Source organism: Mus musculus, chromosome 7 (assembly GCF_000001635.26).
Source record: "Mus musculus strain C57BL/6J chromosome 7, GRCm38.p6 C57BL/6J".
Taxonomy (NCBI): Eukaryota; Metazoa; Chordata; class Mammalia; order Rodentia; family Muridae; genus Mus; species Mus musculus.
In genome coordinates, this window is record NC_000073.6 from 80,888,516 (window position 1) to 80,954,767 (window position 66,252).

Genomic DNA, 66,252 nt, shown 5'->3' on the forward strand with positions numbered 1-66,252 from the left:
TAGATTTATTTTAGAATGCCTTTTAAAGATTTTTAAAAAATTATTTATGTGTATGTGTGCACACAGGTGCCTGCAGAGGGCAGAAGAGGGCGGTGGATCCCTCTGGAGTGAGGTACAGACAGGTGTGGGTGCCGGGTCCTCTCCAAGAGCACCAGGAGCTCTTAGCCTCTGAGTCACCTTTCCAGCTCCAAGCCTAAGATTCCTCATCTATTAGACAATCATTCCCATCCCCCCTCTTGTAGCCCTGACCTCAGTGTCCTTGCTGAGTCCCTGGGACTTTGCCTGCTGTAGGTACAGTCCGGTCCAGGCAGGCACCCGCACAATCTGTCCTCTGGGTTGGTTCGTTTCCTGCCATCCATTTTGTCCAAGGACAGCCATGTGTCTGACCAGCTGTGTTCGGCTCTGTGTGTTAAGTGCATCTGTGTCTGCGTGCTCACTCTTCCTGCTGCCTAGCACAATCTAGGACCACCCTCCATGCCCCTGCATGCCTCACTGACAGACCCCAAGCCCGCTTTCTCAGTTGTATTCCCATTTACTCCTAGGGTAGGGGCTCTGTCCTTAACAATGATGTCCCTTCTGCCCGAACACAGGATACAACTCAACTGTCACCTTCCCTGTGCGAGCCTACTCTCTCCAGGCCCGTGTGTGACTGGGCCCATGCTGCAGGCCATGCGCCCCTTCTCTAATGGAGGCCCTATGGATACAGTTCAGCATCTCGTTATAACACCTAGGCTGGTGCGGCATGGCATTCAGGAATGGCTAAGTGAGACAGATGGAGCCTACAGCATCACTGTTTCCACAGCTGCCTCCAAACCCAGCCCCTCTCCCTCTCTCTGGGACAGAGCCTAACAGTCTCCCTCCCACCAGCCGCTGTAAGCATGCCTAGCCCCGCCCCTTTCCCTAGCCTGGGGGTGGGAGGGAGGAGTGAGGGAGGGAACAATGCACTGAATTCTAGCTTGTTTTTGCCTGTGCTCTCCTGACTCCCAGCACACAGACCTGGCTAGGCTAGGTCACAAGATGTAGAACTAAAAAAGAAAACGAAACAGAGCCAGCTACAGACAGTGTCCTAACTCCACTGTCCAGGGACTTGAAGGGAAGGCTCTCACAGTCTTTAAGGCCCACATAGTCCTGGTGTTCTCCTTCAGCTAATGCTTTCCCCACCACCACCATCGGTGGCTTTTCCTCACATAGCTCATCTGAAGGGAAGTCTGTGTCGCCTCTGTGAATCTCTGAGCCCATCCCGATCTCCTGTCACTCTACTTTCTGTAGCAGTTGGCCCTCTTTTCTCTGGGCCTAGGAACTGGGCTCTGGTCAGACAAGACACCTGCAGTTCTTACCTGGAGGCCTCTGGCCCCGACTTCCTGCAGCTGTGAACCTACCTTAGCAAGCTTCCCTTCCTTCACTTCCTCTGCAGCCCCAAACTGCAGCTCAGTCACCCCGTGGGTGTGCGGGTGTGCGTCTGCACTTCCTGGTCGGGCCCTGGCTGATACAGTTCAGCAAAGCACCTTCTACATTCACAACCGACTTCTAAATTACTCAGCTTTCCCAGTGAAATACTAGCGTGCAGCTGGGCTGCTGTAACCCGGATATCTGCTTTGTAATATCTGCCAGCTTCTGAGATGTAAATCCTCCCACCAAGGCCAACTTCAAGCTATCAGTGTGTCACCACTGAACAGAGTAGAGGGAGCCGCGGGGTGAGCTTCGGGGCGGGGGGGCGAGGATGACAGAGGATGCTTCCCAAACTCTGAACGTGATCCTGTTGTGAAGCACCCGGGAGGCAGAAGCAGGCGGATTTCTGAGTTCGAGGCCAGCCTGGTCTACAGAGTGAGTTCCAGGACAGCCAGGGCTACACAGAGAAACCCTGTCTTGAAAAACCAAAAAGGAAAAAAAAAAAAAAAAAAGTGAACAATGGGGGCTGGAGAGATGTCTCAGAGGTTAAGAACACCGACTGCTCTTCCAGAGGTCGTGAGTTCAAATCCTAGCAACCACATGGTGGCTCACAACCATCCGTAATGAGATCTGACTCCCTCTTCTGGTGTGTCTGAAGACAGCTACAGTGTACTTAACTTATAATAATAATAAATCTTTGGGCCAGAGTGAGCGGGGCTGACTGGAGCGAACAGAGGTCCTAAATTCAATTCCCAGCAACCACACGATGGCACACAACCATCTGTACAGCTACAGTGTACTCATACACACAAAATAAATACATCTTAAAAAAATTTATTATAAAAAAAGCTGTTAGACTTTTCTTATCCCCCCATTATTTTTAAGTGCTGTGGACAGAAGTGTGTACCCCTTGCAAATTCATACACTGAAGTCCCTACCCCGAGAGACTAGATTTGGAGAGGGGTCTAGGAACTAAGGCTAAACAAGGTCATAAGGAAGGGACCCTTATCCACCAGAGTGGAAGACAGAGCTTACTCCAGTCAGCATGCAGAGGTCACGTGTGCACGAGGAAAGCAAGGTGCATCCTTTAGCAAAGCAGAGGCCTCGGGATGACTCCACCTTCCCAGCACTTCTTGGTGCCTATACTCATGAGTGTGCACACCCAAGCACGTGCACCCTCGTGCAAGTAATGAACACGAACACACACACACACACACACACACACACACACACACACACACACACACACAAAATAGGAAGAAGTAAAAGAAAGCAGTTGGGGCATAACTCAGAACAGTAGGCTCAGTCCAGTCCAGTCTTGTGTACAAAAACTAAGTAAATTGCTAATTGCTTCTTACTTGTATTCTTTTTGATGTTTATTGGCCCTGAGACATCGATTCCTTCTGTGAGAAAGTTCACACCCACATTCACACTCCAGCTCTCCTGATTCTCACCATGATGCTGTGAAGACAGGAACACAGCCTGCTGCTATACACCTGGAGACGCAGGGCTCCTAGAGGCAATGGTCGCTTCCAGCCATGTTATGCCGTGCGCCCTACCAACTGTTCTCAGGTAATTTTCTTGTGATGCTCCCCACAGCACTAGGTGGTACCTACTACACCTTCATTTTACAGGTAAGAAAAAGGGACAAGAAGGGCAGGCTAGCTTGCCTGAAGCCAACGGCTGTGGTAGAGCTGTGTTCACTCACAGTCCATGTCAGCCTCTCAAACAACTCCTCTTCTCAGAGGCCCATGAGGGCAGCTGCTGTGTCATCAGGAGGCCTGGAGGTCCACCCAGTCCCACACATGCAGAGAAGAATCACTTGCTGCTGATAACAAAGTTCTGGGTTTGCGAGGGTGCCAGGTATGGGTGGTGACCAGAGGAGCAGAGTCTACGTCATTTCCATCCAGGAAGATGTGGCCTTTGTGAGTGAAGAGAGGCTCCGCTTGGGTTTTCTTTCCATCCCATGATGTGACATCATAGATTTGTACTGTCCCATCAAAGCCTGGAGAAGAACGTGCAAAGAGAGGTGTGACCCTACTCTTCCTTGGAGGACTTCCTCTATCACAAGACACTCAGAGGCCAGCCACCGAGAAGGCTGCGGCTGCAGCGGTGTGGGGATGTGTCCGCATCGTATGGGGTAGTTGTACAGGCCTGAGGTGCTTGTGTGGAATCAGTGAGGTAACCTTAGGTACCATTGTCCAGGCACAGTGTACCCTGTCTTCTGTTAGAGTCTTTTCATTGGCCCGGAACTCATCAATTTGACGAGGCTAGGCAGCCACAAGCCCTAGGGATCTGCCTGTCTCTGTCTCCCTACTGGAATTATAATAAACACATGCCACCACAGCCAGTTTTCCCCCCTACACCCACACCATATGTACACTATATATATATGTTTTCAAGATAGGGTTTCTCTGTGTAGAACATCCAGCTTTTCCACACAGGTTCTGGGGATCAAACTTAAGTCCTTGCCTGCATGCCAAGCTTCACTGAGCTACATCCTCAACTTCAGCCTGTGACACCTTTATCTTCATAACAGCATCTCCACAGGAAATGGACGCAGCAGAAACTTTCAAGTTTCTCCAAATCCCAATCCCTCCTCCACCCTTGCTCTTGTCTCTCTTCAGTGCTGTCCGCTTGTCCATCTGTCCCTATCCCACCCTGCTGTCCTCCTGTTCTCTCTGGATCCTGGAACTTCCCCTTTGTACTGGCTCCTGGGTGCCCCCGCTGAACACACCCTCACAGCGAGAACCCCCAGGCTTCAGGAGCCTGCTGTATGGCTATAGCTAAAAACACAAGCAGCAAGCAGCTCACTGAGCTGGTGCAGCCTCTGGCTGTTCCACACCTCACTGTCTACAAGTTTCTCAATACACCTGAACCTATGCGAGCCTTGTAGGAGCCACTGGCGGTTACTGCAAGTTCAGTGGTCAGGATGGCTGGAAGATCGCAGTTAGCATTCCGAGAGGCAACCTAAACGTCTGCAGCCAGGCTAACTATGGGGCTACAGGTTCCTTCCTAAGCACCCACCGCCTCTGGGAGAGAGCAGTGCAGTGACACGTTCTCAACAGTACCTGAAATAGCCAAGCAGTTGTCCAGGCCCGGAGCCCAAGTCACCCGCAGCAGCTCTGGGTCAGGGCTGGGTTTGAACACCGGACACTGGGCTGAGCTCACAGGATGACAGAGATTCCGGGAGTCAAGGAGACAGAGCTGCCCATCTGAGCCAAGGCTGGCAATGCAGGGCCCAGGGCCTTGGCCCTTGTTCCTGACTTCTGCACACCATCTCTCTCCACTACAGCCAGAGCCGGGGCTGACAGTCTCCAACGCTGCCCACTTCTGGCGGGTGTCCACAAGCCCCAGCCGACCTGAGTTGCCACAGAAAGCAAAGGTATTTGCGTCTAGGACCTGAAGGCAGCTCAAGGACTCACTGTCAGCTGTACCTACAAGACAGAGGGCAAAGAAGAAACGGTGCTGGAGTCAGGTGGGTCTGGTGGGTGGCGGGGCTGGAGGGCTGTGCCAGGTCGCCCGGTCACACCCACCCCTCATCTTGCCAGTCTGCTCTGCTGGTGGCTGCTGGCCCTGTAGGCCAGGGTTGGCACTGTATGCTCCAGGTTTCCCCAGCATCTGGCACAGAAACCCTGAGCGGTGTGGTGTCTCTCAGTGGCTGAGCCTGGCTGAGGGACAGAGCTGGCTGGAGGAGCCAGCAGGGACACACTGTGGCACAGTAGGGGCACACTGTGGCAGTACCTGAGCTATATGTGATCTTCTGGGATTCTACATCCACAGTCCTCAGGCCGCTGAGCCGCGCCCCGTGGAGGATTCCTGGTGCCTTAGAGCAGAAGACAGACACCCGAGGCCAGAGACTCTCCTCTTTGTCCTGCACATCGATGGTACTGACTGCTTCAATGACATCTGAAGTGGAGAGGAGGAGGTCAAAGCACAGGTCAGTGAGGGCGGCTGGGCAGGAACCTGCCCTGACATTTAGAAGGCCAGGGAGAGAGGGAGCTGAGGGCTGGTGAGCCAGTGCTGAGACAAAGGCACTCTGGGTTTGTTCCCATATCTGAGGCTGCCAGCATCCCTTTCCTGTCCTCATTAATTCCCTTAGGAACTGTTTTTGCAAACAGTGCGTCACTGCAGCCATCTTGCAATCACGCGGTCCTGACAAGTCTGATGGAGGAGAGGAAAAGGAAGGAAAGGACACCCTACTGATGTCAGTCACATCTAAGGTGAAATGTGACAAAGCACCAAGTTCATGAACCAGTCCTGCTTCTCATAAAATATGCTCCGGGACCTCATAGCCTCACAGCCTGCCAGACCTGGCAGCTCCCAGCTACGCTGCAGATGTCACAGATGAAAACGGGAAGCAAGGAAGGGCTGCCTCTCAGACAAAATGCAGCAAAGATGCATTTTCAACTAGAGTAAAAGTTTAGTTTTCATCTTTAAACCTACTTTGCTTATTACTATGTGTGTGTGCGTGTACCATGGCGTCTGTGTGAAGGTCAGAGAACAACTTGCAGGAAGTCAGTTTTTTCTGTCCACTGTGTGGGTTCTGGGATTGAAATTAGATTGCCAGATGGTCAGGCTTGGCAGCAAGCGCCTTTTTCTGCTGAGCCATCTTGCCGGACCTTTTCTTTTTCTTTTCTTTTCTTTTTTTTAGACAGGGTCCTGCTCCGTAGCCCAGACTAGCCTCAAACTCTCTATCCTCCTGTCTCCGTCTCCTAGTGCTGGAATGAAATGTATTCTAGTTTCTGTTTGGTTCTCATTTCTGTGGTTCGCTGTATGTCTCCAGCTCAGGCTGCTTGGTTAGCTGTTTCTAGTCTCTGTGTTCTATATCATTTGAATTTTTTTTTTTTTTTAAGTTTTTGGAGGTAGGTCTCACTATGTAGAGTAGGCTGGCCTCAAACTCAAACTCACAGAGGTCTCTGCCTCTGTCTCCCATGTGCTGATTCATTTGATACTTCCCTCAATGTCACTTGGAACAGCTTGAAACAAGTATTTGCTGCACAAATTACTGAAAAGAGAAGTCTCATTTTCTGCTTTGTATTTTCTTTCTCCCAAACCAGAACTCACTCTGTCGTGTGCACACGCGTGGAGAGAAGCTCTGTGTGTGCACACGCGTGGAGAGAAGCTCTGTGTGTGCACACGCGTGGAGAGAAGCTCTGTGTGTGCACACGCGTGGAGAGAAGCTCTGTGTGCTTCTTCAGTTCTAAAGGACGGGCCTTGGTGAGAACAGTGGGTGGATGGTGGAAGGGTGTGTGTTCCCTGCAGACACTTCTGCACCAGCAGCAGGGACGCTGGGCTCCCATGGCTCCCAGGGCTCCCAGGGCATTTCATCCAGACTTCTCAACATGAGCTGAGAAGCACTTGCAACAGACACAACAGCTGAGCCTGGGGCTGCTAGCTGGTCTCTAGGGAGCACGGAAAGGCTGCTCTCCTGGGCCACTTCCCTGACTCTCTTACACTGATCCCAAGGAGCCCGAAGCCCCCAGGACCTGCTGCTCTGAGCTGGGAGAGGGTTTTCAGCTGTGGAAGGGAGGAAACCTATTTCAAAGATTTAGCATTAGCCGGGCTGGCATTACAGTGCAATGTCAGAGCCCTGCCTGGCTTATCTGAGGCCCCTGATGATCTCTCTATCCAGTACCATAATAACTGCACACACATAAAACAAGCCCAGCCTCTCTCTCCAGTCTGTACAAAAGAATATCTTTTAGGAAATCCCCACCTAATATACCAAGCCAGCACATTAAGATGCTCAAAGAGCCAGGCAGTGGTTAAACGCCTTTAATCCCAGAACTTGGGAGGCAGAGGCAGGCGGATTTCTGAGTTCAAGCCCAGCCTGGTCTACATAGTGAGTTCTAGGACAGCCAGGGCTACACAGAGAAACCCTGTTTCAAAACAAACAAACAAACAAACAAACAAAAAATTGCTCAGAGAGTCAGGAGCCTCGGTACACACTTGAGGGATGGAGACCAGCCTGTCTACATGAATGACTTCCAGGACAGCCCTGATTACATAGTGAGACCCTGTCTCAAAAAAACAAAACAAAACAAAAAAGCAAGACATCACCACCACACACCAAAGAGAAGAAAACACCAAACTGGGATACATTATCAGCAAATCTATCTAATAAAGAGCGTGTATCCAGCACATACAAAGAACTTTTATAACTCAATAAGTGAATGGTTCACAACCACACGAAAGATGTTCAATGAAAAAATGCAAACAAAGGCTACAGTGATAAACAGTACCACACCCGTTAGAATGGCTTCAACAAAAAAGCCAGGGTTAGGGACAAGTGCTTGCCCAGCAGGCACGAGGTTTAATCCCTAGGCTCTCAGAGACAGCGACAAACGTTGGTGAGCACATGGAAAAATGGTAACTTTTGTACATTGATCACGGGACAGAAATGAAACCATTTTGTAAAATTGTGTGTGTATGTGTATGTGTGTGTGTGTGTATGTGTGTAAGTGTGTGTGTGTGCGCCTGCATGAGTTTCTGAGGGGTTAGCCCACGAGCTGATGTAACAGAGGACTGTGAGCCACCTGACAAGCAAACGTGCTGGGAACCAAACCGCGGTCCTCTGCACCAGCAGGAAGAGCTCTAGACCACGGAGCCATCTCTCCAGCCTCAACTTTTATTTAGAAACAAAGCAAAACCCCATAAATTTACCACATAATTCAGCAATATAAGTTCATATCAAGATTTGTACATTAGGTGTGGAAGAGATGGGAAAAATGTGCCACACCCATACCAGGGCATAGTGTCAGCAGTAAAAGGGAACACATCACGATGGGCGCCATAACACGGACAGTCTTAAAAAGCATCGGCTAAGGGGCAGAGAGTACAACAGAGACTCCACTGGTGAGACGCTTTTCAGAATAGGCAAGCCCATGATAGAGAGGATACATTAATAATGTCTGAGCAAGGGCAGGAGTAAGATTAATAGTAAATGGCCTGACAGATCTTTATGGGAACAATGAAAAATGTCCTAAAATTGGTTTACAGTGATGGCTGTAAAACTTGACAAATTATCTTTAAAAGTCATTGAGCTGTGCCAAAATCACTTGATAGGTAAAGCATACACCATTAAAACAGCAGCAATAAGCTAGTGGTAGTGGTGGGGAATGCCTTTACTCTCACCCAGCCTTTAATAGGGAGGCAGAGGCAGGCAAATCTCTGAGGCCAGCCTGGTATACAGAGTGAGTTCCAGGACAGCCAGGGCTACACAGAGAAACCTTGCCTTGAAACATCAAAACACAGCATCAACAACGAAAAACACCCAGGAGCAACAACAAAAACCGACCCCATGTACAGGTAAGCAACAAAAGGAACTGAGAACGACCACGCAGGCAAGTGGTGAGGGCACATGAGAAAGCGCTGTGCAGCAGCCAAGCCTGGGAGAAGTAACAACCACCCACCGTGCTGACACTGACAGTGGGAGGCAGTGGGAGGCAGTGTGAGGAGGCAGCAGGCCACTTCCTGCTGGGAGATGTCTCTCGCTGGAGGAGGGATGGGATGAATGGCTGCATCAAGCCAGGGAGATACATGCTCTGGTGTCTGGACAGAATCAACACCTCCTGCTCCTTCTCTGTGTCCCTTGGGAAGCAGTGTGATCTCTGGGCAAGAAACTGCCAGTGAGCGTCTTGCTCACTTGTGACTTGCCTTCTCTAGAACTAGCACACTGTAAAGGAAGGGACCGCTACGCCACCTCCTCCAAGAGCTGAGTGCCCCAGTGGCTCTAGCTCAGCCCGTCCTCTGCCCACGTCCAGCAGGGAGGTCCTGGCTCTCTAGGTGCTCTGCCAGCAGCTGGGGTGGTAAACTCAACTCCTGGAGGAAGTTCAAGGAGGCCCTAGTAGGCCTGTCTGCTACACTATGGATGCTAACTCATCTTGGTTGCATGTAGTAGACAGAAACTGTGCTGTCCCCTGGCTTAAGTGCTTTTTTCCTGGCTCTGCTAAGAGACAGGAGTGTGTGAGTCACTTTCCTAAAACCTCACCTTCCACCCCGTGAACTTTACTCACCGTTGTCCTCTCTGACTTGCCACATTTGTATGTAACACCCTGGAAGTCCACTGGTCACCAGCAACCTGTTCCAGAGAGACGGGGAATCTTAAGAGCAGACATGGAAGCTTGCCCTCCCTACAGCAGCCTTTCCTCTCTAGCCCACTTGGGAGCCCTGGGACCAGCTGCCCTCGTCCAACACATGAGCAGGCTCATCCTGCTTTAGGGACAGGATCACAACTCAAGAAAGCCACAGACTTAGCCCAGGCTGCCACAGGTCATGATGGTCACCTAGAAAGGTCACAAGTAGGAAGCCTGAACACAGAACCCCGACTAAAACCTGAACTTCTGTGGCGTCTGTCAGCTTTCAGACAAGCTTCAGAGGGCTTTTCCAGTCTGCATTTGGCCCCTGGAGCAACTGCACGGACTTGTAGGCTCTACTAGTCAAAATGTCTGCTAAGCTAACAATTTCTTCAGATGCCCCAGGTACACCCACCTATGTCTGTATCCTGAGAAGTGGGCATGCTGATAAAGACAGATGCTGCAGAGCATTTCCTGTCATCCCCAGAGAATGAAAGTCTGGGACACAGACTGGCCATACCTGGTATCTGGCACATGCTTTAGGTCAAAGACAGATCTGTCTGAAAATCCTCCATGGCGTACTTTGAAGTCCCTCTCTGGGTGTAAACCCTAAAAATCGGAGGGGTGGGGCAATCAGACTTTTCATTTTTGGCTTATCTAGGCAGGGTCTCTGTATAGCCCTGGCTGTCCTGGAACTTGCTCTGTAGACCAGGTCGGCCTCAAAATAGAGTGCTGAGATTGGGGGTGGAGAGATGGCTCAGCGGTTAAGAGCACTGACTGCTCTTCTGAAGGTCCTGAGTTCAAATTCCAGCACCCATATGGCGACTCACAACCGACGGTAATGAGATCTGATGGCCTCTTCTTCTGGAGTGTCTGAAGACAGCTACAGTGTACTTACATATAATAAATAAATAAATCTTTTTTAAAAAAAGGCGTTGGGATTAAGGGTGTGCATGCACCACCACGCCCTGCTCAGCACCTGCTTTCCAGATGAGCACTAGGGAAGGAGGCATCAAAGTCACTCGGCTGGACCTCGGCAGGGCTCATCTACTCGTGTAAATATCTACGTACGTGGTCAGCTTCTTTTTTCCCTCCTGCCTATCCCCAAGCCTTTTTCTAGTCTGTCCTAGCCCTTGGATTATGGGGCAAAAACAGTTTACACCTTCCTAGAGGAAGACACAGAAGACAAACAGCTTAACCCAAGAATGCAAAGATTACTACCACCAACCCACTCACCCTCCCACTACAAGCAAGGTGGGTCTTTCTAGCAATAAAGACAAAACAACCATGTAACAAGTGTTCACTCTATTAAGAACATCTGTTTTCTTTCTTTTTTTTTTCTTTCTTTTTTTTGGTTTTTTGAGACAGGGTTTCTCTGTAGCCTTGGCTATCCTGGAACTCACTCTCTAGACCAGGCTGGCCTCGAACTCAGAAATCCGCCTGCCTCTGCCTCCCAAGTGCTGGGATTAAAGGCGTGCGCCACCACTGCCTGGCACATCTGTCTGTCTGTCTTCCTTCCTCTCTCTCTCTTTCTTCTTTTTTTTTTTTTTATTTTTTTTGAGACAAGTTCTGTGTAACCCTGGCTGGCTAGGAGCAGCCACTAGCTACACTCACACATTCTCTCCCCCTATTTCAAAGACTATTCTTTCTCCGCATCATTTAAATGTGCTCCCCAAGGCTCTGCCCTGCCGCCTCAGATCCTGCTCCCTCATCCCAGGCGACCTTACTCATCCACATGGCTCCCTCATCTCTTGTCTGTGAGGGACTAAGATGCTCTGTGAGCACTGCACCACTGACTACTTCTCAAGGCTCTACATTTTTAAAATTTATTTTATGTATGCGGATGTTTTGCCTGCCTGCAAATGCTGGATGCCCTGGAAAGGAGTTACAGCAAGTTGTGAACTGCAATGTGGGTGCCAGGAGTCAAACGCAGATCCTCTGGAAGCGCAGAGTGCTCTGAGCCCCCGAACCATCTCTCCAGCCCACGTCTATTTCTGATAAAGTAAGACTGCTCTTTGCCTGTAGCAGCTCTCCTGCGACCACCTGCTTGTCCTTGGCATTCATCCCCATGCACAGGGGCCTTGTTCTAGACTTTGGTTTTGTTTTTCTTTTTTTTTGAGACAGGGTTTCTCTGTGTAACCTTGGATGTCCTGGAACTCGTTCTGTAGACCAAGCTGGCCCCAAACTCACAGAGATTCACCTGCCTCTGCCTCCCAAGTGCCTGGATTAAAGGTTTGCACACGCCGCCGCCCGCCCCCCCCCCCTCCTTCTGTGGCAGCCCCAGGTACTTGTCAGGCAGAGTAACAGGCACTCCAGAAATGCATAATAAATTGACACAGATAATCAGCTTCTCTATTTAAGTTACCTGGTTTTCCTGTACAGAGAGCCTGAGAGGTAGTATCAAATGAAGAATCTCATTTTTTTTCAAACTTTCATAACCAGCAACAAAGACTCCTGAAATAAAACAGTAACTATGACAAAGAGTTAGAAATATCGTGGATCGTGGCTGGATTTATAAATTCTCCCAATACCTTCCCCATTCTCTGAGTAGCCTTGTGTCAGGGGATGGAAGTTGAATGGGTCTCCCTAGCGGCTCAGACTTTAAAATTCAGCCCATGAGGCAGAAACGCATCTCGTTTAGTAGCAGGCAAGATATATTACCTTTTTCACCAATCCACTCAAGGACTCGAGTGGCTCCTGAGAGGTCAAATGCATGGAAGTCTTGGTACCTGCAGGATAGGGTTACAAAAATCACGCGACGCACAGCTAACCAAGAACTGGGAGATCGCTGAAGGACTGGTGGAACCAGGCTCTGGAGTTAGGTAAACATGGGGCTGAATCTTTTCTTCTGCATTTTCCTCCCTGGTGTATGAGACCGGGCTGGCCATAAGGAACCAAGCCTTGGTTCCTCACCTGCGGAACTCCCATAAAGTTGATTTCCCCAAGTTGAGGTGAACAATCAGGAGAAACCTGTGTTCAAGTTAACCTAGAATCCGGCCCAGGGTAACCGGCCATGTGTGCCTTATCAGCCCTCACATGCGCGGATCTGGTCACATTACTTGCTTACAAAGGACCCAGAGTCCCAGAGCTAGAGGCCGGGGGTCAGGACCTCCATCGGTCCGTGCCTGGGCACTGCCCACGAGCCCACAACCGCACGCGCCCTCTCCCATTGCCCATCAGACCCGCCCACGGGCCAATTTACAATCGCAAAGACTCCACGAGCCAGTCCTCAGCGAGCTCCATAGCAACTGTGGCTTCCGTCGCTCCACTTCCGCCAGCCAGACTTCCTGGGCAGGCGCGCGCTCTCGCGAGGAGAGGGCGTGGTCTTCCGCTGGCTGGGGCGGAAGCGCTCAGCGCTGCGCGAAGCCCTGTTGATGTTTCTTCTGTTCTGTGTGCAGAGTCCGGGTGAAAACGACGCAAAAAAACCAGATCCATCGATGTCAGCTACAAGCAGGATCGGAGACATCAAATATACCCCTAATGTATATTTAGGATCAAGAATGTGCAGCCAAAGAGCTGTCAGTGTCCCAAAGCAGGTACAATACAGACTTAATTGGCACTTCAAGTGAACAGTTAATTTAAGTTTGCGTGTATTGTCCGTAAAGGATACTTAAGGACTTTTTTATTTTTTAAAATGAAAGGAATCTTGTTTAACTGGGGATGTAGCTCAGCTGCTAGAGTGCTTGCCCGGCATGCACGGAGTTAGCTTTTCAGTACCCCGTAAAAATAGACAAAAAACCCAGCGCGGTGGCGCATGACTGATCAGAAGTTTTAGGTCATCATCTGCTGCATAGAGAGTTCGAGGCCAGTCTACTGTTACACAGGACACGATCAACAAAGTATCTGACATTCCAACTTAATTTTTATTCGATAACTTTGGCAACATGTATGGAGGACCCTACATTCGGAGAAGAAAAAGAACACAGCAGGGCTGGATTCTAGTGTGGCTCTCTCCCGTATGCACCAGGTAGTGCACTAAAGTTTGCCATGGGGATCAAAGGTGGGGCGAGTGCAGCATAGTGTAGGTAGCCCCCCACTGCAGGGGAAGAAGCTTTTGGTAGCAGAACTCACTCGTGGCTGGATCAGTGCAGCCAACACAACACCTGACTGCTGAGAGCTGGCTGGCTGGTGCCATGGTGGGGGGTGATGGGGCTTTTCTAAGACCACCCTAGCTCTCTGAACATGCCACCCTCCAGAACCCTTCCCTCTTTCCTCAAATGTGGGTGGAAGGAGAGGCCCAGACATTCTGTGTAAAGAGCAGTATTTTTATTCACCACTTCACCAGGGAAGCAAGAAATACAGCAGGAAAGACTTTGTGTCTGCATCATTAACATTCCTGGTGACCCAACCAGAAATCACAGTAACAGATTAACACATTTGAGCTTAGGATTTACATCCAGAGGAGGCCACTGCTAGGGTTCCATTGTCAGCTTCCCTGGATGGACACATTCTAAGCCCAGCATCCGGTTTGTTCCATTATTGGCATCACTTCTGCAGTAGTGGCTCCAGCAGCCTCCTGTACTGAAGGCAAGAAGGGAAGACTTGACTCTGGAGTCCACAAATCAGGGAAATGCTGAGTGTACCCAGGAGGGCAGCTGCAGGCTCTCAGCTGAGCCTCTCAGTGAGAACCTTTCTCCCTGGAAGACCTGAGGAGTCAGGGGGATTGGTTTTCCCAGAATATAGCCCCAACTTCACAGGGTAGTCATGACAACTAAAGGACATCACAGAAACCAAGCCCAAGGCATTGGAGAAGTGTCAGCAACATGCCCTACCCCCCATGCTCTGCTGCAGACCTCACTCCCTGCCACTGGCCATGGCAGTATTGCTTTCTATGAGATTCTCTGGTTGGTCGTGGTATTTCAGGTCTTCCAAATAATGTCCCTAGAGGTGATGCGCTCTCTCTCTCTCTCTCTCTCTCTCTCTCTCTCTCTCTCTCTCTCTCTCTCTCTCTCTCTTTCTCTCTGGACTCAGCTAGCCCAAGCTTCTCGCTTTTGCATCAGGGGTTCCAGGGATGTTTGCTGGGACTGGAGGTAGACCTGCTTCTAAGGAATGTCTCTTCTCTGAGCATGTTCACACTGTGCTAAGCATAGTAGGGGTAGGAAGGGCGTCATAGCAAAGTCCTGCCAGAGGCTTGCAGACATGTGGTAGGAACTCCTGCTTCCAAGAGCTTTCTGGTTGCCCAGAACTGGACTGCACGTGATACAAATGATCTCATCTACTGGGAGGTGGGCCTGTTGTTTCTATTTGATGAAGACACATTTCTAAGGTTCCCCTAGCTAGTTAGCTAGGTGTGGCCCCAGCATGCATCCTACCCATCCCACTGCCTTCTGCACACAGCAATGAGTACCAGGGGACACCAGCAGGAGCCAAGAACGGAGGAGCTGCCACACCACCTGGCAGCACCACAAGGCCTTGAGCACCACAGGTCAATGCTTTACAACCAGCAGTGAGTCAAGCCCACTTCCACCAGGGGGACACCGACACTCATGTCCGAAGGCTTTGGTTTTTGTTTTTCCCAAACTCCTGATCTCAAACCATCCTCCTGCCTCAACCTATGAGGCATTTGGGACTGCAGGCAAGTGCATTGTTCTTGGTCTGCAGGGAATCTTGGTTATCACAACTTGGTGAGAAGGGAATGTGCTACTGGCCTCTGGCGGGTAGAGACCAGGGATGTGCTAAGCATCTCAAATGCAAAGGACAGCCCTGCAGAGCCTTTACTGTCAGGAACACTGGCATTGGGAAGTGGATGGGAGACTGGAAAGCAGGCTGGTTCTGAGGTGTCACCACTGGTCACTTCCCTTCCACCTCAAGGCCGTAGGGATCACAGCTTGGGACACAAGCACAGCCTGGCATGGCAAAGGTGGGCTTGGCTAATGACAGCTGGGGTGGACAAGGCTGTGTGGCCTGGAGAACACTCTATTTAAGAGCTAGAATACTCCTAGTCTGCGACGTCAGACTGGGGATGGGCAAGGAGGAACTTTTTCCCCCATGTAGTCTGGCTGCTGCGTCATTTTCCAGTCTTTGGGATATTCCCCCTTTGAGCCCTGGGACCTTGGCTTTCTGGAATCCATTACCGTCTGGCTAGGCAGTCCCACCCTGAAGACATGCTGGGCAGCAATTCTTCCATGCTGGTACTGGGGAGGGGGCTTACCTGGATTGGGGGAGCTGGGCCACTGAAGTTCATGCCTAGAGCTTTCTTTCGCAGGAGGATCCTGAGCAGATCATGACTCAGCTGTAGTCTCTGGTCCCTCGGGGTGTTAGGGGGTGCTGTCCCCACCAGTGACAGGCTCGGGGGTTCCAGGCTCTTCTTGCCCATGAAGTGACCTAAGAAAGGAGGTGCCAAGGTACATGGGAGCTCAAGATGAGGACCCCATCACCACAGCAAGCTCTGGTCTAGTCGACCTTTCGGCTCTCACAGAGGGAAGACAAGAAACATTATCCTCAGAAGCCACAGATCTCTGGGTGGAGGCAAAGCTGACATCCTGAGCTTTTCCTGACCCGCTGGAGGATAGAAGACGGGTAGATAGCCCAGGACCAGGGAGACTACCTGCCAGGGAAGGAAGTGGAGAAGGTGCCTCTAAATGGATGCAGAGAAGACATGAGGTGAGAAGACTTGTCAGTCTGCCTAACCGACTGGTAACCGGATCTAATCTCTGTCTTAAACTTTCTGAGTGGGTTATCTTAGCCATGTCTAGGGTCTCAAGATTCCCATCTGTTAAACTTGATGAGCCCCCCGCGACTGCAGGAGCTCCGCTACCAAGAGCCTCCAAAGTGTTGAAAAGGAAACTGAGGACCAAGGAGAATGAGGCATGCTTATAGGGGGTCCCCTAACACTTACCGGTCGCCCAGAGGTTGCCCCGAGGGTGCACTCGAATCTTGCTTGCTCGGCTGCGGGGCTCCGGGAGATCCCAGTTGAAGGGAGCGACGCCGGAAGCGAACAATGCGAAGAGCAGGAGACCACGGAGGAGCCAAGAGCTCCCTGCTTGCCGGGTCATGGCTGTGCCAAACAGGCTCTTCTCTGGCACTCTCAGGATACTAGTTCTCGAAGCCCGCCTTCCAGCCTTTTAAACTACAGTCGGGAGCGGAGCCTGCCTGAGGAGCGGAGCTCGCTCCGCCCCAGAGCCCCGCCCCGCAGGCTCCGCCCACACAGCCTTGCATCCCGGTTTCTCCTAGAAACCCACCACACTCGCGTGCTTATGGCATCGTCCCCAGCAAAGGTGGTTCCCAAGGCCACCAACACAGCTTTCTGTGTTTCCATCAAGTTGTTACTTCAGCCCTCAAAGCTTCTCCTTAAAGCTAAAGCAGAACAAGAAGCCCTGCTTTTGGCAGTCTATGTGTTTGGCATCATCCCGCAGAGGAACTCAAGAATCCTGTCACCTCCTGTCTCAAACCATCTGAGCCTTGTTTGCCCTGCTTTGTGCTCACAAATGGCACACACTGGATAACCTGGACAAGTTCTGTGCCCAGAACGGGGACAGAATTATGGGGAAGGGAGTGAGGAGCTGCCTCCTAGTAGTGGTACCCTTTAAAGGGCCTGGCTTATCATACTGTAGGTCAGATCAGTGGAAAGATTGCTGGGCCAGATGACTTCTCTAGTGTAAAACGGAAATAACCATACTACTTGTGGAGAAGCAGAACTCTGCCTTCCAGAGCTGTTCTTATTGGTCTTGGAAAGTATCTTCAGTCATCAGTGGCATCCCTGAATGATCAGGGGCAGATATGTGCTCCGACCCAGCATTGTGGGAGGGGCAGGAGGGGACACCAATTTCCTGTTCACAAGAGTTCACTTACTCATTAGAAACTAAGTCAAGGAGTGACTGATGGAATAGAGTATTAGGTCTTGGACCCTTTACTGCATCATTTGTGCTGCCTAGCATAATCTTTTTATTTTGTTTGGGACATGAGCTATGTAGCTCTCTGTCCTGGAACTCCTACATAGAACAGATTGAGTTGAACTTATAGCAAGCCTCCTGTCTCAGGTTCCTAAGTACCAGATTATAGATGTGAGCCACTCTACTTGGTTTGCTGTCTTTACTGGGTCAGTTCTTACCTTCTGCTTTGTTTGAGACAGGGTGTCCTTCTTTCTGCTGTCTGTCATATAGTCCAGTTTAGCAGGCCCACAGATTCTGGGTTATTCTCCCATCCATCTCTCTCATCTCACCACAGGAACACTGATTGCATGTATGTGTCAGTACATACAGTTTGTCATGTGGGTTCTACCAATCTGAACTTAGCTCAGCCTTGTGGCTGCAAGTGCTTTTATCCACTTCGTCATCTCCCCAGCCTACACCTTACTTTTTGAGGCGGGGTCTCTTGCTGAAACTGGAGCTCATTGACTCAAACCTGGCTGGGCAGCAAGCCTAGGGACCCTCCTCTCTCCACCTGCCTAGCGCTGGGATTTTAGGTGCTGGCCCACACCCCTGGCTTTGCGTTTGGTGCTGGGAATCTGAACTCAGTACTCATACTTGCACGGCAAGCACTGCCTAAGCTTAGCCTTCATCCCCCAGGCCCAGGGAAGTTTTCTGAGGCCGTGTTACTGAGGTTCTGGAGTGTGGCACACGGGACAGTGACAGTCCATTTCTGGCCCTGGCTTTTCCCTTCAGTCTCCTTGCTTCTCACTTCCAACCTGACATTCACACCTCCCTGCTTTCTTGTCACAGCTTAGCCATGGTGTTCAGATATAGCTCTTATCACCTTCCCATACTAATCTTCCCTGTGTGGCTGCCTCCCGCTTTTCTGCATCTATCACATGCTCAGACTGTCGCTTTGGTCCATGGACGTAGAAACCAAAGGAAACAGTATTGACTTTAGTGAGTGCTGACTTCCTTAAATGCTTGAAGGAACTCACCTGACAAGCTTCTCTCTTATGTCACTGTCAGAGATCACCTCAGAGGCTTCGTTACTTGTCATGACACCTTTGGGGCACTGCCTGATGTACCCAAAGCTTTGAGAACACACACAGCTCCCCCTAACACATGCACGCCATTTTCCCACGCCTGTATCCGCTCAGCACCGGGGTGAGTTTTGAGTTCTCTGGGGGCAGAGCTAGTGACACTACCTCTCCCAGCTCACTGCTCTCCTGCACGTGACACTGAGTTCTGTTCTCACAGGCTCACGGATCTGACACACACAGCAAGCCAGGAAGCTGCTACTCAGTGAAGAGAGCGAGAGCCCAGGATGCCGGGAAGCCCTGCAAAGTGGGCAGGCCAGGCAGCGGCCCTAACTGCACGGAACCTTGGTGCACGTAAGGTGACAGTTACACACTGAAGTAATATTTTCAGCCCCAAAGAGGGTTTCTAAAAATGTTTTGGGATTTTAGAGACTTACACTCACTGTGGAGCCCAAGGCTGGCCTTGAACTCCAAATCCTCTTGTTTCAACCTCTCCAGTGCTGGAATGTGTGCCACATTACTGAGTGGCCAAAGAGGTTTTAACACTTGGGAATCTGGTACAGAATCCCACGATTCTAGGAGATTTGATAATCTGAGCCAACCCGAGGGAGAGAGGGCTTTGCAAATCTACGTTTTCTGCAGTAGCCCATTCAACTTCCAAAGACAAGACAGGGTAAGGCACCCAGTGTGGCAACCTGTACTGGGAAAGAGCAGACCTCTGCTGTGCACAGACCTTGTAAAGAAGCAGTGCAAACGCCTGAACTCTGCTTTCTCTCCTGGGTGGAACAGAGGTTACTCTGTAGCTTGTTAAATAGGAAACAATAGCTCTTGCCTTTGCAGCTATCGTGAGAGCAGCGCCCAGAATGAAGCTCAATCCCTTTGTGAGTTCTGACTGAAGCAATTAAGTGGCATTTCAGTGAACCAGCTCACGTTTGCAAGAACATGATGTCTTCCACTCTCCAAAGGCCGAAACAGAAGTATAGTGCCCATTTGATAGGAAGATGAAGTTCAGGTTGTCCAAGGACACCACAAAGGTCAGCAGATTAGCAAGGCGGTCCAGGTGCACAGAAGGCAATGTGTCATCTACACTGAAAAGGTGTGGCCCGGAAAGAGTAATGGCATAACCGTCCACGTGGGCATCCACCCCAGCACGGTGGGGATCGGCAGGCTAAAGTGACAAAGACAGAAAAGAAATCCTAGAAGGAAAAGCCAGTGCTGCCCAGCAGGAAAGGAGAAGGGCAAATACAAGGGTGATGAAGAAGATGCAGGGGAGGAAGCCTATCACACACAACTTCCATCACAGCCTGCCTATGCGGAAGAAACAGGAAAGGATGGACGTTTGTAACAAACTGTAAAGTGCTTGCAGTAGAGCAGACGGTGGGGTCCCAGGAAAAGCAGAGCCCGTCACCGGGAATCATTCACTCCTTAGTGAGACCTGAGTGTCCACACAACAGAGCATGGCCCCGCCCAAAGCATGCCTGTGACACCTTGGTTCCTAAATCAAAATGCCAACGCACCTACATCACTTTTTTTTTTTTCCTGGTTTTTCGAGACAGGCTTTCTCTGTATAGCCCTGGCTGTCCTGGAACTCAATTTGTAGACCAGGCTGGCCTCGAACTCAGAAATCCGCCTGCCTCTGCCTCCCGAGTGCTGGGACTAAAGGCATGTGCCACCACGCCCGGCTCACTTCTTTTTTCTTTTTGGTTTTTCGAGACAGGGTTTCTCTGTGTAGCCCTGTCTGTCCTGGAACTCACTCTGTAGACCAGGCTGGCCTCCAACTCAGGCATCTGCCTGCCTCTGCCTCCCAAGTGCTGGGATTAAAGGCATGCACCAGCACTACCCGGCTCTTTTTTCTTTTTCTTCTTCCTCCTCCTCCTTCTTCTTTCTCCTTTTTCTTCCTCCTCCTCTTCCTTTTTCTTTTTGGTTTTTCGAGACAGGGTTTCTCTGTATAGCCCTGGCTGTCCTGGAACTCACTTTGTAGACCAGGCTGGCCTCGAACTCAGGCATTTGCCTGCCTCTGCCTCCCAAGTGCTGGGATCAAAGGCGTGCGCCACCACGCCTGGCTCTCTTCCTTTTTTTTTTTTTAAAGAGATCTGCCTGCTTCTGCCTCCTACATGCTGGTGGACCTCCACACTTGGTATTACCTCAATTCTTGACCAGTGCTGAGAAAGAATTCTGTAGCACCATGGCTTTGGCTTGAATAAATTGGCAGGTTGAGAGCTTGACCAAAGCTTGATGTCAGCTAATTTATCTACTTGCCTAACATAAAGTTCTGAATATAAATTTGTGTAATTAGACTTCCTGAATTAAAGCAGGAACCAGGCTTACCAATCCAAATAGATGGGACAGTTAAAGCCATGGTTGTAGTGAAGTGACTGAAAGTAGGTAGAGGCATGCTGGGGATGCCTAAGACAGGCGTTTGTCATTCACAGTAAATAGTTCCATTGAACTGTATATGAGAACTAGACAAGCTTCAGAAAAATCAGGGTAACAAGGCAAAATGTTCCTGACTGATCGGAGTAAGAGACTGGGGCAGGAGTGTCATGATAATGAGAGTACTGGTTGGTTTTGTGTGTCAACTTGACACTGCTGGAGTTATCACAGAGAAAGGAGCTTCAGTTGAGGAAATACCTCCATGAGATCCAACTGTAAGGCATTTTCTCAATTAGTGATAGGGGGGAAAGGCCCCTTGTGGGTGGTGCCATCTTTGGGCTGGTAGTCTTGGTTCTATAAGAGAGCAGGCTGAGCAAGCCAGGTGAGGCAAGCCAGTAAAGAACATCCCTCCATGGCCTCTGCATCAGCTCCTGCTTTCTGACCTGCTTGAGTTCCAATCCTGACTTCCTTGGTGATGGAACAGCAGTATGGAAGCAGTGTAAGCCGAATAAACCCTTTCCTCCCCAACTGCTTCTTGGTCATGATGTTTGTGCAGGAATAGAGACCCTGACTAAGACAATGAGGATATCAGATTTCTATTTCCTGAAGACACCCCTATGGATTTAGTAGTTTACAGATCATCATAAGGAAAGCTCAAATATCTGATGGATGTGGCTTTTGGGTTTGTGTTTTGAGACTGGGTCTCATGTAGCTCAAGTTGGCCTTGAATTCACTGTTTGTAGCTAAGGCTGGGCCTTAAATTTGCAATGTGCCTGCCTCCACTTCTCTCTGTGCCAGGATTACAGTCAGGGGCTGCCATACCCATTCAGGAGGTGGCTTTCTGTAGATGTTGCCAAACTAACTATACTGAGAGACTTCTGGGAAACAGCCTCAGCAAGCTTACCAGGCTAATTTGGACAGGGATTATGTAACACCACAGGGTGTTCCAAGAGTTCCTTGTCCTTGGAAAACTATTCTAAACTTTCTGTTGTTGTTGTTGTAACAGGGTTGCTCTGTGTATCTATCCCTGGCTGTCCTGGAACTCACAGAGATGTCTTTGCCTCCTGAATGTTGGGATTAAAGGTATGCATCACCACCACCCAAATTTCTTTTCTTTCTTTTTTTTTAAAATAAAGATTTATTTATTTATTTATTATATGTAAGTACACTGTAGCTATCCTCAGATACTCCAGAAGAGGGCATCAGATTTCGTTACGGATGGTTGTGAGCCACCATGTGGTTACTGGGATTTGAACTCGGGACCTTCGGAAGAGCAGTCGGTGCTCTTAACCACTGAGCCACCTCGCCAGCCCGCCCAAATTTCTTTTTATTACGTTTTATGCCCAATCTATAAAGCCCAGAAATAGCAGTTTCCTTCTTTGTACTATAGTCTAGAAAACCAAGAGTCAAAAGATAGAGATTTCTTCCAGGAGACAACAGAATCTTTCATCATCTTAGGATGCAGAGATGGGGTCTGAGGAGAGCTGAGACAGGGAGAGTCCTGAGTGAGGCTTACAGTCAATCGGAGGACTGTCTTCACAATCTGTGGTAAGCCTTGATCCTTTTAGACTCAATAACATTCCTTGATTAAAAAGGCAACTGATTTCAGATCTGGTTTTATCCATTTCCACTTCAACAATAATTTCTTCAGTTACAATTTTATATTTTATCACATAATACTAGCTTTATCTGTACAGAATAAGACAAGTATTTAAATAAATTTTAAAATAAATAAAATACTGTATCAGGCACTAGAAGATACCCAAAGATGAATCCAAAACCAGTCCTGTTCCACTGCCTGAAGGAATCAACCCTCAGTCTAGTGGTAAGAGGGACACAGAGGCAATGTTAGAGAGAACAAGGACAAAGCACTGGGCAGTCTGAAGCAGGAAGCATCACCCGAATTCATCAAGTGTAGGCAGGACTCCATTGCAAGCCCCTCCCTAGCATCGTTTGTGATCACACTAGGCTCCTCCGTGGGACAGGCTGAGACATGCCCCGCCCACCATCACACTAGGCTCCTCAGTGGGACAGGCTGAGACATGCCCCGCCCACCAAGGCAGAGTTCTGAAAGGTCACCAAAGATTGCTCTTTACCTCTGTAGCTGGGTCTAGCTGGAAATCTGACACAGCAGATGTTCATTGAGGAAATTCTTTTCTGCACTCCAGGCAGTGACCAGCATAAGCAACGGTGTCACGTCTACATGCTAAGAGCCATGTGGATGCAGAGATGGGGTCTGAGGAGAGCTGAGACAGGGAGAGTCCTGAGTGAGGCTTACAGTCAATCGGAGGACTGTCTTCACAATCTGTGGTAAGCCTTGATCCTTTTAGACTCAATAACATTCCTTGATTAAAAAGCGTTTTCTATATCCAGACCATACTTTACAACAATACCACAGGCCCTGGTATTGTTCAGTTCCAGCATCAGAAAAAGGTGATGAAGGTACAGACAGGCAGAAAATGGCTTGCACCGCCTTCCTAGCTCAAAGAGCACCCTAAGGAAGGGCGAGTCCACGGGGCCAGCTACAATTAGATCATCCCTTGAAGCTCAACAGTGTTAGAACACTGTCATAAGAAGAGCGACAGCAGACGACGGAATGGAGTCTCCCGCATGTGATGAGCGGTTAGCTGAATGTGATAAACACTAAAGCACTATGCCGGAGAGCCTCTGCAAGTCCCCAGAAAAATACACAAGCAATCAAGAAAGCCGAGGCTCTCAAAACCTATGACTCCCTAGGTAAAGTGACAAATGTCAACAGTCCAGCCAATAAAGAGAACACAGGAGGAGTCTGCAGGCATACAGAAATAAGAAGGCAGAATTAACACTGAAGGGTACTCGTGCTGCTTAGATGGAGCCCGGGTGAGAGGAAGTGTTCAGATTCAAATTTGGCAAGGCCAATAGAGAATGTACTTACTAAATAACAGGAAAGTACAAATCACTTTAATGATTCATACGCTCTGCTCACAACAACACTAATCTAAGATACCACGCCTCAGCTTCCAGCGCATGGCTATACCCAGCACTTAATAGACGCTGCTTCATGCTGCGGGAGAAACAGAGCACAGTGTCTATAAAACGAGGCTCCTGCAGCAGAGGAGTCCACAACTCGCCAGCAATCTTGAGACTATACCCCAAATCCAAAACACTGTAAAGGACCAGAGGCAGGACAACATCATGTCTAAAGACGACGAGCTTCAGACAAGCACAGAGAAGAGAAAGAGGCAATACAGCAAGGACACCATGGACGATGGCGTGGAGATGCTCATGTTCATCACTAGCTGCATCCAAAGCCTGAGCTGAGCTGGCGTGCAGGGCAGAGGTCGAATGAAAACAAGCCATCTGCTTCAGTCACAGTGTACTCCTGAAGTGAGAGGCATACACCCTCAAAGGAACACAGTGCCCACAGACTGGATCAGATCATGGGGGAGGAACCGAGGCAGGGCAGAAAGGAATAAACAAGGGCAGGGTGAGTGGTACTCAAGCAACAGGAAGTGGTAATTGCTAAGGAGAATGGACGGCAAAGGGCTTAGCAGTGAGACAGATGGGAAAATGCTTCACCTAGCACCTCCCTGAACATGTGAGAACTAGCCAGGAAGCTCGAGTTTCAAAATGGGAAGGTCGATCTGGTGGGATGGCTCAGCGGTTAAGAGCACTGACTGCTCTTCTTAAGGTCCTGAGTTCAAATTCCTGCAACCACAGGGTGGCTCACAACCATCTGTAATGAGATCTGATGCCCCCTTCTGGTATGTCAGAAGACAGCTTCGGTATACTTACATATAATAAATAAAAAATCTAAAAAAACCAAAAATAACAAACAAAAAAACAAGTGGGAAGGTCAAGTCAGAGGTGTGGGACCAGAACTAAGGAAATGACAACGTAACAGCTGGAGTTATGAGAGCCAAGAGAGCCTCCTAGCATCACATTCCAATGTAAAGTTTTATCAGTTCTTCTCCCATTTCCAATTCCTTCCAGTGGCTAGGTCCCCCACACCGCCACTAATCTTGCCGAATCCCAAACAACTGGGAAGTCAATTCAATTACTAGTTGTTTCTCTGGCATTTCTTGTATTTTCATTTTGGTGAATTGGTCTCAACATGACGCTCAGGTGGTCTCAACCCCATGGGCTCAAACAGTTCTCCTGCCTCAGCCTCCTGTGTGGTCTGGGCTATAAGTGTGTACTGATATGCCTGGCTCATTTCTTATGTTTTCTGTGTTTTAAGATTTATTTTAAATTGTGTATGCGTACATGAGCGTAGTGGTCCAAGGAGACCAGAAAGTGTGGGGATTCCCTGGAGCTGGAGTTATGGGCAGTTTGTGAGCTGCCATGTGGGTGCTAAAAAACCTAGGATTTCTCCAACAGTAGTAGGTACCCCAATGAGCATTCTGTTTCCAACCACCCCCATTTCAAGAATCATTTTAATTTCTTATATTTTCAAAAAACTCAAATGTTTAATTTTTTAGTTTTAAAGACTTATTATTCTTGAAAGATATATTTTTATTTACGTGTGTCTATATGTGCATGTATGTATGTGTGTGCACCCACACTTGTGAAGGCCAGAAGGCAGTACTGGATCCCCTGGGACTGGAGTCCCACATGGCTGTGAGCTGCCTTATGTTGGTGCTGGGAACTGAATTCAAGTTCTCTAAAGGTGCAGTGTATGCTGTTAACCAACAACCACCTCTCTAGCCTTTATTTTTTTTATGTGTTTTGCCTGGATGTATGCATGAATAACCGTATGTTGTCGGTGCCCATGGAGGTCAGAAGAGGGCATTGGATTCCCCCATGGAACTGGAAATACAAGTGGCTGTGAACAGCCATGAGGAAGCTGAGAGAGGTCGGACAGAACAGGTCCTCTGTAAGAACAGCCAGTACTCTTAGTGCTGAGTCATGGCCTCTCTAGCTCCCCAAATCTTAGTGTTTAGTCTTAGTATAAAACATGGGAACATAATAACTCTCCCCAAAATAATCTTTTTACTTTTGGCTAATAGAATGATTCAAGTGTGTTAAGTGCTCTGGCTACTTTTTAAGAAAAATGCAGCCTCTGTAATAGAAGCTTCTAGCAAAGAAAGGGAAAAGAGGTGGAACACTGATCAGAAAGAGTATGAAGTCTCTCTCTCACAGGGGACCGTCAAGGAAGGAATAAGAGTAATAACTCTTTGCCATGCACGGAAGAGGCAGTCTGAGCATGCGTGGATCACGGGCAGTAAGTTTCTCAGGCTGAGAAAGCCAAGAGCTGGTATCATTGAACACCATATGCAAAGTTTGAAGGCTAAGGCCTAGTTAATGGTCTCAGGGAGCAGTATTCTATATAGGGAAGGCTCTGGGAACTTGCCTATTCCATTCCATTAGCAAACAGCACAGGCTGAAGAAACAGAAGCTAACTGCATGCTTGCTTGGAGATCTCACATTAAACAAGAAAGGCAGAATTAGAAGTATTTTGTGTTACTGCATATTGGTTTACCCTACATTCTGATTTCAAAATGAAAAGAAAACACAATTGGGCTTTTAGTCACTACTTAAGCTTGCATTAGAGAAAAAAAAAAGCAAAGCCAGCCACTTAAGTGAAAGGGTTTAGGCAAATGAGAATTAGAGAGAGTAGGGTGCTGGATTCCGCAGGCAAGGCTGTCTTGTTCAAATGCTAACATATCGAGGAGTAGGTGAAAGCACCTACAGTGGACAAAGGTTAGGTGTCTTTGCAACCAGGTGAGATCTCTCTGGACCTCTCAGTTGCACCATCTGGGATTATACACATCTGAGTCACACCCTAGTGAAGAATTGATTGTGACTAAGACATTTCCTATGAACGTCAATGGCTACTTTGGCTTCACAGAAACAAAAACAAACCTCGACAAAAAAAACCAAAAAAACAAAAAAGCCTGTTAATATTTGATCAACTATCACAGCTGAAGGACTGTTTATATACTACAGCTTTTTCTCCTTTAGCCCAGGCTGGCCTTGAACTCCTGATCCTCAGCTTCTGATGCTGAGATATTCCAGGAGCTGGGATAACAGGCATGTGCTGCCACGCCCAGCCACATCAAAGCCTTTCTAAACCATAATGGGTACTAAGAACCAGCCAAGAAAGGCACATTTCAGGAGCTTTCCCAACAAACAGAATTCAGGGAAAGGGGTTCAATGTGCAAAGTCTTTTATTTAAAATTTTGAAAAGTTAAGACTTATGATCGCCTCAATATGTGCCATTCCTACTGTAAGGAGGAACGACAGGTTTGAACTCATGCAGAGCTGTGTTTTCATTTACAGAACTCTGTAGGCACTTTTAAAGTGAAGCTTGGCTTCAAAATACAAACACTGGGGGCTTTGGCTCAACCTTTTAATATAAAAAATTCACTGATGTACAAAAATGTGAAAGAGTGACAATGACAACATATGAAACCCTGTGATTGACAGTCCCCTTGTGTGCACTCCACGGTGCACATGCACCCGCCCACACAGCCTCGGGTGTGGAAACACAAAGCAATGCAAACCAGGGCTACCAAGAAGTGCCAACGTGTGTGTCCTCCGAAAATCCGCAATCACAGATCAGGATCTACTCCAACATTCAGTAACAACAAGCACAGCAGCTTCCTAGGAACAGGGAGTCCGACTTCTTACTCACGATGGACCAGCACAAATAAACCGAGCAGAAACAGTACTGCATACTAAAAAGTGAAACAGGAACACATGTCAGGGACGCTTCCAATACCTCCGAAGTCTTCATCGTCATAAACTCAATTGTGACCAGGATCAATCACTAAACTACATTATGTTTTCATGCTGTAATCCATTTAACAGTCTCCAAAGGTAAACAAAAGATCCCTGGAGGAGCTGGCTGAATCCAGGGCCTCACACATGCTCCGCATGTGTGCTGCTGAGCGAGCGCCACACTCTCATCAGTTCACTTCTAATCAAACATAAGGTTGTGCTCTCACCTTAAATTTAGGATAGTCATTCATGAGGATCGTCACAATTCCAATGTAAGGAACAAACCTGGAACAAACAAGTAAGCAAAGAACTTATCATCAGAGATAAACACCCTAGATGAAGCAGCTGCTAATGTTTACTGACTATTCATTACCAGTGCCTTCCAGAGTACTGATTCACAATGTCCACTTGCATACATTATATTTGTTCCTTTCAATAGCCTGTTACAAGGAAGTTAGGATTATTACCATTTTATAGATGAGGAAACAGGATCACGCGCCCAAGGTGCATGGCTTGTATGTGGCAGAAGCAGACAGTACCACACCAGAGATCTTAGGTCTCTAGTTGGTATCTTCACTGCTAGGGGCTGGGTGTGGCCTCATAGCCATTACGGAGCTGCCAGTCTTGGTGGAGAGGTAAGGCAGAAAGCATCACCCTGCAAAGTACTTCATGTCTGGTCATCACTGAACAGAAGAGCTCAGGGCTCCACCACCACTCATTTAACCACAGTCTGGCTTTGGCCCTCTTACTCCTGGTTTTATTTATTAGACAGGGTCTTGAAATGCAGCCCAGGCTTGCCTTGAGCTTACTTCCACCTGCTGTAGTCTCCTAAGATGCTGGGATGAGTACATGTGTCACTGTGCCTAGCTCTGAAATTTTTCTAGAACTATTTTATCACCACATACAGCAAACCAGTCTTAGCCTCCATCTTCCTATATACTTGTCCAGCATTCTTTTAATTCTTAGATTTATTTTATTTATGTGTGTGTTTTGCCTGTATGTATGTATATACATATACCTGGTGCCCATAGATGTCAGAAGAGGCATCGGATCCTCTAGAAATGGAGTTGCAGATGGTCGTGGCTGCACATGGGAGGTGAGAATTGAGCCCAAATCCTCTGAGAGAGCAATGAGTGCTCTTAACCAGTGAGCCATCTCTTCAGCCTGCAACTTGCTCTTGAAAGCCTTTCTCTTTTGTTTCAATAACTCACACACCTAATAGTTCTATACCCACCTTTAGACTGCTGTATCTGTACTTTCATTTCTTCCTCAACCTGGAATTAGAGATGGGTGACCAAGCCCACCCTGCGTTTACAGAGGCTCTGGGGACCTGAACTCAGATACCTACATTTGAGTTGCAAGTACTTTGACCACTGAGCCATCTCCCCAGTCCTGTGTTCCCACTAGCTTGCTTTCTCTTCATCCCTTAACTGAGCAGAAACACCTGGTGACAACTCTTAACGAATTCCATACACTTGCCTTTAAGGTCTTCGTCACAATTTTAAGAACTTTGTTGTTCTAATCATATGGTATTTGCCTCCCTCTGACTCTCTCAGAGTAGCGATCTTGATCTCGCATAACCTCAAGGCCTTGTACACCCAACCTTCCAGCCAACACGTACAGGTGCACATGTGCATGCATGTGTGCTCACACTCCCACACTAGAGATCAAACTCAGGCAGGGCTTCATGCAGGCCAGGCACTCGCTCTATGGCTGAACCTTGCCTTGGGCCTAATCCTGCCTGATGGAATGTTTGAATAGGTTTTCTTTTCAGTTTCTCCAGAGTTTAAATCTTCTTTCTGTGTAAGACACCTTAACACTCTAAGACTTCAGAGCAGGGGCTGGGCTAGTGGTGCACACATTCAGTCCTGGCCCTTGATAGGCAGAGGCAGGTGGCTTGAGTTCAAGGCTAGCCTGGCCTACACATCAAGTTCCAGCTCAAATAGTGCTACACAATGACACCTTATCTCAACAACTCACAGCAACAACAACAACAACAACAACAACAACAACAACAACTCAGGACAAAACAAGAAGATTATCAGGATGTCCCTGATGTGGTTAGAAAAGGAGGTGAGAAACCCAAATGTTCACCTTTCTTCCTTCTCCCCACCACTGGCAGACTCTGAGTACACTGGCCATAATGTGGCACTGGGCCAAGTGGACTTCAACTCTCTCATCACGGCCCACTTTCACTGTGTGCATAGACCCTTCCTGCCATGCCACAGGCCAGAGAAACAGAAATCACCTCCCAGTTAACACCTCCGAATCAAAGCCATAGGCAAACTGCAGCAGACACTGTTTTTAGTGTCGTCACTTCCTGTTAACAACTCTTCTTACTTTCCATCTCCTGTATTCTCTTTTTAGAGTCCTTCTCCCTCCCTTCCCCCAAACTGCTTTCCACTGCTAATGTTTCTCAACAGTCAGATCTTCTTTAACAGTCACTTGGGGCTGCAGCTGGAGCTCAGAAGGCAGAATGCCGGCCTAGCATAAAGGCATGAAGCCCTGGGTTTGATCTCTGACACCACACAATTCAGGTGTGGGGGTGCACACTTAAATTCCAACATTTGAGAAGTGGAGCCAGTATTCAGCTACAATAGAGAGCTTGAGGCCAGCTTGGACTGCATGAAACACAAAACTACCAGATACACTGTTCTAGTGTCCCCAGATTTTCTGAGCTTAAACAAATCCCTGAAACATGCACCCCAAACAATACTCAAGATGTTTAGGTCTGATTCAAGATGTGTACCTCAGGTACATGGTGGCAAGCAGTTTCACCTCAGCAAACTTGTGTCAACATGTGGCTCCTCCAAGAGCTGAAAAGAGACACCTACAAAGTATTGCTAAGCTCTGGGCAGAACAAGGCCACTTAACCACTGAGCCAACTATCCAGCCCCATATTTTAAATTCTCAAAATAGGGTCTCACTTTGCTGCTGCAAACAGCTTCCCCAAGCATCTACGACTACACATGTGCCACGGCACCTAGACACAAGCTTTACATTTTATTCACATGTGATTTACATGCATTTTATGGCCTATCAGTTTTTATGGGGTATTTTAATACATATATACAGTGTACACTAAACACATCAAGTTAATTAGCATTTCCACTTTATCATCAAAGCCTGTGGCACACTTTAGGGGCAGCCATTTTGCCCGATGCACTTTACTTCCTGTTAAGAATACTTCCTCTTCTGTGGGGACAGCATTGTCTGGAAGCCTCCAGCGTCACTGTCCCGTTCCCTCCTTTATCTCATTCTTTATCACTGCAGCATTTGTACCAACTCTCCTGCCCTTCTCTCCTCTTTTTCTGACACTGCTTTCTTTTCTGTGATTAACAGATCCAACTTTCTGGTTTCCCAAAGTCATCTCTATTAAGTAGTTTTAGTTGGTACAGTATTAGTTTCATTTCTAAAAATTTTATTACATGCTACAAGATGAATTAACCTTGAAAATTAGGATAGGTAAGAGAAACCAAACGCAGAAGACCACAACTGTGATACTGTCTACACAAGACACCCCACGAGCCATGCCTACACTGCAGGTTAGCACTGTCAGCAGCTGCAGGAAGAAGGGCGTGGCCTGCGCCTGCTAAGAGTGTCGAGAGAAATGATCTGGAATTAGATAGTAGTGTTGGTTGCACAAACTTGTAGATATACTAAAATCTGTGAACTATGCCCCTTAAAATAGAGACTCTTACATGTGAATTCTGTTTCAGTAACATTTTTAGACATAATCGGCTCAGAACCATTGGTGTCAGTGTGGAGTAAACCAGAAACCCCCCTTTTTTCACTGAGAGGTAGCTGTACCACAGACCAGGCTCACCTGAAAGAGTGAGGTACAGCTCGACTCTGAGATATCAGCTTAGTGTTTTACAAATACAATTTCCACAAAGGAAGGTGACTCATTACATTAGGTGTCGAGCTCAGAGGCAGGAGAGTCGATGAGAAGTGAGTTGGGCAGAAAAGCCTGTCTGCCAGCTGTCCACGTCCCAGGTGGTTTATATTTCATAGAATCAATACTTAACTCACATTATTACATTTTTTATTAAAAGCCACTAAAGGGTTTATACTGCCAAAATTGAGATTTTAGTTTAAATTTTATATAGTTTAGAACTTTAAAAAAATTCTTCAAAAAGAAGTTCCTAGGGAGGAAGCCTGAGTACTCTAACCTGGAAAATAATATGTCTTTTTTTTTTTTAACCCAACCCAGGGCTGCCTAGGCAGCCACAGTGACAGACAAAGAAGAACCAAATGCACACAAAGGGACATTCTTACACAGAAGAAGCACACAGAAAGAATTTGTCAAAAAGTGTTAAAATGTGCATATTCTTTACTTAGTAACTGTTTTTTATATTTTTACTGGGAAGACTGGGTAGAACTACTGGATATATCTAACAACAGCAGTGTTCACAAAAGCAAACTAGAAATAGTGCTAACCAGGGCCAATGCTAGGACAGCCAGTAGCCATCTGAGCTTCCCAGGGACTGGAGAGCTAGCTCTGTGAGTGATGATAAGTGTATTGATGTGTAAGTACACTAATGGCCTTGGAGTGAAAAGGTCATTACATGTACAATAGTGTGACTATTCTCTTATATAACAAATGTTGTCAGGCGTGGTGGTGCACGCCTTGAATCCCAGCACTTGGGAGGCAGAGGCAGGTGGATCTCTGAGTTTGAGGCTGGCCTGGTCTACAGAGTGAGTTACACAGCGAAAACCTCTCAAAAAATTAATGGCAGTGGAAGAAAGTAAAGCAACCCCACTTTCCAGTGACTGGGTGCCACGCACTCAGGTCGAGTCAGCTTGACAGGCTGTGAAGCCTAAAAGCCACTCACGAGGCAGAGAGTTTCAAGGAAGCTCACCTCCTGGAGTTTATCCATATACTCATATTCTATTCCCGAATTAGTCTGGTGTATGGATCTACGAGCTCTCTTTTAATATTTTATTATAAATGCCTTTTAAGATTAAATTCTGTTATAGTTAGTCTCCCCAGTGTTCCAAGATCCCAGAAGCTGCCCGAGCTTAGAATCCTGTGAGAAGGCAGTAAGGAAGTTAACCTATTCAGTAACTAACTAAGCATTACAATAGACAGAGCCAGTGGCTCAACTGGTCTGCAGAAAGAGCCAGGGAATCTCATTGAGATAGAAATCTTCAGTAAGGCTACATTGCATATTAAAAACAAGTTGGTATATTCTCCTGACAAATGGAGATTCTCCAGATACTTAAAAGTTACACTCATATAAGAATTTAGCAAGGCCTAGGAAATTAGGGGGGTTGTGATACTGCATTATTCTTGAGGTCTGCCAAGAGAAGAACCCCCTGGTGCTAGCCTTCACAAGGTTCAAAGGTATGACACTAGAGTGTGAAACTCTTGCCTGTCACTAAGCTGACCCTAGGTAGGACTGCTTTATCTTTACTGTAAACATTTACCTGGTTCCTGTAAATCCTTTTGAAGTCATTCCTTTGTTTTGTACCTGGTAACGGCAATGTACCTTGCCTGCTGTGACTTCCAACCCCTTGCATTCTCTGTACTATAAAAAGTTCGATGCTCGACCTGACATTACATTCAGGTTCTACACAACCTCTCCTGTGTGCATCTGTCTGTCATCTCATCCAACGCTTTGCCCACCTGTGACTAGAGACCTGTTCCACGCAGACATAGGGACCCAGAGGGTCTGCGGCAACTGGGGCTTCCTTGTTATTCTAAATGTACCTGCAGGTTTACAACTCGAGGAAAAACAAACACTAAAGAGATGGAGGAGTCTGAAAATGATAGGCGCATCTTTGGGAATGAGGAAATTTGGAAATCTATTTCTCAAAGCCACTGATGACCTAATGTAGATTGTGTTTAGCTTGAACATAGGATATAAAAGTTCCCCTTAAGTTGTACACACACACACACACACACACACACACACACACTCGCAGACAAAACAACACAGTAGTCCTTGTTCTGATCTGGGATTCCTTTACATTTCTCATACTACAATTGAATAAACTTCCTTTCAGAAACAGCCACCTGTTCTGCACAGCATAGTGTCACAGTGAGGTGACAGTACATGCTTGATTTATGCAGTAAGGAGGGGATGCTCAGACATCAGTAAGAATGCTGTGAAGCACCTAAACAGAGAACCAGCACCCACCCACCCACGTGAGGGACACCAGGCCAGCCACTTAAATCCACCACCAGCGTGATCTTAGATACATAACATGGCTTGTCTGAGTTTCCTCATCTGCAGAATGGAAATCTTAGAATTGTTTGAAGGTTAAAATGAAGCAATATTTATAAGGCACATATAATGAGTCTGGAACTAGCAAGCCCTAATAAAGGTGAGTTATTGTTAATACTATTAATACATTAAAGTAGTAAGTCCATACTTCCTTACACCAGTAACTTACAATTCCTGTCCTCCACTGATCTGTTCTCCTGATAATATCTGAAATAAACAGGCTTAATATAATTTAAAAATTTCATTTGATCTCATCAACTTCAAGCCTGAAATAAAACAATATAGGCTATATTAACACAATAAGACTAATTCATAGGAACAATTTAAATTGACTAAGACTTTAATAACTTGTTTCATGAAGCAGTAATACTATTCTGAAACCTAATAGCCTAGCCAAGTACAGATATCAATGCTCCTTGGGTGAATTGAATACATGATTCTTATTTTTAGAGCAAGGGTCTCAGGTAGCCAGCTAGCCTTAAACTCAGCGGCTTCTGGGATCTTGGAACACTGGGGAGACTAACTATAACAGAATTTAATCTTAAAAGGCATTTATAATAAAATATTAAAAGAGAGCTCGTAGATCCATACACCAGACTAACATGGGCTTCTTAGTGAGTCTGGCCTTGAACTCTGGTCCTCTTGGTCTACCTCTCAGGAGCTGGAATTACAGGTATGTAGCACTGCACCTGGCCAATATTTTAATTGTGATATCCACTATGCCATCTCAGCACTAGCATTTGACTCTCTTATTGCACCCCATTCCTGCCCTACGACTTAAGTGAACTTTAAGATTTATATCTTCTAAAGGACAAAAAGGTGACTTGGCATAACCAGGACCAACAGTTATGCACCCAGTCATACACAGTAAGACCATGTTTAAAGTAATACGAAAAGCCCATGACATTCCCTTGGGTACTCACCCTCTTGCTCTCCCCACAACATCTTTCTTCTCCAGCCAGTGTTGTCCTTGTTTATAGAGACCTCGGTCATCAACAGCATTATTATCTCCTTTGGTTAAAAACTTGATATGCCCATCTTGCCTTAGGAATAAGGAAACACAAGTCACCAAACACCCTCATGGCATTGAGTGTACAGCATCAGCTCTTGTTACCAAGCACTAGGAACTCATCATGCCTAATAGCAATTCTTTAATTGGCTAACAGAGTGCTGACAGCTGGACTGCTCAAATAGAGAGAGCTGAGAAGTGAGTGGTGAAGGAGCCGGCTGCACTACACCAGTGTGACCAACACTGCCACAGAGAGTGTGACAGTAGATGACATGCAAGTTTTACACCGTGAGGAGAAGATTAACTAGCATATAAAATAAATCTCAATTTATATTACAAAATACACAACCTATTTTCTAATATACAAATACAGAACACATTAAATTACCCATCAGGAAGTAACTGTCCAGTGAAGACTGTAGTTCCCTTAAGAAACATGAACATTTCTGCCTGAGACAAAGAATGTTGGAAGAGGAACCTCCAGATAAAGTAACAGTCTGTACTGTGCAGCGGTGAGCTGGCACATCAGGTAATGGCATTTGCCACCAAGGCTAACAACCAGAATTTGGTGGCCAGAAACCACCCAGTACAAGGAAAGAACCAATTTCCCCAAGTTGTTCTCTGACCTCCATATGCACTAGCAGTGACTCCCAAACAAAGAAATGTAATTTAAAAACATTCCAAGTGTCCATTAAAGCCACATCAACCAGCTGCAGCCGAGGACCTTATTTGATCTAAGTTCAAATAAACAGTCATTATGAAACTGGCAAGTTGAACAACTAGAGAGTTAATAATCTTAATGAATTGTTCATTTTTATCATATATTTAGTTATTACTTCTATTGTATTTAATTATATTTATTATAGTATATATTTATTCCCCACACTAATTAAAGTTTTAGTTTATAAAAGCTTAGTGGTTATTTTATAGAAATACTAATGTGACATGCTATGATACTGAGGATCTGGCTTAAAATAATACAAGAAAGGAGGAAAAGAAGAGAATGCAGAACGGCCACATGCTAACCATCCACAGGACTCGTTAGACCCCACTGTGCATGCTAGAAAACCTTTAAATACAAAATGTAAGAGCTAATGTAACACAGATCAAGGGATAAACAGCAGCTGCCTACAGTATACTGTAGCTTCACACTGTCTTAGTCTTTATCTAACAAACATGTAGTTGATAGAAAAAGTTTAAAAAAAAAAAAAAAACAACCGGGTGTGGTGGCACTCACCTTTCAACCCAGCACTAGGGAGGCAGAGGCAGGCAGATCTCTGAGTTCAAGACAGGCTTGGTCTACAAAATGAGTCCAGGACAACCAGGGCTATTATTACACAAAGGAACACTGTCTCAAGTGGGGAAAAAAGCCTCAATTTTTCAGGTATGGTAATATTTATTAGAATACTATCTTGGCAAGGTGTAGTGGCACACACTTTTAATTACAACACTGAGGAGTCTGAGGCAGGTGGATCTCTGTGAATTCAAGGCCAGCCTAATCTACATTGCAAGTTCTAGGATAGCCAGGGCTGCATAGAGAACCCAACTCAAAAATAAAACAAAAGAAAGCAAAACCACAAACCCTCTTCCTGATCAAGAAATGATTGCTTTGGGGCTCTGATGTAGCCTAGCTTGTTAGGCCTTGGCTTTGATCCCAGCCTAAATCAACTGAGCATGGCAGCCATGCCTATAATCCAATCCTTGAAGGTAAAGACACGAAAATGAAGCTCTCTGGTCACAGAGTTGAAAGACAGCCTGGGCTACATGAGGCCCTATCTCAGAAAAAAAAGTCAAGGAATTAATGCTGCTAAAGAACGGGTAAGACCTCTAGTAATTTTTAAAGTTGCTTTTAGATATACTTTATATATATGAGTGCTTTGACTGCAGACATGTATGTGCACCCTACATGTGCCTGGAGCCTGCAGAGGGCATTGGATCCCCTGGACCTGGAGGGACACGTGAAGGGAGGGGAACAAGTGCTCTTAGTCACCAAGTCCTCCCTCCAGCCCAGCTTCCAGTAAGTTTAAAATGTAACTGAAAACAAAGCAAAATTTACAGTTAATAAAGACCGGACTAAAATTAATCTAAGTGTCTTTAACAATCAGTCTATAAAAAAGAAAATGAGCTTCAGGTTTCTACTGACTAATATCCACTCAGGAAACTGTCTCCCAGTATGCTAGAAGTCAGGTGAAAATTGGAGGTGTTGCAAACACCAGAGACAGTGAAGTGCAAATGCCACATTGAAAATGAGGTTCCAGTTTAAAAAATGCAAATATATACAGAGAAAAGTAACCAGTAACTGACAATTCAGTAAGTGAAAGAGCGTCTGTGATAGCCTGGGGGTTACAGACGAGAAGTGGTCAGAAGGGAAGGGGTGTTACCGGCTGGGCTAGTCCCAAAGACCTACTTACCAGCAAATACTGTGCTTTCTTTCCCCTGCTGAGCTGTAATCAGGAGAGATCACTATTGTTTCTCGAAAAAGTACCTATCTCCCTCAACAACTTAATGCAGAACAAATACTTTTCCCTGGTGGCCACCCTCAATACACCTGTCAAGATCTGCTCCAGCCAGGTGTGGTGGTGTCTGCATGGAATCCCAACACCCAGGAGGCAAAAGAAAGATCACCAAAAATTCTGAACCTGGTGTTAGGGTACAAGTGGCCTTTCCTCACTTTGCTCTCCTGAATGGCCCAGAATATACCATCCTCTTGACTTCGCCTCTCTGGTGCTGGGATTAAGGTACAAACCACCCCAGGTGAGTACCTATTAAACGGAGAAAAACTACAAGATGCCGAGCCAGTAGGAATTGAGGACTTAATGCAAGAGTCTTTTGGGTTCCCAGTATACCACCCCTATTTGTTCATTTCCTTCTCTCCTTCTCTTGTGAACGTGCTGTAAGTACAAACAGTACAGCCTGGGAAGAACGGGGGTGCACAGCTGGACAGGGACCACCCACTTAAGAGGTCAGGGTCCATCTTCTCAAGTCTTTACACTACCTTAAGCCGACGAGCCCCAGGGCAGCTGAGCTATTTGCTCACCGTTCTCACTGTTCTGAGGTGAAAGCAATGTGCCCTTTCTGCTTCTAGAATGTGTAAGGTTCAAGTTAGAAAAACAACTTAGACTTTAGAAATTTATCTTGCCTTAGCACACTGGCACAAACTCATAAATCCCAGAACTCATGATGCAAAAGCAGGAGGGTCAGGCGTATTTGTTCAGTGTTGCATACACCGGGCACACACGGGGAGTTCAAAGACAACTTCTGAGAGTCGGGTCTCTTACCATGTGGGTGACTGGGGCTGAATGCAGGCCATCAGGCTTGCTAATAAATGCCTTTACTCACTGAGCCATCTCACCACTTTCTTGAAAAAAAAATGTAAACTTTACATTTATTTACTATCATGTTGTGTTACGGATATTGCCATAGTGCATATGTGGAGGTTAGAAGACAATTTTTGAGATTTGGTTCTCTCCTTCTACTGTGGGTTCTGGGGACAGAACTCTGGTCATTCTGGCCTGACGGCAAGCACCTTTACCTGTTGAGCCATCTGGCCAGCCCTCTTTACTGAACTTTGAAAAGTCAATATACTTGGGTCTGGCCTGGTTTAATTCCAGCATTCCAAAAGAAGTTTACAAATTGCTTTATAGTTTTTTGTTCTTATTTTAAGGTTTCTTTAGTCATTAAAGTTATTTATATTCCATAATTATATTTAGGACTAATCTTTACAACATGATTTTGTTGTTGTTTTTTTGTTTGTTTGTTTTGTTTTATTTTTCGAGATAGGGTTTCTCTGTGTAGCCCTGGCTGTCCTGGAACTCATTCTGTGTAGACCAGGCTGTCCTTGAACTCAGAAATCTGCCTGCCTCTGCCTCCCGAGTGCTGGGATTAAAGGCATGTACCACCACTGCCCAGCTTTATAACATGATTTTTGAGAGAAATACACAGACTGATAAAAGAATTAGAAAAGAACAAGAAAAATCTCTGGAAAAATATTCAGAGAAATAGATAAATCCCTATCCAGAGTTTTCCAAATATTCACCAAACTTTCAGACATTCATAAAACTGGATGAGAAGTAAAGATCAAAGATTCCTTACTCTCTACAATGTTTTATTATTAGAGAAGAGCCTCATTAGCACAGGCTAGCCTTCAACTTGCTATGTAAGCCAACAATGACCCTGACCTTGTCTGTTTCTATCTCCCAAGTACTAGGATTACACTTGTAGCAAGGCCTGGGCTCTGACCCAGGGCTTCATCTGACCAGCTGAGCTACATCTACAGCCCTCTTTAGTTTTTTAAGAATGTTTTTATGTATATGAGAATTTTGCCCACGTGTATGTGTGCTTGAAGAAGGCATCAGAACACCTGAAACTGACGGTTGAAAGCCATCACGTAGGTGCTGGGAGCCGAACTTGGGTCTTCTGCAAGAGCAAGTACTCTTAACTGCTCAGCCATCTCCCACCCCCCTTTTCAACAATTTTTATGTATCAAAATTAAACACTTCAAACTCTAAAGCAAGAATGTACAAAGCCATAGATGAGAAGCTGGCATGTACTTTTCATGGATCTTCAGGACTCGGTGCACTATAGGAATCTCTCTTCCTTCTATCCTGAAAACAACGATCTCCCCCACGCGTATAGGATCTTCAACTCGGTTCGTGAGGAAAAGGAGATCCCCTCTGTGAAACGCAGGCTCCATGCTGCCACTGGGAGGGAAAACGGGTACAAAAAGGCAGATTACATCTTTTTCAAAATTAGAAACTCAACAAAGCAACAGATGCTGATGTACTCAGCATTTTAACAACCACAGTGCCATAGATAGCTCTGTCCACATAATAGGCTGTCCTAATTCATGCTCATTCATTCATTCATTTTGGGGACACAGTCACTCTCACAGTATATACATCAGGATGCCCTCAAGCCAGTGGAGACTTTCTTACTTCAGCCTCCAGTCCTGAGATTCCATGTGTGCACCATCACACCCAGCTTGATTTCCCTCAACTAGTAAAGGAATTTTTTTAGTTACTAGTCTTCACTAACTAGTTCCATTTTAAGCATTACAATCAAAGATGTTTAAGTCTTGAAAAGGGCAGTGTTACTAATTCCTTAACCTTTTAAAATTTCAAATGACAAACAATATAAAAGAATGAACTTTAAAAAACACTGCCCTTATTCTGACTTCATCTGAAAATACTAAACATATTCAAATATTCAAATGAGAACTGGATCATCTTCTGCCATTTATGAAGATTCAGGCCACGATGACCTTCTGAGTTCAGCTGATTCTGGAGGAAACAGTTGACCGAGTCACAGAGCAGCACAGAGGTAGCGCTGTGTTATCAAGGCGTTTCGTTGTTTTATAAAGAGAAGTATGAGAGATTTCTAAGGATTTCAGAAACTAGGAGGAAGTGAGACTCATGAGAGCATCTCTTCCCTCTTCCCTGCTCTGCCTCACACCCAGTTCTGAAAAGGTCCTAAGAGATTGGTATCATCAGGAACTCAAACCCAAGTTTTCAATGATAAATAACATTAATAAAGAAAGAGTAAACATATCAGCAGGACCCAAAACTCAGACAGATATCATCCAGCCACAGACACTACTGTCTGAAGATACATATGGGCACATCAGTGGCTCCCAAACTCTCCTGTACAGTGGAATAGCCTAAGTAATTTCAATAGAATCCTCATGTCCAGGTCACATCACAATACCTGGGGATGGGAGGCAGGCATCACTGGATCCCCAGAAATTCCACCATAAAACAAAAATTGGGGAGCTATGAGAAACACTGTGTTTATATTTGTTATTATTTATGACTTTTCTTTTTTCAAACGTTTGGTTGGTTTGTTGTCTGTATCTTGTTTTTACGACAATATATCACCTGTATAGAAGGCTAGCCTGGACAAGGTACAGAAACTGCTGACAGAAACTCACAGCACTCTTCTTGCCTCCCAAGTGCTGGGACTGCAGGAATGCTGGTCTGTTTGCTTATTGTTTCATTGAACTTGAGCTCACAGCAATCCTCCTGCTGGGATACCGTCTTGTACCGCCATGCTAAGCTACTATATGATTATACTTAAAGCTTTTTTACAGGTAGGCAGAGCTCTGTGAGTTCAAGATAATCCTGATCTACATAGCAAGTTTCAGACCATCTACATAGTGATCCTACCTCAAAATTGAATAAATTAAAAAAAAATTCCTGTTATTTAGAATTGTCAGGCTAAGGCTGCAGCTCAGTGGACAAGGTCCTCGGCTGGATATCCAGTACTTCCAGAAACCAAAAAAAAAAAAAAAAAAAAAAAAAAACAACTTTTCAAACAGATACATATACACACTGTGCACACTGTGTATGTGTGTGTGCACATCTCTCTCTCTCTCTCACACACACACACACACACACACACACACACAATACTATGGAGAACAAAACAGAGAAAAGAAAATAAATGCACTTACAGAATTATCTCAATTATATGTAAAATTATACTTGAAGAGAGGCTACAGCATTAGCAATGATTTTTATCTCAAAGTTACAAAGACAGGTTCAATCTAGATTTTCCTGTGTTTCTAGCATATCACATTATGGGAATATATTAACTTTTTCTTATTAGAAAAGCATTTCTTCTCAAAGGTCACTATGACAGCCAGGCAGGAAATGACAAGGGCCTGAAATAGAATAGCAATAAAGGAGAGGAGAGAGGAAAACAATTGGTGTCCAATTAGACACAGCAGAATCAAGAATGACCCCTAGTTTATGTCACAGGCAACTGAGCAGCTGTGACAGTCACAGAAACAGGTTGGGGTGGGGGTCAAAATGGAGCTGAATTTTATTTTGTTATCACTCAGAGAACCAAGTGCCTGGTCAATAGTCAGGTGAAGCTGTCCAGTGGAGCAACATCAGAAGCAAAACAAACACTTTTGGAATTCACATGTATATACTAGTTTAAAATGCATGAAAGTAACCAGAAACGGTGCTAAATGTCTATAGTACCAGCACCTGGGAGGCAGAAGCAGCAGGACTGAGTGCAATGCTAGCCTGAGCTACACCCCAAGAACCCCAAATCAAAATGAGTAGAATATAGAAGGCATGTAGGAGAGGGTAGGAGACACAGGAGGAAATACACTTGCATGCCTCATATAAAATCAAAATGAATAGAATATAGAAGGCATGTAGGAGAGGGTAGGAGACACAGGAGGAAATACGCTTGCATGCCTCATATAAAAATGTCCCTGTACAAAATAAGCCATGAGCAACAGCTCAGCCTTCCCGAGCTGCCCTTCCAGAGGAACTGAGTTCAATTCCTAGCATCCACACTACAGCTTACAAGCTCAGAGGATCTGATGTTGTCTTCTGACCCCCACAGGTACCACATACACAAGCAACACAGACACATGTACAGGTAACATACCTTTATGCATAAAACAATGGCATTTAAACATAACAAAAGTTAAAAAAGAAAATATACTAATGCAAAAGAAATTTTAAATATTAAAGAGTCTGTAGTGAGACCATTTCAAGTGTTGATCTTATCACCATTTTGACTGTTACTATCTGTGGTGCATAAATTGGAATCCAGGCCTTCCTCATGCTATGTAAGAATTTTACCACTGAACCACACCCCTGGCTTACAAGGATCACTAAAAAAGCTGGGCATGGTGGCACACGCCTTTAATCCCAGCACTTGAGAGGCAGAGGCAGGTGGATTTCTGAGTTTCAGAGGCCAGCCTGGTCTACAGAGTGAGTTCCAGGACAGCCAGGGCTACACAGAGAAACCCTGTCTCGAAAAACTGAAAATAAATAAATAAATAAAAGATCATTTTAAAAGAATTTAGAAAACTATCTAAACATTAAATGAATTGCTAATATGCTTTTATTTTGACAAACATACTCCCCTCTCCCTTTTAAAAACGAGACAGGGTTTCAAGCGTCCCTAGCTGGCCTTGACAGATGGGTATGAGAGGATGATCCTGACCTTCACATCTTTCTGCCTCCACCTCCCGAGTTCTAGGTCAAAGGTACAAACTGACACACACACATTTTTTTTTATTTAAAAATGGCATGGGTGCCTACCATGCATGGATGTATGTGTGTGCACCATACCTGGTGCTCTCAGGCCAGAAGAGGTTTGGCAGCACTACTGTCAGACTGGCTGGAACTATGTAGCCCACGTCGGCATCAAACTCCGTGATTCTCCAGCTTCAGTCTTCGGAGTACTTGAATGACAGGTTCAAGCCACCACATTCAACTACACTCTCAGTTTTTAACTGATTCATTAAACATTACACATACAGGCACTGGAGTGTTGGAAATTTGGTGCTAATGCTTTGAATATGCGTGTTCAGGCACTGAAGGTCCTTGTCCCCAATTACTTTTTGATCTATCAATAAAGATGCCAGTGGACATTTAGCATAAGGGCAGGACGCAGGGAGAATCTCGGAGACTGGGGGAAGAAGAAGGGGACGAAATAGTGACAGGAGACAAATCCAACCAGCCCTTAGAGTTTTCTGGTAAGTGGCTACTGGCCACCTCCCTGATTGGCCCTAGAGTAGAAGGGAAGGTTTAGGAGTGCCCTGCCTTTGAAATAGCCAAGGCATTTTAAAATTAACTGTGTGTTTTGCATTCCAGGATCCAAGATAGCTCCTGGGCCAGTGCGCCTGTGATTCACCAAGAGCACAAAGCAGTGCAGCCATAAACTCATCACAGCACTGGGGAAATGGGTCTTCCGCCAAGCCTGAGGACCTGAGTATGCACAGGTGGAAAGAACTGACTCCCACCAGTTAGTCTCTGATCTCGACATTACACACACACAAATAAATAAAATGTAATAACAAAGCTTATGTACTGGGGGCTGGCACTCAGACTTACTGGGCAGGGTGCCTGTCTTATCAAGCACAAAGCACCAATACGAGGTGTGCTGCCAAGATGCACTTGGGAGAGGCAGAAGATTCGAAAGCTCAGCGCCATGCTTGACTGTATACAGAACTCAATGCAGCATGAACTACATGAGACCCTGTCGAAGGGGAGATGGGGAAGCCAGGTGTGGTGCTGCACTCCTTTCATGCCAGCACTTGGGAGGCAGAGGCAGAGGGATCTGTTTGTTCATGGCCAGCTTGGTCTACATATTAAGTTCCAGGACAGCCAGAACTACTTAGAGAAACCCTGTCTTGAAAAAAACAAAGCAAAGCAAAACAAAACAAAACAAAACAAAAGAATTAAAATTAAAAATAAAAATAATAAAAAGCAGCAGAGGCAGGAAAGCCGTGAGTTTGTGCCTTGCCTGAGTTAAGTAGCAGCAGTACCTGGTCTAAAGAAAAACCAGCCTGGGGAGTGGGTGGGTAGGGGAGTGAGGGTGGGTGGGTATGGGGGACTTTTGCTATAGCATTGGAAATGTAAATGAGCTAAATACTTAATAAAAAATGGAAAAAAAAAAAAAAACCAGCCTGAAAGGAGGAAGCAACTCATGACTGAGGCCAGGAAGAGCTTCCGCTGACAGACCATCCCAACACTGAGGGACGGGACATGACACAGTCGGAAGATCCTGGGAGCTAGCCCAGCGAGCACCAAGAGATCTTCTCCTTGGTTACTTCAGATTTCATTCTCTTTAGTGGAGGTATTTAACGTCAAGGACTTAATGTCTGCTTGTGATCAGATATCCCTGGGAGGATTCATGCCAACCCAGAGTTTACCTTCTGGGCTTTGATACAGCTGGTGAACTCTGAGAATGAGAAAACAACATTATCCTGTGACTTATGATATTAACTGAGGTTTCAGGTTATAAGCAAAACCTCCCTCCCCACTGCTGAGATAGGGCATGGCACTTAATATAGAGAGCAGACTGGCTTCAAATTTACAGAGATCCTCTGTCTCCTGAGTGCTGAGATAAATGTATATCTCACATACCCAGGTGGAAGCTATTTTTTTTTCTGCATTTATACAGCTGTTTAAAACAACAATTAAACAAAACAAAACAAACAAAACCTAGTCAGGGATGATGGTACATAGGCAGGAAGATTGAAGATCAATCCACATTCAAGGTCAATATGGTCTACACAGTGAGTTCCAGGCTAGCCAGAGATACACAGCAAGACCCTGCCTCAAATACTGAGACATTCTCTCAAAAACCAGAAGTACTGACTTAATTTTGGTGAGGATTAGTCAGCAGTAGAGCATCCGCCTAGCACACGGGAGGTCCCTAGGTTCTACCTTTAAACATCCGTTCAGAGTGTTGCCTTATTTAATCTGGTCCTAAGGCTTCAATCGTCAAGTAGAGCGTGTGCTGCCTTCTAGCACTAAAGGAAAACACCACACCACTGGGAGGAAGTGCAGGCTGATGGAGTTCCTTTGCGGAGACTTCTGGGGCTATTTCAGACTTAGTCCTCTCTAGCAGAGTGTTGAAGGACAGTTATCAGGAGCTGACTGAGACTGCTGGAATAAATGGGAAATTAGAGGACGTGATTTAAAAATCTGATAGCTTATATGGTTCATATACACCTATAATCTCAGCACTTAGAAGTCTAAGGCAGAGGACCATGAATTCAATGCCAACACAGGCAAGACTATGAAAGAGAGAGAGAGAGAGAGAGAGAGAGAGTATATGTGTGTGTGTATATATATATATATATGTATATATATAAAAAATTCTAATATTCTTAGCATAAAAAACTAGAGAATGAAGCCTTGTGAAAGAGGCAACTTATGGTGGTGCCTTTGAAAGTATGTGCTTGCTTACCAGAGACATACCAAGTTCTGTACCTCAAAAACGACTGCTTTCTGCTTATCAGTTATACCTCAATAAAGTTCTGAAGAAGATATCTCAACTCTAGATAAGGGGACAATTCTATTTCCTTCATATTTGTACTGTACTCGCTCCAGGAAGGACTTGAGAGGTTACAAAATGAAACCCCAAATAAGACAGAACTATGATGATTCAATTAAATAACCACATACTAATGTCCCAAAAATTAGTTGCTAAATTAGGTTTTAAAATTTGTAAGATTTATCAGTACAAAGATAGAAATGGAAACAAGGTAGGGAAAAACTTCAGCATTATCACCTAAAAGACTGGATTATTAACCTCAAAATTCCTGGAGTCTAGTTTAGAAATGATATTTAAAGGTCAACAGACAATATGAAATGACTTAGTGATGTTCCAGCACTGAGAACATGATGCTGGAGAACTCTGTTGTGGAGACGCTGTACAGCCCAGTGTGCTAAGTTCTAGGCCTGATATACCAAACACAGGAATGCTAAAGACAGAGGAATCCGAGGGAAACCAAGGACACTGAATAAAGGACACTCTCTTAAGGGATGAGCCAAAAATGAAGTTCAAATCAAAGTGTTTAGGGTTCTCATGAGACTGGCCTTGAACTCCTGTCTCCTGCCTCTGATTGCCGAGTGCTGAGATCATAGGCATGAGACGCCACATCCAGCACAGAAGAACCTATGGGGTACTGGGGTTGGGAGAGGTAACCGGAGAATTAGGTCAGGAGCTGAGGACACAACTGCTCTTACAGAGGACCTGAGTTTGATATGCATGTTGGACAGCTCATAACCACTTGTTCATTTTCTGGACTCCATGGGTACTTACATTTACACACAAACACACTGACACACGCACACATGCATATAATTAAACACAATTGTTTTTAAAGAAAAGGATCCGGGTCCTTGGGGAATGGGAACACCTCCCATGATAGTTCTCAAAATTGAGTAGCAACTGACTTCCTTTCAGGCGCTCTCCTAGGTAACAATTTCTAAGGAGCTGGTACACAACTATTTACTTAATACCTCTACTTTTCTACCAAGTAATCCCATGCAATTCTGTGTTCTGAAAAGGAATCGTGTTACCTGAGCACCACTACAATTGGACTCTCACTTCCGGTTATCACCATCAGCCCCTTCCAGATCATTAGTGCCGAGGAGACAATCATTCCAAAATTTAGGACTTGGTAGTACAGCTGCAAGAACAAAGAGAAGAAATCAGATCCACCACTATCCTCACCCAGGGAAGGAAATGATAGTAGCTACCATTAACTTAAAAGTTCAAGTAGTCAAGATGGGGATGCAGCTCAGTTGGTGCAATATTTGCCTAGCAGGTGCAAGCCCAGGGTTCAAACCTCAGCACTACATAAAGCCAGGCGTGGAGACTCATGACTAGATGTTGGAAGCCGCGCCCACATTCGCCGTTACAAGATGGCGCTGACAGCTGTGTTCTAAGTGGTAAACAAATAATCTGCGCATGTGCCGAGGGTGGTTCTCCACTCCATGTGCTCTGCCTTCCCCGTGACGTCAACTCGGCCGATGGGCTGCAGCCAATCAGGGAGTGACACGTCCTAGGCGAAGGATAATTCTCCTTAATAGGGACGGGGTTTCGTTTTCTCTCTCTCTTGCTTCTTACTCTCTTGCTTCTTACACTCTGGCTCCTGAAGATGTAAGCAATAAAGTTTTGCCGCAGAAGATACTGGTCTGTTGTGTTCTTCCTGGCCGGGCGTGAGAACGCGTTAATAACAACTAGATCCTAGACTGCAGGAGGTAACGTCAGGGGAAGGGCAAACAGACCATCATCATCAGGAAGCTTACAGAGGTCCAGGCCTACCTTAGCACTTAGGAGAAAGGCATGGGGATTTCTGAGTTCGAGGATAGCCTGAACTACAAAGAGAGTACCAGGACACAAAGGGCTACACAGAGAAACCCTGTGTCGAAAAAAATCAAGAGAAAATAATTCCTAACAAGGAAAATGTAAGGTTTCAGGCTGCAGAAATGGCTCAGTGGTTAAGAGCACTAGCTGCTCTTCCAAGGACAAGGGTTCACTTCCTAGCACCACATGGCACTTTAAAAGCATCTGTAACTCCAGATATGGGTATCAGCTGGCCTCTGCAGACCATCTGTGGGCACCAAGCACACAATGATATATGTACATTTATACATACATACATACATGCAGGCAAAACACTTATATACAAAAATAAAGTTTTTATAAAAAGAAAAAACTTTAAAAGAATGAAGACTTATGTCTCTGTAAGAAGTCACTCTCCCATTTACATCAGTCCTGCCCTTCCCTTAGACACATGGCACCACACTGACACAAGCAGCTTACTCTGAGATTCAGTTAATCAGCATCATCTTCATTTTTAGGAGAGTGTTAAAATTTCTTTTCCTGATTGTGATGAAATGACAAAAGCAACTTAAAGTATAAAAGAGAAGGCTTATTGGAGCTCACAGTTCACACAGACAGTCCTGCTCTGTGGGGACTCAAAATAGCAGGAGCCTGAAGTAGCTGCTTATATTCCATCCACAGCCAGGAAACAGAGAGGCAGAAAGAATGCTTGCAAATATTCAGCTAACTTTCTCCACTTTGTGTAGTATATGATCCTCTGGCTAGGGATGGTCCCACCCATAAAGAACAAGTTTGTTTCCATATCAACTAACTTGGTCAAGATAATCCCCCACAGACATACCCTCAGGTCAGTCTAGATTGGGTCAGGCTGACAAGCAACACTAACCAGCACATACAGAAAGGTTAAAGTCCCTTGAAGTGTGGTTGTGTAGCTGCTAGTTCCTTAAGAAAGACTAGTGAGTTAGTCTTGGGGCACAATGTAGACAGGAGCACACTATGCTAAACAAACATCCTGTCTGAGCAAAGTGTCAGACGGTCTTACTCTTTCATTCCTTTTTTCTTTCCTGTCAAGAGATTTTACTCAAAAGTCAAACACATAGCTTCTACTTCCTGCTGCTTTCCCTACACGTGAATGCTTATGAACGTAAATTATCAACAACAGCAGCAAAAGCCATTTTTATCTGTCTAGTATTGGCAGAAAGAAGTTACCCAACCTCATTCCATCTGGCCACATCAAGCTATTAGGAAGAAACGGTGACATGTGTACAAGAACAACCACAGAATTGAATTCCCCTTTCTAAGAAATGAGCAGACCAGAATGTTCCTTGTCGTTCAAGGTCAAACTCTAAAAGAACGTTATTAAGCCCAATGGTACACTGACCGTTCCACACACCTTGTCATCCCTGCCCTGGGAAGCTGAAGGGAGAGATAACTAGTGGAAGGGTTACTCTGGGCTGCATGAGACTATGAATATATACTATGAGTGTGTGTGTGTGTGTGTGTGTGTGTGTGTGTGTGTGTGTGTGTATGAGAGATGAGAGAGAGAAAGAGAGAGAGAGAGAGAGAGAGAAGAATAATTAACTTTTAAGCTCCTTTCAGCTAGGAAGGTAGAGCATGGCTGTAACCTTAGCACTTGGGAGACTGAAGCAGGAAGAATGCCAATTCCAGGTCAGCCTGGACTGTACAGTGTCTCAAAAATAGCTGAGGGCTGGGCTCAGTTGGGAAAGTACTTGCCTAGTATGCACAAAGCCCTGGGTTAGACTACAGCTGTGCATCAATTGGGTATGATAAGGCACAGCCAGCACTGGGGAGATGGAGGCAGGAGGATCAGAAGTTCAAATCCATCCCCACTGAGGAATCTTCCTCAGTGGCTCTTCCACCTTATTCTTTGAGGCAATGTCTCCCAATCACATCCCCAGCTCACTGACATGGCTACTCATACTCTCAAGCTGTTCAGGGGATCTCCTTAGCGCTCCACCTCAGACGCTGGAACTACAAGCCCACGGCTACATTCACCCAGCATTCAGCATTTTGTGGGTACTGGGAATCCTGGATCTGGCCCTGCTGTTTGCCTAGCATGCACTGTAACCTACCAACCATTTCACCTGAAAGTATTTAAACCTGAATGAAAATAAAAATACAACACAAAAACGTGTAGACTATGCCTACAAAAGTAATGCATAGAGAGGCTCTTGTAAGTGTAAAGGCTGATGTTGTTAAGACGTCGTCGTCATGGTCTGCAGCACTTGGAAGGTACAGCACCAGCTGTCTGCCACCCGCTTTTGTGAAGCTGGAGTAATGTTTAATATCCTCCAGGGAGTTACAAGTACTGAATCAGTAACCCATACATTCTGTGGCTAGAATTCATCCACGTAGTGCACATATATACTGTTCATGCAAAACATTCATACAAACAAAACAAAATAGGTTTTTAAAAAATCCAAAGTAAGAGATGGCCTAGTGGGTAGTTAAGCAACTTTGAAAAATCAGATTGATGTCATCAGTGCTCAGACATGGATCAAGTCCTGACCAACATCCTTGAGTCCCTAAGAAATCTCAAACAAGGCCAAACACATGGGATCATGTCTACAATCCTAGCACTTGGGGAATGGAGGCCGAAGAATCACCAAGAATTCCCCAAGAATCACCAGTCCTGCTCTTTATAGAGAATTCCAAGCTTGCCCAGTTAGAGAGACACAGAGAATATTCACATTTATAGCCATCCTATAATAAACCCATCAAGTTTGTTGAATAATCAAAGTTCTCAGATGGTGTGCTGGTTTGAATATACTTGACCCATAGAGAGTAGCACTGTTAGGAGGTGTGACCTTGGAAGAAGTTTGCTGTGGTGCGAATGGGCTTTGGAGGTCTCCTCCTACGCTCAGGCTCCACCCTGTGCAGTGCACAAGAGAGCTTCTTCTTAGCTGCCTGAGGATGCCAGTCTTTTGGCTGCTTTTGGATCAAAATGTAGAACTCTTGGCTTCTCTAGCTAGCACCATGGCTGCTTGAATGCTGCCATACTTCCTGCCTTAATGATAATGAACTGAACCTCTGAACCTGTCAGCCAACCCCAAGTCATTGTCATTTATAAGAGTTGCCTTGATCATGGTGTCTTTTCACAGCAATGAAACTCAAATTAAGACAGCTGGTATAGGGTTGGTGAGATGGCTCAGCAGGTAAGAGTATTGACTGCTCTTCTGAAGGTCCTGAGTTCAAATCCCAGAAACCACATGGTGGCTCACAACCACCTGTAATGAGATCTGATCCCCTCTTCTGATGTGTCTGAAGACAACAACAGTTGTGTTTATTTATAATAATAAATAAATCTTAGCACCTGAGCAAGCGGGGCCAACTGGAACAAGCGGGGTTGACCTGAGCAAGCAGAGGACCTAAATTCAATTCCCAACAACCACATGAAAGCTCACAACCATTTGTACAGCTACAGTGTACTCAAGATACATAAAATAAATAAATCTTAAAAAAAAAAAGACAGCTGGTATACTGTTTTTAAAATGAGATTCTGTCTTTAAAAGAGTGTGGGTTGGGGGTACAGAATCCCAGAATAGAAGGTTATATATCTATTGCTGAACACACCATTAACTTTGGACCATGTAAGCTTCCAGAGGGGAAATTAACCAAGAGTCCTATCCAGTTACCATACCCTGTACCAGAATAATGACCACCATAGTATAGTAACAGTTACAATACCCCTGAGCCACAGCAGTGACCACCACAGCACAGTAACAGTTACAATACCCATGAAACATAACAGTGACCACCGTGGGATAGTAAGAGTTAGAATGAAGCACACATACATTAGTGGTAACCAACAGCTCTCTAATTGGACTTATGACCTACTCAACAAGAGGGAAGTCACAACTGCTACTGGAAACCTTGCCAACTACCCAGGGTTTATGAAGTCATGCATCTTAGAGAACCTACAACCACCACTTGACTAAAAAAGCCTAATCTCCAACTATTTCTAAGTATTTGTCTTCATATCCAGAGCTAAGCGTAGTCCTCATCCCTCACTTCTCTTTGTAATACACAGGGACCTTTACAGAAAACTCTAACTGATCACAATGCAGAGCTGTGGAGCCCAGGCCCAACAGACAGCTACAGCTACATCCCAACTTCTCACCTGAGGATCAAGGATCACTGTGACACAGGGGAGAGAAGATAAGAGCCAGAGGACCAGGAAGTCTGCTGTAAGATTGTGTCAGAATCTACACCTATGAAGCCTCACTCGCTTGACTGCCTGAGCATGAGGTGAACAATACAGATGCTAACGTGAACGGGGTAAAGCTCAAGAGGCCCAAACCATAGACAAAGAACTACAGGCAACTAAGGAAAGCTGACAGTGGGAAAATAATCTTCCCCAGGACCCAGGACAAGAGTATACCAACTGGTTATCCGATACTAAATGTTCAGCCCTTGTCTTAGGGTTTTATTGCTATAAAGAGACACCATGGAGCTGGCGAGATGGCTCAGTGGGTAAGAGCACTGACTGCTCTTTGGAAGGTCTTAAGTTCAAATCCCAGCAACCACACGGTGGTTCACAACCACCTGTAATAAGATCTGATGCCCTCTTCTGGAGTGTCTAAAGACAGCCACAGTGTACTTATGTATAATAATAAATAAATCTTTGGGCCAGAGTGAGCGAGGCCCTAAGGCCTGGAATGAGCAGAGGTCCTCAAAAAAGAGAGAGAGAGAGAGAGAGAGAGAGAGAGAGAGACACCATGACCACAGCAGCAACTTTTAAAAAGGAAAATATTTCATTAGAGCTGGCTTACAGTTTCAAAGGTTTAGTCCCTTATCCTCATGGCAGTGTGCAGGCAGACAAGATGCTAGAGGAGCTGAGCGCTCTACACCTTGATCCACATGCAGCAGGAGGTCTGTACATCCCACTGGGTATAGCTTGGGATTAGGAGACCTCAAAGTCCACTACCACAGTGACATACTTCCAACAAGGCCACATCTCTTCTTAGTGCCACTCCCTATGAACCAAGCATTCAAACATGAGTCTATGGGGGCAGTACCTATTCAAACCACCACAGCCCTAAAATTATACTAATATAAGCAACATTACATAGACTGAGCAGTTTGTATTTATGCATTAGAAACACACACACACAATTAAATAAAGAGGCCTTGAATTTGAAAGAAGCAAAGAGGGATGCATGAAAGGGTTTGCAGGGAGAAAAGGTAAGAAATTATATAATATGCAATTACATACAAATCTCAAAATTATATATAACCTCAAAAAGTAAAAATAAAAAATAAAGGGGAGTTATATTTATAAATCAAGCTTAATACTGTGTTAACTTTTGATGTGTTGTTCTGTGCTGCATGTATGTGTCTGTGTGTCTGTGTGGTGTAGCAGGTGTGCAGATGCACTCACCCACATGGGCATGTGCAGAGGCCAGGCGTCAATGCTGGGAGTCTTCTTCAATTGCTCTTTGCCTTAATTTTTGAGACCATCTATCACTGAACTTAAGAGTCTGTCATTTCAGTTCAAAGCCTGGCCAGCAGGCCCCTTGGGGATCCACCTGAGTTAGCCCCTCCTCCCCCATCTTAGGGTTTCTATTGCTGTATAGAGACACCATGACCATAGAAACTGTTATAAAGGAAAACATTTAATTGGGGGCTGGCTTACTGTTTCAGAGGTTTAATCCCTTTTTTTTCTCTTTTTTTAAAGATTTATTTATTTATTTTATGTATATGAGTACACTGTAGTTGTCTTCAGACACACCAGAAGAGGGTGTCAGATCCCATTGCAGATGGTTGTGAGCCATCATTTGGTTGCTGGGAATTGAACTCAGGACCTTTGGAAGAGCAGTCAGTGCTCTTAACCACTGAGTCAACTCTCCAGCCCCAGAGGTTTAATCCTTTATCATCATGGTGGGAAGCATCGTAGTGTGCAGGGAGACATGGTGCTAGAGAAGGGACTGAAAGGTCTACATATTGGTCCAAAGGCAGCAGAAGGGCTGTGTACCACACTCGGTGTAGCTTGAGCATAGGAGACTTCAAAACCCACCCCCACAGTGACACATTCATCCAACAAGGCCACACCTCCTAATAGTGCCACTCCCTATGGGTCAAACCTCAAACACATGAGTCTATGGGGGCCATTCCTATTTGAACCACCACACTCACTAAGGCTGAGTTTATTGTTACACGTTGCCACACCCAGCTTGTTTTTACATAGGTGTTGAGGATCCAAACTTTGGTACTCATGCTTGTACAGTCATCTCTCTAGCCTCAAGTTTATTTTATTTTTCAAAACCCAGTTTCTAGGTCTAATACTGACTGTTCTGGAACTTGTTTTGCAGACCAGGCTGGCCTTGAACTCAGAGATGCCTGCCTCTGCCTTCTGAGTCCTGGGATAAAAGGTGTGCTCCACCACCATTCCCAGCTCTAAGTTTCATATTTTTAAAAATGTCTAAATTTAGGTTTGGTTCTCAGCTTGGGGATAGGGATGAGGATAGAGACGGAGATAGGACACACAGGACAAAATAACAAAAAGTAACAAAAATGTTTAAATTTATAGCTCTTGTTTATAATCTTGGTATATAGGAGAGGCTAATGTAGGGAGATTGTATATTTGAGATTAGCCTGTATAACATAAGGAGACCAAACTATTAAAAGAATAGTAATAAAAATAAAATGTAAACCAACTGTAATGGCTTAATCTTGTGATCCCAGCCATTGAGAGGTTCTGAAAGGAAAGTCAACATAAACTTGAGGCCAGTCTGAGCTACCTAGAGTTGCAGACTAATCCAGGCTACAGAGTGAGCCTATGTCTCAAAATAAATAAAAAATAAAAAATAAAGCAAAATCCAACAAGAGTAATAACAACAAAACCCACTGGGACTAGGAAAGTGACTCAGTGGGTAAAGCAAGGTCCTGAACCCTAAGTTTAGCTTTCCAACTCACAGAAATGCTAGACATGGCAGTGTTTGCCTGTAACCCTAGTACTGAGAAAGCAGAGACAGAATAGATCCGGGCCTCATTGACCAGCCTTTCTAGACGAAAGGCAGATCTTCAGGTTCAGTGAAAAGATCTGTCTCAAAAAGCAAGGTAGTGCTGGGCGTGGTGGCGCACGCCTTTAATCCCAGCACTTGGGAGGCAGAGGCAGGCGGATTTCTAAGTTTGAGGCCAGCCTGGTCTACAGAGTGAGTTCCAGGACAGCCAGGGCTATACAGAGAAACCCTGTCTTGGGGTGGGGGGTGGGGGGGAAGCAAGGTGTTTTTGTCACAAGTGTAGCTACCACATCTGGTCAAAGAAGCTTCCCAGCAATTGAAGACCACCACAGAAAACCACAACTAGACACAATATAAAGACCCACACACAGTGGGAGCCCAGCACCAGCGACGCATCTGCAGCATAGCTCTGCATCTATGGCTCTGAGGACAGGACAGAAAAGGGTGCACAGACTGTAAGAGGTAGAGCCCCTGTCAGTCTCTCTTACAGACAGCGCCATAAACAGGACCAGAACAATGGACCTGTTAAGGCTGGGGGGGAGGGAGGGAGTTCTGAAGGGTCCTACCCTTAGATAAAGAACTACAGGCGACTAATGACCTCTGGACAAAGAACTGCCCTCTCCCGTGGATGAGACCCTTATCAGTGTCCAATGTAGAGTGGCCAGCCTTTAAACCACATACACACCACTCAAAAGGCTATATTTATATTTATTTGTGCATATGCATGCATACACACGCACATATGTATGTTTGTAACAATAATACTCAAAGAAAACAAAGCTATTAATTTAAAAGTAGAAAAGACACGAAGGGTTTAAAGGAAGGTACCTGGGAGGGGCTGAGAAAAGGAAATGGAAGGTGAAAGTAATCGAATTCTGAATTACATAAAAACATATTAAAAACATAAAATAAATTAAAATTTAAGAAATTGTCCATAATTAAGTCTTTCTATCCAAGTGATTCTATATAGATTCATAATAGATCCACCCCAAATTTACCATTGTTTCTTAATACAGAAATATGTAACTGAGGTGCTACCAGCACAGATAAGTACTCTTGGTTTCAAAACTTGGAGAATAAAGTTAATATATTAAAGAAGTAAGGTGGAGAGCGACAGAAGACAACACCCCATGTTAACCCCTCACATATACAAAGAAAGAAAAAGAAAATTGGTTAGGGAGGGGAATAGGTGTGTAAATCAGGTGATGTGTGTGATTAACACGCTTGAAGTCCATGAATCAATTTCCAATGCAATCAAAAAAGAAATTAGTATATTATATTAATAACAAAATATTAATGTCCTAAATTCATCACATTCTATTTTATTAGTTCACTGTCACCTATGCTTTTTCTATTTTGTCTACAAATTAGAAATTATAGTTGTGTGCGGCTATCTTTTCTTAATCCCCCTTCTGACATGTTAATGACATAATATTAATCTTTTTTAGGACTTATCAACCTTTTTAGAAATAGATAAACTCTACAAATCTGAGATTCATAGATTAAGAAAAGCCCTAGCTGGGGCTAGAGGATGGCTCAATGGTTAAGAGGACTGGCTGTTTTCCAGAGGACCCAGGTTCAATTCCCAGCACCCACATGGCAGCTCAACAACTGTCTGCAACTCCAGTTCAGGGGATCTGACACCCTCACACAGACATTCATGGAGTCAAAACACCAATGCACATAAAATAAAAATAAATAAAACTTAAAACAACAAACAAACAAACAACAACAAAAACAAGCAGGGCTGGAGAGATGGCTCATCAGTGAAGAGCACTGACTGCTCTTCCAAAGTTCAAATCCCAGCAACTACATGGTGGATAACAACCATCCGTAATAAGATCTGATGCCCTCTTCTGAAGACAGCTACAGTGTACTTACATATAGTAAATAAATAAATCTTAAAAAAAAAGCAAAGCAAAGCCCCAGTTCAAAGGTGATCTTGGGGGGCGGGGAGCGTCTATGAAGAGACGGCTCAGAGAATGAAGGTGTAGGCCTGATTTCCAGGACCCACAGGAAAGGAAGTAGAGAGCCAAATCCCAGAAGTCATCCTTTAACCCTTTAATTCTGAACACAAACTCCAGCCCCCCAATCTCCACTTTCAAAGCGCGATTGGAGTTGTACCACCACGGGTTTCAGTTGTAGAATTTTTGTTTGGTGGTTTGATTGGTTGGTTGGTTGTTTTTTTTCTCCTTTAATTGCATGCCAGCTTTCAATTATGTTGCCCAGGTTGGCTCAGCCTTCCAAATGCTGGAATTATAGATGTGTACTATCGTGCTTGGTTCAAGAAAAGCTGTCTTTCAAAACGCCAGGGGCGAGCAACAGCATAGCTCAACTGGTGAAGGCGCTGTGCCAAGCCTGATGACCTGAGTTCAATCCCTGAGTCCCTGGCAGAAAGAGCTGATTCTGCCAAGTCAATCTCTAACTTCCACGCGTTCACCATGGCACACTCACACCCATACACACATATGCACACACAAAATAAATATACTCTAAAAGGGAGCTCAAGGACCAGCTACTCTGGGGTACTCAAAATGGCAGGAACAAGTGAGACCCTGCCTCAAGAAGGTGGTAGAAGAGAACCAACTACCACAAGTTGTCCATTGTCACATGCAGTCTGTAGCTCTGCATACCCATATTCACACACACTCAATAATAACAAAAAATAAGTAAAGGGCAGGAGACACAGCTTGGCAGTTGAGAGCACTTGCTCCTCTTGCAAAAGATCTAGCTTTGGTTTTCAGTGTCCACATGGCGGCTCACAACTGTGAGGCCAGCTCCACAGGGCCCAGTGCCGCCTTCTGGCCTCACCCGCAGCAGACACACACATGGTGAACATGCACACTTCTTAAAAGTAAAGAATTTTAAAAACAAGGGTTACAGGTATAATTTACTGGAAGAGCACATGCTTAGAAACTGAAAGACCAGGTTGGGGTTGGGGAGGTAGTTGGCTGCATATGCTTTTAAATTCTAGCACTCGGGAGGCAGAGACAGGCAGAGTGCCAGGCTGGCCTGGTCTACAGAATAAGTTCAAGAACAGGACGAGAAACCCTGTCTCAAAACAAACAAAGAACATGAAAGGCCCTGAGTATGATCACCAGCAATACACATACACAAAATTTCTGGGAATGGAATAAGAGAGGATGGTGTCACCAATATGCCTTCAATCCCAGTATTTGGGAGGCAGAGGCAGAGAGAGGCTGAGGCAGAGGCAGGTGGATCTCTGATTTCCAAACCAGCCTCATCTACATGTGAGGCCTTATCTAAAAAAAAAAAAAAAAAAAGGAGGAGAAGGAGGAGGAGGAGGAGGAGAAAGAAAGGAAGGAAGGAAGAAAAGGTCTTTCCAGATGGAGGATACATGTGCTCAGTGACAGATCACTTGCCTAGTGCTAGGAATGATTTTCAGCACATTTGAAAAACAATCAAACAAACTTAAAAAAGAAAATACGGTTATTTACCCTGACTCAAGATGCGAAGGCAGGAGTCCAGCTCAAAGCCAGCTTGGGCTACACGGTGAGTTCCAGGCAACAGGGCAGAGTCATACCAGCCAGTGATGCCATGTTGTGACATATATCTATAAATCTACCTCTCATGAGGCTGAGGCAGGAGGACTACATAGCAAGACTCTGTCTCGAAATAAAGTAATAAAAATAAGGTCTTTCAAAACTAGAAGCGCGGTTCTGGTAGCCTGTGATGAATGCAAGGCCCTGGTATTGATCCCCATCACCGAAATAGGAGTCCATACAGAAGACAGTTAAGTGACAGCTACTCCTTAAAGCTGTTCTGACTGGAATGTCTCACAATTTTGTATGTATGTCTAAGAAGAGACGGACCTACTTTTCTATGTAATAATTATAAACAGGGCAAAACAAAGTCCTGTTCCAAAATAAACCAAATCTTTAAATGAGACAATTCTTAATACCAAAATACGAGGGGGGTAGGGAGGCAGGGAAAAGGTCAATTGCTACCAGAACATTCGGTTCAGGAGACAAAAAGGTGACCGTGTTCTCAGTACCTTCTAACACATGAGCTAGAAGACAGCAAGACTGAAGGATAAAATCTGATTTAAGTTTCAAGATTTCTGTTCCACTGACATCTATCATCAAAGATTCAGTGGACTGTCACCTTTCTGCCAAGGAAACTGGCACACAAGTGGTATAACAGATTCAACTCCGAGCTTAGAGTGACCCTAGTTAAAATGGATGAAGCTCACTGAGGTCTAGCTGGGCTGAAAGGTGGCTACACAATGAAAGCAACACAACGGCTCCTGTGGGACCTGTAATGGCTTTCCCCAGAGCCCCACCAGAAACGGTTAAGTCTGCCGCTTTACAGTGTCCCAAACTCCCACTTACAAAGCGCCCTATAGTTTTCACTTACTCCCCTGCCTCCTCGGGGGGAAGGGATCGCAAAGGTTCTCTCCTTCCCTCTCGGTCCCCCGAATCTGGTGCTATGAATGGGGGCAAAGAGGTCTTGGCTACCTACAGTCTGCAAAGAAAGAAATGATCCATACAGGCAACCGACCCACGCAGGCCCTCAATCCCGCCCAGAGATCCGCGGGGCGCCCCGCAACGGCAAAGAGACCAGAGGAACCCTGGCAGAGAGAGAGAGGGCGGCCCGTCTCACCTGCCTCTTGTTCATCCGCCGCACATCGTCTAGAAAGTCTAGAGACAGCATGGTGAGATGGAGAGCGCGACAACTAGCAGCCAAGAGGGCGCGATAGAACCACCAAGAGGGACCGCTGCAACACGGGCCGGGCTCACCGTGGACAGAACCCCCTGATGCCTGCACTTCCGCTTCCGGGGCGGGAGCAGGCGAAGCTCCTCCCTTCTGAGCAGAGAATGGACAAAGAATGACTTGTGAGCCCCCTAGAACAGCCCAGGGCCTGGCCTTGTCAAAAAAGGACCGTAGCCTTCTCCGGCCGAGAACCGGCTGAAGGCTGCTTTCTGTGCTCAGCCCGCGCGGCGGCTCCCGAAGACAGTGACCCTAGGTTAGCTAAGCCCACAGCGTGCGGAAGGCGGGCCCTTGGACAGGCCTGGCCAATCGGAAGCCGAGTCTGCGCCAGCGCGAAGTCGGTGTCTTCCTGCGTGCTGCTGGGGCACGGGTGTGGCTCGGGACGTGGTGCCTTGCTGTTTGTTCTCAGGTGGAGCACGCTGCGGTTCGCTACCGGAAGCTGTGTGTGTCTTTTAAAGCATTGTATACACACACACACACACACACACACACACACACACACACACACACACACGCCAATTGATCACAAGATGCCTTAGTGTCATGAGGGCACTGGTGGTGCAGGTGGCCAGGAAGACCCGTCTCAGTTTTGACCTTTACCAACAGTGATTTGCTTTGTCTCCTGACACTTGGATGTGAGCCATTTATTTGACCCGCAAATTTTCACAGGGGCGGGGATTAGAAGTGACATCATTGCCATGGGGTTTCTTTTGGTGGGTGATAGATGTACAACTCCATGTATATACTAAAACCATTGAATTGTGCGCCTTAGTGGACTGTATGGTATGTGAATTATAGCACAATAAAGTAGGTGTGAGAATGGAAAGGAAACCGCTGATGTCTTGTTCACTGTTAAATTCCCAGTGGTGGCCGCACAGCTGGCATGTATAAGGCACAAAATCAGTACTTGAATTTAAAGAGAGGAAAGAGAGAAAGACTATCTTCAACTATTAGTAGAAACCTTACATTTACTGAGATGGGATAGGAAATGTTTAGAATTTCCAAGTTAGAAAGTTTTATAAAAGAAAATACATAGAAACCCCCATGGGGTGCCCCATAGGTATCCCAGCTTCCGTGACAGTACCAGATATGTGTATCAGAATGACTTCTTCATTAATAACTGTTGATGTGGTTCTCGATCTAAATTCTGGCTAGTAGAAACCTTCACATAAGCTTGTCAGTGTTAAATTCAACCTAAGTTCAAATTAAGTGGGAATGAGCTTTGACCCTGTATTTTGTGCCTTGAAGAGCCCCAAGAGCAGCTCAAAATCCTGTGGGTCCAAAAAAGGTGAATAAGCTATTTAGTTGGGAAGCTTTAAAAGCATCTCGTACAAGTGGGTGATGGGGGGAAGACAGGTAGATCTCTGCAAGTTCGAGGCCAGCCTGGTCTAAATAGTGAATTCCAGGACAGCCAGAGATTCATAATAGAGAGATGCTACCAAAAAAAAAAAAAAAAAAAAAAAAAGCTGGGCATAGTAGCATAGATTTGTAATGTCAGTGCTGGGAGGCAGAGACAGACAGATCCCTGGCACTGGCTGCTCTTCCAGAGAACTCCAGTACAATTCCTAGCACCCATTTTTAGTAGCTAACCTGTAACTCCAGCTCCAAGGGATCTGGCACCCTCTTCTGGACTCTATGGACACATATTCATATGCACACACCCATGCCCAGGCACACACACAAAAACATAATTTTAAAATTGCAAAAATAAAATCTCTAAATTTTTCTAATAAGTAAACAACAGCTGAGTCACAATACCAGAAGTTGTCCTCTGGCCTCCACAGGCATGCGAACACACACATGCACGAGAGTGTGCATCCATGCACACACACATACACACATGCACTTACACACAAACCATTTAGGTTGTTGCTAGAACAGATGGTACATGCCTGTGATCCCAGCACTTGGAAACTTTAAGCCCTCCTGGGTTTTTGTGGGGTTTTTTTGGATTGTTTTGTGTTTGTTTCTGTCCAGTTCCAGCTGACTTGGAATGTACTCTGTAGGCCAGACTGATCTCAAACTCACAAGAAGCCTCTAGCTTTAGCTTCCTGAGGGCTGGGATCACAACTGGCCAAAATGTATTTTCTTTTTTTCAGATTGTATTGCTGCTACAGTTTATCTAAATACATACCCAATAGAGAGAATGCAGTTGATGTTGGGCTGTTGTCAAGGCTCAAAACATGAATTCGATACCCAGGATCCACACAGCAGAAGAAGAGAACGGACTCCCCAAAACTGCTCTTTGACCTCCACACATTAACCGTGCCACACATGCGCTCACACATGATAAATGCAGTGATTTTTTTTTTTTTTTGATTTTTCGAGACAGGGTTCCTCTGTGTAGCCCTGGCTGTCCTGGAACTCACTTTGTAGACCAGGCTGGCCTTGAACTCAGAAATCTGCCTGCCTCTGACTCCTGAGTGCTGGGATTAAAGGCGTGTGCCACCATGCCCGGCAAATGCAGTAATTTTTAAAGAATATAGTTAATGCAATGTGTTTTTTCATGTACGTTACATGCTAAACTTGGCATTTATTGTTATACTGACAACCAACGCACAAACGTGGGTTGGGAGCTTAGACAAGTTGTACAAAACATAAGCCAGGGTATTGGATGCTGCTTTTAGTTATGTTGATTGCTTTGGTTTTTTTGTTTGTGTTTTGAGACTGACCTCATTGATTTTCTCTGACTAACCTGGAACTCTCTAGATGTGTAGACCAGGCTAGCCTTGAACTCATAGAGATCTGCCTGCGTCTGTCTTTTAAGTGCTTGGATTAAAGGTATGCACTACCATGCCCACAAGCACCTGGCTCTTTAAAAATCACATTGATTGATTGATTGATTGATTGATTGATTGATTGATTGGAGAGGAGCTTGTACATGCCACAGTGCCCATGTGCGGGTTGAGGACAACTTTAAGGAGTCAGTTCTCTATTTTCACCACACACAATTCCAGGAATTGAACTCTGGTTGTCAACCTTGGTGGCAAGTGCCTTAACCTGCTCAACTGTCTCTACAGTTCAAGTACTGAACTTTTAAACTCAATAAGAAATTGACCAAGAATCTAGCTTAAAGATGTCTGCTCTCTGATCCACAAGTCTGTTGCTTTCTGGTGAGCAGCTTAATAAAAACATGCTAATATGGAATATGGTAAACCTCTAGGAGCAAGTTTTATCAGGTGATCTTGATGACATTTGCTCAAACAGCAGCCTAAACTGGGTGTGGTAGGGCATAAACCTCCTGCCCACTGCTTAGGAAACCAAAGCCAGAGGATCACTGGAGCCCAGGAATTCCAGCTGAGCCTGGGTCCCACAGTGAGAAAGGGGAGAACAGAAGAGGAGGAGAGTAGAGCCATAAAGCTGATGAAACTTGAATGTTTAAAAAGAGAAGGAGGAGAAAGAGAAAAAGGAGGAGGAGGAGGAGAAGAAGAGGAAGAGGAAGAAGGAGGAGGAGAAGAACAAGAATGAAAAGAAGAAGGAGAAGGAGGAGGAAGAGGAGGAGGAAGAAGAGGGAAGAGGAGGAAGAAGAGGAGGAGGAAGAGGAGGAGAAGAAGGAGGAGGAAGAGGAGGAGAAGAAGGAGAAGGAGAAGAAGAAAAGAAAAAGAGCCTCTGATATGGCTCACCAGGTAAAAGTACTTGCAGCCTAACAAACTGACCTCTGACCTCAATACCCAAGTTGTTCTCTGACCCTCTACAAGTGCTCCATTGCACCTACTGTGTACCTACACATGCAGGTACATGTGTACACAAAATAAACTAATGCAAAAAAACATGCTGGTAATTAGAACATTAGAACAGACTTGTTGTTGTTTTTCAAGATAGAATTTCTGTGTGTAACTCTAGCTGTCCTGAAATTAGCTTGCTTTCTGTAGACTAGAGATTCCTCTGCCTCTGCCTACCAAGTGAGTGCTGGGATTCAAGGCCTGTGCCACCATCACCCAGCTAGAACAGACTTCTCTAAGACAGGAAAGTGTACACATAATGGTTCTTAATATATCATTCCCAGGATTCCTTCTTCACGATCAGAAAAGCTTTCTAGAAGCCATCCTTTAGAATTCACTTGTCAGAGCCAGCACAGTAACTGATCGAAGTGTTCTTACCAAGACGCTTGTAAGACCAGTAGCAAGGTTAATGATAAACATGGTTAACAAGAAAACAAAATAATCTTTCTGGCAAAATTCCTTTGCCAAAAGATACTGTTGGACATTACGCAATGGCATGTCATAGAACAGAGGATCTCAACCTGTGGGTTATGATCCCTTACTTTATGATTCAAATCATGGTTATAAAGTAGCAATGAAAATAATATGATGTTTGGGAGTCCCCACAACATGGGGAACTATATTATAGGGTCACAGTCTTAGGAAGGTTGAGAGCCACCAATAAAGAGAGTGTCATAGCAGTGTCTTGAGTTGCTAAACCAAAAAAAAAAGAAGAAGAAGAAGAAGAAGAAGAAGAAGAAGAAGAAGAAGAAGAAGAAGAAGAAGAAGAAGAAGAGGAGGAGGAGGAGGAGGAGGAGGAGGAGGAGGAGGAGGAGGAGGAGGAAGAAGAAGAAGAAGAAGAAGAAGAAGAAGAGAAAGAAAGAAACAAACAAACAAACAAAGTTACCCACTGTGCTAGACAGAAAAATTAGCCAACATGCTAGGCCCTTTTTCTTCATTTGCATTTACCTGCTAAATTAGGTATCTGTGTCTGTACAAGTTGTCCTAAAAACTGAGCAACTCAAGGGGCTGGAGAGACAGCACTTACTGATCCTGCAGAGGACCTGTGTTTACAACTTTGCACACACCAGGAAGCTCACAGCGACCTGCAACTCCAGTTCCAGGGGATCTGATGCCCTCTGGCCTCTGAGTACACCTGTACAAATGTGGTGAACATTAACTCACATAGGCACACACATACCCAAACAAAATAAGAAATGTGTTTAAGGCCGGACGTGGTGGTGCTTGCTTTTTATCCCAGCACTTGGGAGGCAGAGGCAGGCAGATTTCTGAGTCTGAGGCCAGCCTGGTCTACAGAGTGAGTTCCAGGACAGCCAGGACTGCACAGAGAAACCCTGTCTTGAAAAACCAAAAAACTAAAAAAAACACCCCCCCAAAGAAAAAAAAGAAAGAGAGAAAGAAAGAAAGAAAGAAAGAAAGGAAGGAAGGAAGGAAGGAAGGAAGGAAGAAAGAAATGTGTTTAAAACCAATAGCTTAAAATAAAAAACATGGTGTTTTTGTTTTGTTTTGGTCTCAGAAACTTGCAGCCAGTGTCGTTGGCCGGTTCCTGACTGAAGGCCACTCACTTCCAAGATCTACTTGGGTGACTGTGTGTGGCTTTCTGTTCTATCCCTGTTGTTGGACTGAATAATCATTTCCTGATTGACTGTTTAACAAACCAGGCCCCCAGAGTTTCTCACCATGTGGACCTCTCCATAGGAGAGTTTGCAACAATATGAAGACAGATTCAAGCTTTTGGTTTGCTTTGACTCAAGCCCACCTGAAACTTACCATTCAGTGGAGTCCAGGCTGATCTCAAATCCATGATCATCCTGCTGTTGCCTTCCTAGTGCTGGGCTTACTGGCATATACCACGGCACCTGGCCATGCCAAGTTTCTCTATTTCATTTGATGTCAATCAAGCCAGGAGTGGAAGGTAGAGTTTAGCTACAGTCCTAGTACTCAGGAAGTCCATGGAGGAAGAGGGAGGTCAAGGTCAGCTTAGGCTGTGCAAGATTCCTGTCTCTAAGCAATTAAATAACCTGTATATCAGGTGCTCTCCATAAGCTGTTGGAAACTATTAGCCAACTGTGTGACCTCCAGATGGATATTTAACCATCACAGAGAGAGATACCAACCGAGAGTGATGCTCCAGTTTTACTGATTGATTTTCTGATACCTGCGTTGACCCTGGTACTTTTTATTTTATGGGATAAGGTTTTTGCTTGTAACAATTTCCCCCAAGCCTCTCCTCCTCTTCCTCTTCCTTCTCTTCCTCCTCCTCTCCCTTCCCCTCCTCCTCTTCTTCTCTTTCTTCCCCTCTTCCTTCTTTTTCTCCTCCTGTCCCTCTTCTTCTTCTTTTTCTTCTTCTTTTTCTCCTCCTCCTCTTTCTTCTTCTTAGTTTTTTGAAAAATGTGATCTCTCTCTCTCTCTCTCTCTCTCTTTTTTTTAAAGATTTATTTATTGTATATGAGTACACTGTCACTGTTTCAGACACACCAGAAGAGGGCATCAGATTCCATTACAGATGGTTGTGAGCCACCATGTGGTTGCTGGGAATTGAACTCAGGACCTCTGGAAGAGCAGTCAGTGCTCTTAACCGCTGAGCCATCTCTCCAGCCCCAAACATGTGATCTCCTGTAACCCAGGCGAGCCTTAACTTACAAACCTCCTGCCTGTGCTCTCCCCCAGCCTCACAGGTATGAGTCCTGGGATCACAGATGTCAGGACCACATTAGGATTCCTGTTTCTTTTTCATTTGGAGGGATTTGGGATCTGTTAGGAGTCATTCCCTTTTTTGAATCTGCATCGAACTAGCTTTTGGTGGAGAGATATGGATGAAATGAGGATGTTACTGTAAGTGCCAGCACCTACTTACTGGGTCAAAATTATCTGATATGGCCAGTGAGAAATGACTCTTGAGCAGGCACACGTTGGAGGGGTCACAGCAAGACTGAGGCTGTGGCAAGTTTATTGCAAGCAATCAGACTTTTTAATACCCTTTTCATATAAAGAAACAGAATATGACGTTGGGTGCCAGGATCAGTACAATAGTAGTTGACAGAATACTATGGTGTTTGCAAGCTATCCAGAGTATACAAGATTAATGTCTAAGACCAATTGTCCTGTCAAACTTCTATATGCTTCATTGACTTTTAAGAAACACCAAGAAAACACAGAGCAGCATGAATGCTTCACTGCCTGAGGGAGTGCCTCTCTTTCTCAGGAACTGAAGGGCACACAGTGCCCTAGGAGCCATGGACTCTACCCTGAAAACCCAATGATGCATGTCTCTCAAGGCAGCTAGAGCAGGCCAATTCCATGGTTCCCTGCATGGTACTGTATGATTTGGGTCTTTTGTTTTCATTAATTCAGTTCACAGGAGGGCCTCAATATATAGTCCAGGTTGAGCTTGAACGCCTGTGCCCAAGCAATCCGACCTCAGCCTCTTCAGCAGCTGGGGCTACAGACCTGTGTGGCCTCTCCCAGGGCATGGTTGGTTTCCCTGGTTGTGAGTTTCGTCTCCATAATAGTTCTGACTTAACTAGAAATGATGA

At 45.5% G+C, this 66,252-nt stretch overlaps 3 protein-coding genes and 2 long non-coding RNA genes across 12 annotated transcripts; 2 read left to right on the top strand and 3 right to left on the bottom strand.

The window, feature by feature from the left end:
• Positions 1-2,207: 2,207 nt before the first annotated feature.
• Wdr73 (WD repeat domain 73) lies at positions 2,208-12,754 on the bottom strand. 7 transcript variants are annotated; one of them, NM_028026.2, is made up of 8 exons: positions 12,670-12,754; positions 12,129-12,196; positions 11,833-11,921; positions 9,988-10,076; positions 9,408-9,472; positions 5,134-5,298; positions 4,461-4,826; positions 2,208-3,394 (listed from the first exon to the last, which is right to left on the bottom strand). In NM_028026.2, the coding sequence occupies exons 1-8, from the start codon at positions 12,708-12,710 to the stop codon at positions 3,162-3,164; spliced, it is 1,116 nt and encodes a 371-aa protein (NP_082302.2). In that variant the 5' UTR covers positions 12,711-12,754; the 3' UTR covers positions 2,208-3,161. The 7 variants fall into 7 exon arrangements, 4 of the variants coding, with proteins under 4 accessions (NP_082302.2, XP_006541269.1, XP_011249206.1 ...); XM_006541206.1 differs by having other exon boundaries at positions 11,833-11,938; positions 12,670-12,729; NR_152101.1 differs by lacking the exon at positions 9,988-10,076.
• On the top strand, positions 4,885-5,830 carry Gm32112. Its single transcript, XR_391646.3, has 2 exons — positions 4,885-5,329; positions 5,492-5,830. It is a non-coding gene; the product is annotated as a predicted gene, 32112 (long non-coding RNA).
• Positions 12,755-13,711: 957 nt separating the features above from the next.
• Positions 13,712-16,547, bottom strand: Nmb (neuromedin B). 2 transcript variants are annotated; one of them, NM_001291280.1, is made up of 3 exons: positions 16,306-16,547; positions 15,619-15,791; positions 13,712-13,983 (listed from the first exon to the last, which is right to left on the bottom strand). In NM_001291280.1, the coding sequence occupies exons 1-3, from the start codon at positions 16,460-16,462 to the stop codon at positions 13,918-13,920; spliced, it is 396 nt and encodes a 131-aa protein (NP_001278209.1). In that variant the 5' UTR covers positions 16,463-16,547; the 3' UTR covers positions 13,712-13,917. The 2 variants fall into 2 exon arrangements, with proteins under 2 accessions (NP_001278209.1, NP_080799.1); NM_026523.4 differs by having other exon boundaries at positions 13,712-13,988.
• Positions 16,548-22,001: 5,454 nt separating this feature from the next.
• Gm51451 lies at positions 22,002-43,450 on the top strand. The gene is made up of 3 exons (XR_003946654.1): positions 22,002-22,804; positions 22,899-23,040; positions 43,290-43,450. It is a non-coding gene; the product is annotated as a predicted gene, 51451 (long non-coding RNA).
• Positions 26,864-59,035, bottom strand: Sec11a (SEC11 homolog A, signal peptidase complex subunit). Its single transcript, NM_019951.1, has 6 exons — positions 58,887-59,035; positions 46,512-46,621; positions 39,222-39,371; positions 34,586-34,705; positions 27,660-27,717; positions 26,864-27,389 (listed from the first exon to the last, which is right to left on the bottom strand). The coding sequence occupies exons 1-6, from the start codon at positions 58,935-58,937 to the stop codon at positions 27,339-27,341; spliced, it is 540 nt and encodes a 179-aa protein (NP_064335.1). The 5' UTR covers positions 58,938-59,035; the 3' UTR covers positions 26,864-27,338.
• Positions 59,036-66,252: the final 7,217 nt, after the last annotated feature.

Coding starts and splice junctions, on each gene's coding strand:
- Wdr73 (NM_028026.2), bottom strand. CDS start 12,710: ATGGAGCTCGCTGAGGACTGGCTCGTGGAGTCTTTGCGATT. Junction 11,922..12,128: donor TGAGTGGATTGGTGAAAAAG/GTAATATATCTT, acceptor GTTTTATTTCAG/GAGTCTTTGTTGCTGGTTAT. Junction 9,473..9,987: donor AAGCATGTGCCAGATACCAG/GTATGGCCAGTC, acceptor TCTCTGGAACAG/GTTGCTGGTGACCAGTGGAC.
- Sec11a (NM_019951.1), bottom strand. CDS start 58,937: ATGCTGTCTCTAGACTTTCTAGACGATGTGCGGCGGATGAACAAGAGG. Junction 46,622..58,886: donor GGCGGATGAACAAGAGGCAG/GTGAGACGGGCC, acceptor TTGTTCTTGCAG/CTGTACTACCAAGTCCTAAA. Junction 34,706..39,221: donor GTCCTGAAGATCCATGAAAA/GTACATGCCAGC, acceptor CTTATTCCTAAG/GCAAGATGGGCATATCAAGT.
- Nmb (NM_001291280.1), bottom strand. CDS start 16,462: ATGACCCGGCAAGCAGGGAGCTCTTGGCTCCTCCGTGGTCTCCTGCTC. Junction 15,792..16,305: donor GGGCAACCTCTGGGCGACCG/GTAAGTGTTAGG, acceptor CTCCTTTCTTAG/GTCACTTCATGGGCAAGAAG. Junction 13,984..15,618: donor GCCCAGCTCCCCCAATCCAG/GTAAGCCCCCTC, acceptor CCTTCAGTACAG/GAGGCTGCTGGAGCCACTAC.